The sequence below is a fragment of the Alosa pseudoharengus genome, unplaced genomic scaffold, assembly GCF_046254945.1.
Source record: "Alosa pseudoharengus isolate Yale_2024_CS ecotype anadromous, Long Island Sound unplaced genomic scaffold, YU_APseudo_1.1 YU_APseudo_1.1_scf_25, whole genome shotgun sequence".
Classification (NCBI taxonomy): domain Eukaryota; kingdom Metazoa; phylum Chordata; class Actinopteri; order Clupeiformes; family Clupeidae; genus Alosa; species Alosa pseudoharengus.
This window is the reverse complement of record NW_027468696.1, coordinates 1,866,627-1,938,715: the sequence shown is the minus strand read 5'-3', so window position 1 is coordinate 1,938,715 and position 72,089 is coordinate 1,866,627. Positions and strand designations below refer to the sequence as shown.

The 72,089-nt window shown below is 40.8% G+C and overlaps 4 protein-coding genes across 5 annotated transcripts in view; 3 read left to right on the top strand and 1 right to left on the bottom strand.

The window, feature by feature from the left end:
* Positions 1–3,289, top strand: part of LOC143099170 (sialic acid-binding Ig-like lectin 14) — a 3,373-nt gene extending 84 nt beyond the window's left edge. Inside the window, exons 1-9 of the mRNA XM_076262240.1 lie at positions 1–27; positions 536–730; positions 978–1,059; positions 1,258–1,632; positions 1,743–1,994; positions 2,099–2,368; positions 2,451–2,535; positions 2,751–2,805; positions 3,002–3,289. The exon at positions 1–27 is cut by the window's left edge and continues 84 nt beyond it. Of these exons, the coding sequence (XP_076118355.1) occupies positions 581–730; positions 978–1,059; positions 1,258–1,632; positions 1,743–1,994; positions 2,099–2,368; positions 2,451–2,535; positions 2,751–2,805; positions 3,002–3,193 (1,461 nt within the window). The 5' untranslated portion in view covers positions 1–27; positions 536–580 and the 3' untranslated portion in view covers positions 3,194–3,289. The remainder of the gene's footprint in view (positions 28–535; positions 731–977; positions 1,060–1,257; positions 1,633–1,742; positions 1,995–2,098; positions 2,369–2,450; positions 2,536–2,750; positions 2,806–3,001) is intronic.
* A 13,275-nt stretch (positions 3,290–16,564) lies between these two features.
* LOC143099209 (B-cell receptor CD22-like) lies at positions 16,565–23,024 on the top strand. The gene is made up of 10 exons (XM_076262289.1): positions 16,565–16,613; positions 18,069–18,140; positions 18,507–18,848; positions 19,534–19,794; positions 19,944–20,213; positions 20,433–20,705; positions 20,804–21,058; positions 21,275–21,365; positions 21,478–21,538; positions 22,212–23,024. Exons 2-10 carry the CDS (start codon positions 18,071–18,073, stop codon positions 22,497–22,499), a joined length of 1,911 nt encoding a protein of 636 aa, XP_076118404.1. The 5' UTR covers positions 16,565–16,613; positions 18,069–18,070; the 3' UTR covers positions 22,500–23,024.
* A 5,739-nt stretch (positions 23,025–28,763) lies between these two features.
* LOC143099208 (B-cell receptor CD22-like) lies at positions 28,764–31,946 on the bottom strand. The gene is made up of 6 exons (XM_076262287.1): positions 31,049–31,946; positions 30,700–30,948; positions 30,304–30,570; positions 30,015–30,099; positions 29,821–29,881; positions 28,764–29,448 (listed from the first exon to the last, which is right to left on the bottom strand). The coding sequence occupies exons 1-6, from the start codon at positions 31,299–31,301 to the stop codon at positions 29,290–29,292; spliced, it is 1,074 nt and encodes a 357-aa protein (XP_076118402.1). The 5' UTR covers positions 31,302–31,946; the 3' UTR covers positions 28,764–29,289.
* Positions 31,947–46,878: 14,932 nt separating this feature from the next.
* Positions 46,879–69,122, top strand: LOC143099207 (uncharacterized). Of its 2 annotated transcripts, XM_076262285.1 has the most exons (3): positions 46,879–47,242; positions 67,923–68,117; positions 68,213–69,122. In XM_076262285.1, the coding sequence occupies exons 1-3, from the start codon at positions 47,058–47,060 to the stop codon at positions 69,078–69,080; spliced, it is 1,248 nt and encodes a 415-aa protein (XP_076118400.1). In that variant the 5' UTR covers positions 46,879–47,057; the 3' UTR covers positions 69,081–69,122. The 2 variants fall into 2 exon arrangements, with proteins under 2 accessions (XP_076118400.1, XP_076118401.1); XM_076262286.1 differs by lacking the exons at positions 67,923–68,117; positions 68,213–69,122 and adding an exon at positions 53,217–54,127 and having other exon boundaries at positions 46,881–47,242.
* The last annotated feature ends 2,967 nt before the right edge of the window (positions 69,123–72,089 follow it).

Here is a 72,089-nt window from a genome sequence, read left to right as displayed (position 1 = left end):
CACACTTGGGCTGTTAACACTCTTCTGGTGAGTTCTTTTTTATGTTCTAACTGAACTCAGTTCATAGCAGTTCATAGCAGTTCATAGTAGTTCACAGCAAGTTATCAGTACAACATGTTCTCTATATGTATGCTCATGCTTATGTTTCTGGAAGGGTTAGTGAGTAAAGAGAGATTTGAACATGAACATGTGTACACATGCAGTACATTAATCTACATCGCTCGCAGACACACACAAACACACACACATACTGTACACACACATACTGTACGCTCTCTCTCTCTCTCTCTCTCTCTCTCTCTCTCTCTCTCTCACACACACACACACACACACATACGCACACACACACACACACACACACACACAAACAGCCTTAGAGAGAGAGCGTAAGAAAGGCAGACATGCAAGACATACTGTATGTTTGGCAGCATACCAAACATGGATATCATACTTTAATGGAATTACAATTTATAGAATTCATGTTTCATCCTTTATACACCTCCCAGAGGTTCTATTCTATGTAACTGTCCCCCAGAGTACAAGAAAAAGAAGAAACAGCATCATCGCTGTTAGTTCCTCTATGTCAGTCCACCACAAGGGTTGCTCTCTACTAAAGTGCAGAGCTGCTTGGGCTCATTTACGGACTGTACTCGGTACGTTTGTGATAGTGAGCCGTTACTTATTCACTGACCTGAACCCGGCACACACTTGGAGTGTTAACACCGTTCTGGTGAGTTCTTCCTCATGTTCTTACTGAACACAGCACTTTACACAGTACAATGCTCATAGCAAGCCTGTACACTGTGTTCTTTAATAGCTTATGTTTTTGGAAGTGTTAACACACACAGAGAGAGAGAGAGACAGAGAGACGGACAATATATAAATACATAGAGTGCATACATAAACATACAAATTGAATGAACTTGTGCATTAACCCTAAACAGAATGTATATTTTATAACATAGAATATCTTATAGGCTACAAGAAACAGCATTTGCGATATGAAGGCTGCACTCTTGGACTCTTTGGCCCCGCCTCTCATGTTGGTCATCATAATGTGTAAGTAGTGATGATGAGATTGAAGAGAAATGTCAACAGAAATGTGTTTTATTAAGGGATCATAACATGAGTGACAATAACAAATAAATTAGCATAGTTTCCGTTCATCTCTAATACAAATACACTTTGCATGGCACATCTTGTCCGGTATTGTTGAATACTGTCCATAAGTAATCTACAGTATGATTGGTCTTTCAGATGTCCTCAGTGAGAGTAGTGCAGAAGGTTGTCCTGATCATGATTGGGTAATACTCACTCACCACCACATCTGTGCAGTGAGAGGATCATCAGTGGTCATGCCCTGCTCTCTCACTCCCTCTGCTGGTAAAAAAGCAACTAATGTCTTCTGGCTGATAAATGCTAAAGAAGGAAAAGACACTCCTGATATTGCTGATAAACCATCTTACCATGGACGAGTGAAGTACTATTGGAAGAAGAAGAACAACAATAAGAACAACTGCACATTAAAACTTACAGATGTGAAGTTGACAGACAGGGCTGAATACAGGGCAATAATTATAGCTGGCAAGGACAAATGGCAGAGCTGCTCTGCTGTTCTATTGTCAGTCACAGGTGAGTTTTGTCAATGTTATAAATATACCTTATTTTCACAGCTATCGACAAGACATGACAACCTGCACACCCAGAATCTCACTTCTCACTAAACTCCACTTCTCCCTTAGACCTGACCGTTTCAATCCCCACACCTGTGATGAAAGGTGGGGATGTGAGGCTGAGCTGCAATAATGGCTGTGGATTGAATAGCAACCCCACAGTGATATGGAGAAAGAATGGAGAAGATTTACCTGGAAAACAAACAGACAACTCTGAGCTTCTCCTCCAGAGAGTCAGTACTGAAGATGAGGGAAATTATTCCTGTGCTCTAAAAGGCCATGAGGGACATCCATCTAAACCAAGGAAGCTTAATGCCATGTGTGAGTATTCAAAGTTATTCAGTAATTACAGATATACAATATACGTGAAGTAATTGTATCACATTGCTCATTTGTATTGTTTTATTCTACTCCCTTTCATGCAGTCTCTCCTAAGAACATTTCAGTTTCTCTCAGTCCTGCTGGTGAGATACATGAGGGAAGTACAGTGACTCTGACCTGCAGCAGTGATGCCAACCCACCAGTGGAGAACTACACCTGGTTTAAGCTGAATGAGTCCACTCCAGTAGGATCAGGGCAGCAGTACAGCATCACTAACATCAGCTCTGAGGATGGAGGACAGTACTACTGTGTGGCCAGGAACAAATATGGAGCTGGGAACTCATCTGCTGTGTCCATCACAGTCACAGACCTGGGTATTTAACTTTCCCTTTGTGTTTCTGCACCAAGATTAGTTGGGACTATTGAGTCATTAATGGATCTGTTTGTCCCTCACAGGAGCCCGTAGTCCTGTACTGTATGTGGTAGCAGGAGTCTCAGTCTGTGGAGCTGCAGGTCTGATCTGTGTGCTGGTCTGGATTAGGTCAGTACTGGTCCTCACGCAGGTCTACAGTAAACCATATTCACATACCCTCTGTCCATCACTGTTTTTATTTAGTATCTGAGAGACAAGTGGCAAATACCTTTTTTGATAATACACCTCTGCAGTATTTTACAGGCCTGAAATGGACGTCCATCTGATCTAGAGAAGCTTCATGTTGTTCCATTTCTCAACTCTCTGTACTCATGTTCCCACAGAAGGAAGAGAAGAGCCTCCAGCTGTGACTCTGGGACCACAGGCAGGAACACACAGGTGTGTGTGTGGGGGGGATTCATCTGTTATGGTTATTTTAAGGGGTATATTGATCGTTTTTAGATTGGAATTGTTCAGCTGGGCGGTCAAGGTTTTTTCTTACATTCTTAAATATGGAGTCTTACTATTTCAATTTGTATTTATTCACTATATATATATATGTATTCTAATCGTATGATTTGTTTTTCTGTTTTAGGATGATGTGGACTATGAGAATGATCCTCTGGGAAGGAAACCTGGTTCCGTTCAAATGAGTTCAGTCTACGAGGGCCTGAACCCCAACACCACCCAACCTGATCCAGTTTATCAGACCCTGAACCCCAACACCATCCAACCTGATGCAGTTTATCAGAGCCTGAACCCCAACACCACCCAACCTGTGGCATAGCATGACCTTTACGTAAAAAGCTTGGAAAACTAAATGTGTGATTCTATATAAAACCTTTTTTTGTGTGAACCTATCTTGACTAGTGTTGTAAATGGAATCTCATGGAATCTCATCTCCTCACAATCCACTAGCTACCCATTCTGTACACTGTAAAAAAAAAGATCTCTGTAGGCAGCCCATAGGCATCGATAAATGTTTCCGTCAATGGGTGGACAAACGATTAAACACCCTAGCCTAAACTAAACTTAATACAAAAATGTATGCCACATGAATAGTGTCCCCCCGGCAACATTTCTTAAGTAATGTTAACGTAGTGCAACTTCTGCGCACTTTCAGTCACAAAATAGGGCCTGAGCCCAAAACATGATTCGTCGTTTGACTCCTGAACATTATCTCTCATGATATTCTGACCTGGCAGCTGAAGCATCCCAGAACGGCTGGAAGACCAACATCTTCTCAGTCCAGGGGAGAAGCAGGGAATTGTTGCCATGTCTACCACCAGTGTGCTGAGAAAAAAACAGGGGTGAATGGTCGCTCTCTCCAACAGGCCATCAAGTCCATGTCAAGTGCTGCTGAAAAAGCAGTAACTGGCTTTGGATTGGTTATAACATTTTTCACATCTTTCTCATCAACAAAAATGATTATGCTTGTGCAATAGTGTTGCAGTAAAAGCAAAAAATACAACCGAAGCATAAAAATGACCATGAGACATTAATAGAACGGTCAACAACGGTCATTTAGCCTGTCAAGAAGCTTTTTTACTGTGCTGTGTCAACTTGTCAACCACTGCACACTTGCTGTTCATCGGCAGTATTTTGTTTGTCAGTTCAACCCCAAAGCTCGGTACATAGTATATAAAATAGGAATTCATGTTCAGTGACGGGTTAAATAGATTGTTATTCACTTGTTATTAAATAGATTGCTATTCGCTTGTGTAGTTACATTGCCTCCTATGTGTGAATTAGTCATGTCTGAGAAAACAAGCCATTTTAGCTGAAGAAACTGTGGTTGTGGTTGTTCTGTGTCAGCTTTTGTGTGAGAGTAAGAGTGTGTGTGTGTGTGTGTGTGTGTGGGTGAAAGAGAGAGAGAGAGAGAGAGGTTCAGAGGGAAGGCACTCCAACACAAAGTCTCGGTCGAGTCGAGTTGAGTCGGATATTAACCCTTAGAACCCTAAGCTGTTTTTAGGGCATTTTCACTACCTTTATTCATAACGATTTATTCTGGTCATTGTAAGTGCCACACACATATATTATATATTGTTTTTTTCAGGAGAGTCTAGGCTATTCAGATCTGCCATGTAATCATCATCATTTCATGTATTAATACTAGCATTGATTTTATTTTGATTTTTAAAGAATTAAAATATAAAAAGTGTATTATAAAAATTCTTATATTTCGACATGTATCTCACCACAGCAAGTTCACAGCTCTACATGCATTTCATGTGTGTGTAGGGCAGACTGTCCTGAATCGGGCAATATAATTGCCATGTTGGAGGGATACTCTGGGGCTGAGCAATTTACAGAAATATTTGCTGTGTGATTTACGGAAATAAATGCCATTTTTTATTTAGTGATGAAAAATGACCTTTCTGCGCTCCATATCTGTGACACGAACTGATCTGACCTGACTTGACCCGAGGTTGCGTGTTAGCCTGCGTGCCTGTGTGTATGCAGTCATAATAATTCTCAACTTTGTACTGCATTGCCATGAACAAAGTAAAGGCAAAAAAGGTGTTTATTTGTTGAACAAATTGGGATGCAATGTGAGCCTTGAATTGGATGCCATGCAGGAATTTGATAGGATCTCAAAACCGGAATATGAACATGCTTTGCCATAGAGAAACACATGATAGCATTGGATTATAAACATGCTTTGCCACAAGAACAGACAAAAACGTGGGGTAAGTCCAGCTATATGAAGTTATTATTTTGCTGTCACTTCGTCTGTTTTATAACCCAGAAGGATGTACTTGGTATCAAATGATAGCTCCGAGTATCCTCTTTCATCTGACATGCGTGGCATATGCGATCACGGGTCCGCGAGTAATTCAAACGAGAGTAATGAGTGTGCAGCGTTGATTTGTGTACATGACGTTATTATTTTGCAGTCAGTTCGTCTGGTTTTATAAGCCAGAAGGGTCGATAAACATGGTACCAATGGATAGCCCTGTGCCTCCTCTTTCATCTGATATGCTTGCCATATCGATGCGATCACGGGTTCGCGAGTAATTCAAACTAGAGTAGTGTGTGTGCAGGTGAACGCAGAGTATAGACTGTAAATATGATGCAATTTGATTTAATTTCATGATTTTTTTTAATTTTCATACTTGATCGTACAGACAAGTGTGTAGTCTCGCTGAGATGAACCGTTCCGGAGCAATGTAACAGAGAAGAAAGGGTGTGTTTTTTGACGCACTTTGCGTCAATCGGGTTCTAAGGGTTAAGTTGTGTTTTTTTTGCATTGGAATCTGCATCAGATAATCAATTTGCAGTCACACACTCACATTCAAACAGTTATAGCCTGGCGCACTGGCTACAATATAGATGACCAAATGAGCTAATTTTCTAGGGGTATTTATTTAACAATAAGTACATGAACAAAAGGAAAATATGAGAAAACACTAAAGTAAGAAAAACTGCAGTAAGGTGTGTTGGGCAACTCTCCCCTCCCACCCGCAACAACCCGACAAACACGGGACGTCCCCCGGACCTTATGCCGACATTCACGACGTCCCCGATTGGTCCTGAACGTCATGTTCTCTAGCGGACGTTCCGGTGACCTTATTGACGTCCGGAGCAAGTTATCGTTTGGATATTGCGTGACGTCCGGTGCAGGACTTTCTGGGGACGTCACCGTCAGGTCCCTCGGATGACATTTGCATTTGGTCATTTCAAATACCTCCTAAGGACCCGACAATAACGTTATATCGGGGACATGGGGGGGACGTTTGTTTATTCACACATGGCAGCGGAGTTGAGAGCGCTCTGGCTACCGCCTGCAGGACGGAGACATCACATCCATGCACGACTTCACGTTACACGTCTGGGGATGACTAAAGTATCTATCTATCTAGTCTCGATAGCAGTAGCTGCATTAGCCTACCGTAGTCTAAGGCAACATATCATACAGTTTATGAAGTTGTGCGTCTATGAGCAAAGTAGGCTAGTCTACTTTGCTCATAGACGCACAACTTCATAAACTGGGAAAGGGTTAACGTTAAACTCAAAATGTATGTGTTACATAATTCAGCATGACATGCTGAATTATGTAGCACATACATTTTGAGTTTAACTTTTATGTATAACGTTACAAACTAGGGAAGGGATTTTATCAAATTCATGTTAGCTGATGTGATGCTTGGTGTAACGTTAGCAAAGTCGCTGTTCTTAGCTTCTAGCTTAGCCTACAATGCGCATTTCTTCCGATAACTGTCATTACGTGATTCATGTAACATGTTCTAAATAGACAGTGGTTTATTTAACGTAGTCACGTAGCCTACTTATTATCTGTTTTATTTTCAGAAACACACGGCCGAATTGGGACTGAACCGACTTTTGGAGCTGAATACGATGCAATAAAACTAGAGAAATGTTAAAAACAGACCGTAGCATTTGTTTAGGGTTGTCTAGCAACAGAAGTGGCTACTTAATTTGTAAAGCAAAACGATCTAGCTCTAATGCTACATTGCAGAAAAATTAAGGATAGGCTACTGCTTCTTCATGACTTGTTTAAATTTCATTGTAATTTACTTGACGCATGCTCGCGTTTCAAAGTGTCACGCATAGCTGTCCCCGATGTTACAGCAGCTCCTTGTGGAAACAGCAAAGAGTGCACGTATCCGATGAGATTTCTGACGGGGAGCAGAAGCTCTCTGCCTCACCAGAGCCTTACTGTTTATTAATAAAACAATGATATAGAATAGAAACATCTGGAATCTATTTATTTCATCTTAAAGTTGGCTACAAAGAGCATTCATAGCCTAGAGAAAACGATACATTTTTCTTTATCTGCAATGTTCCAGGAAGATAGGCTTACATTTATAGGCTGTCCCTCTGTCCCTCACAGGTCCAAGAAAACGAGTGGATATAACGTCAATGCATTCTATGTTCCATGTGCTTATTTCATGTTGAGTTTTGCTTCCCAGCATGCATTGCGATTCATTTAGTATTTTTGGCTATTATTAGTTTTTAATATTTTGAAACAATATGGTTTGAACAATTTATCTACTTGGCCTACTCTGATGATGTTTTGAACAATATGCTACGGGATATGCCCATTAAAACGTCGTATTAGTTTATTAAGAAAATGACACCGTAGATGTCAAAGCAGGACATCCTAGCCCGGTATAAATATCCAAGTCTACTCATCATTAGCGTAATGCATTCGGAGGACGTGATTTCATACATGCGTGAAAATATGAGGTGAGTAAAGTTGATTGTGTAGTTGTAGAACAAGTCATTAATGCGTGTTCATGTTCCGTCTACCTCTCTCCCAGCAATGCTGAGACTTACAGGATGTAATAGCCTACCGTACTAAATCGCGCTTCATGTTTTTTTTTTTTTTACCATCACGGAAATATAAACGTCGCGCGCATAACGTCGCGGTGACCATTACAGGACGTCCTCTCAAAGTCTCGTGGAAGTCTTTTAGACCTCCCGAACAGAGGTCCGCAGGACGTAAAGGGAACCCTACACAATGTCGAGGAGGTGACGTTCGCCAGGGGACCTTTAGGGGACGTCGCCAGGACTTTATTTTGTTTACTGGGAAGTCTCTTCCGTTTACAATTAGAGAGCATGCTACCAAGCAACACAAACAAAAAAAGGGGGAAACAGCACCACCAACGGGTAGTGAAGGGACATAACACACACATACACTTTTTATGAAGTTATAATTTACAATGAAGTATGTAGTATGAAGTATGCCCGTACACCCCGTACAAAATTACAGAGCATGCTACCAAGCAACACAAACAAAAAAAGGGGGAAACAGCACCACCAAAGGTGGAGGGACATAATACACACACTTTTTATGAAGATATTATGTCAGAGGTTAGCATACAGGTGTCTCTGTTGTACTTTGCTACTGTGATGGTCCAGGGTTTCAAAGGTCAATGTGCTGTACATACTAGTAAACTGAGAGTTATTTCTGTTTAAATGTTAATACTGAACTGATCAAGCACTTTAATCATGTGCACTTAACAGCTGTTTCTCACATGTCTGAACAATGTTCTCTCTTTTCTCTTCTTTTTCTCCACTGGAATGAATGAATGAATGAATGAATGAATGAATGAATGAATGAATGAATGAATGAACCAGTGATGGTGGAAATGGGGCCTTCTGCATCTCTGGCCCTGTTTCTGCTTATTCCTTGTCTCACCATAACCCCAGGTAATCAGATGTGTTATGAGAGATGTGTTATGAGAGATGTGAGTTTTGTTTAGTAGGAGTTTGTATGGATGTATTTGTTTGGTGACAGACCTGACTGATTTGGTCAGGTACAATGGTGTAAAAGTGATAAATGCATAAGATTAGGCTAGTTGTTGATCTGGTTGTTGTGATACAAAACTGGACAGAAATCGCATGGTATGCAGAGTGCACTTCAAACAGGTGCTGTAGCGTGCAGTCATGCTCATATAAGATGTGGAGTAATAAAATACTTGATACTTTTGCATTTTACAGTGTTTTGAAAAATGTAACTTTTATTTTTATTTATTTATCCATGAATAACTGATTGCATTTCAGGTGTTTCTGGTGAGGTGAAGTGGGTGGTGACTATGACTCATTACAGTATCTGTGCTGTGACTGGATCATCAGTGGAGATGCCCTGCTCTTTCACTCATCAGCACAAATCTTATCTCAGAGTCAATAAAGTCTTCTGGGGAATTAATGCCTGAAAGAACATGCCATTAGCTGATCTCTTAGATAATCCAGAGTATACAGGTCGAGTTCAATACAAAACAGATATGAAGAAAACCTGCACATTGGTGCTGAGTGATGTGAGAGTCACAGATACAGCTGACTATTATGTCAAGATTTATACAACAACAGAAAAGGAGAAATGGCAATCAACTAAAGTCACCCTCACTGTCAAAGATAAAGCAACATTAGTAAGTAAGATATGAGATACTGAGCATCTTCCGTAAGCACTTTTTTGTCCTCAACTCACCAAACTAAATGTTATTGCAGCCCTTGCTGTTGATACATCTGGACCAGCGATTGAGGGGAAAGATGTTAGACTAAGCTGTAAGAGTCACTGCAATCTGATACAAAGCTCCAAGATACTGTGGAAAAAGAATGGGAAGAATGTACTTGATACACAAACCAACAGCGATCTGATACTCCACAACATCAAGATTGAGGACGAGGGACACTATTCTTGTGCAGTGAAAGACAAATCATACCATCCATCTCCACCAGTGAAGCTTAATGTCATGTGTGAGTAAACACAAACAATGTGTGAACCAAGTGCCTATTTGAAACAAATCAGTACTGTACTCCCCTGAATAGTGCAAGTATGGGAAAACTGGCCTTTGTGTTCCCTTATGCCAAATATTTTCCCTCTAGACCCTCCGAAGAAAACCTCAGTTTGTGTTTGTCAGTCTGTGTGTGTGTGTGTGTGCTTGCACATCAGTGTTTGTCAGTGTGTTATTATGTGTGTGTGTGTGTGTGTGCTTGCACATCAGTGTTTGTCAGTGTGTTATTGTGTGTGTGTCAGTAGCCCCTCCCCTGCAGTCCCCTGATAAACCCTTGTTGTATTTCAGGTGCAATCACCATTAACCACCAGTAGGGGGTGTTATCACACTGTTAGATACCATACAGTAAGGTCCATAATTATTTGGACAGTGACACCATTTTTGAACTGTGAACTGAATTTTTGATCTTTTGTTCTGTGTGTTCCTGGAGTCACTAGCTGAGCTTCTTTTTCCTCCTTTGAGAAAATAAAATAAACACACAGGCAACATATGTGAACTATGATATACTGATATGTATCAGAGCTGTACCAGGCCTGTAGAACAGGGAGTTTCACCAGGACATTACAACAGCAAGGACCACTATGAGGGCAATTGTGATGATGGTGTCTCACCTTAATTATCTTATTATGCTAATTATGCAAATTGCCCAAAGTGCAACTTTTAGCAACCAAGTTGAATTCCATCCACTAGGCCTATAGATGACGTTTCTGCGATAAATCTTTAGAGTACTCAACATTTCTGGGTCTATGGGGGATGCAACTTGACTACTGAGAAAATGTACCATCTGTGCCTTATAGTCCAATAGAGCCCCCTAATGGTGATTAATGACCATTGCACTGCATTACGAAATGTCAGGCAGGGGCCCTATGGAAGACAATAAAGGGCCCACTGATTGGCTGGAGAGACTGCAAACGTTTCATTGAGAGTCTACTGGGGGTCTGGAGCTGCATCATTGGACAGAATCAGGGGCTTATCATCAGCGGCACCAGTGTTCTAAAGGCACCTGACCCACCACCAGGTGAGACACAGCTGGAGCTTCATCATTGGACAGAATCAGGGGCTTATCATCAGCGGCACCAGTGTTCTAAAGGCACCTGACCCACCACCAGGTGAGACACAGCTGGAGCTTCGATGGAGGCATCTGCAAGCGGTGCCCGTCCTATTAGACTCTTGGACTTTGTAATGCTCAAAATACAGACATGCCTGTTCTGAAACATATATCATGTTGTTAAATAGGCCATTCTTTTGTGTATGTGATGTGATCCTTTGTGGAGACATTGTACTTCACATCCAGCAAAGGGCACTCTGCCGGTCAGTGGAGTTCCCCACATGTGGACTTATGATCTGAAGTTGATAGCTGGGCTTTTGCCAGCCTTAAAGGACATTATAATTCATACAGTTCACTCTGAAGAATTTTGTCTAAAACCAAAACGCCATTTTCCTTATGGATGAACTATTTCATCATTGCAATGACTATCATTTTGTGGGCATTCAGTGTGATTTGTTAGTATGTTTTTTAGACATGTTGCATCATATAAAAAATGAAAAAGGACAGTTGTTCCTTTCCTATGAGCAAATAGTTCACACTCTCTATCTGTGGATCAGGGGCGTGACGATAAGAAGCTGCTTGTGTTACTTCTGCTTGTGTCCAGTGCACCTTTTCTTTTATAGTGAAGTTCAGGGTTGCCGTTGGTCATTTACGGACTGAACTCAGCGCTCGTCCCAGTAAGTTTCTGATAGTGAGCTGTTGCTTATTCACTGACCTACACCTGACACACACTTGGGCTGTTAACACTCTTCTGGTGAGTTCTTTTTTATGTTCTAACTGAACTCAGTTCATAGCAGTTCATAGTAGTTCATAGTAGTTCACAGCAAGTTATCAGTACAACATGTTCTCTATATGTATGCTCATGCTTATGTTTCTGGAAGGGTTAGTGAGTAAAGAGAGATTTGAACATGAACATGTGTACACATGCAGTACATTAATCTACATCGCTCGCAGACACACACAAACACACACACATACTGTACACACACATACTGTACGCTCTCTCTCTCTCTCACACACACACACACACACACACACACATACGCACACACACACACACACACACACACAAACAGCCTTAGAGAGAGAGCGTAAGAAAGGCAGACATGCAAGACATACTGTATGTTTGGCAGCATACCAAACATGGATATCATACTTTAATGGAATTACAATTTATAGAATTCATATTTCATCCTTTATACACCTCCCAGAGGTTCTATTCTATGTAACTGTCCCCCAGAGTACAAGAAAAAGAAGAAACAGCATCATCGCTGTTAGTTCCTCTATGTCAGTCCACCACAAGGGTTGCTCTCTACTAAAGTGCAGAGCTGCTTGGGCTCATTTACTGTACTCGGTCCGTTTGTGATAGTGAGCCGTTACTTATTCACTGACCTGAACCCAACACACGGTTGGAGTGATATCACTGTTGTGGTGAGTTCTTCCTCATGTTCCTACTGGATACAGCACTTTACACAGAGAGAACCTGCTTATGTTTTTGGAAGTGCTAATGAGTTAAGAGCATGCTTCCTTATGACACACATATACACCCATTACGTAAAATGCATAGCACACACACACACACAGACACACATGCAAACACACACACACACAAAGAGAGAGAGAGAGAGAGAGAGAGAGAGAGAGAGAGAATACATACATAGAGTATAAACATACAAATGGAATGAACACATGCATTAACCCTGAATATGAAACTATTTTATAACATGATATAACATGTAATATTATAGGCTACAAGAAACAGCATTTGCAACATGAAGGCTGCACTCTTTGACTCTTTGGCCCCGCCTCTTATGTTGGTCATCATAATGTGTAAGTAGTGATGATGAGACTGAAGAGAAGACAAGAGTGACAAGAACAAATACATTATCATAGTTTCCCTTCATTTCTAATAGAAATATACATTGCATTGCATATCTTGTCAGGTATTGTTTACTAATGTCCATAGTGTAATAAGTAATCTATTGTATGATTGGTCTCTCAGATGTCCTAAGTAAAAGTAGTACAGGACATTTGTTGTTATGTGTTACAAGAACAATTTAACAACTATAGTTTATCTAAGACAAACACAATGCATTACTTTGGAAGTGAGACAGGGATACACATTGCACTGCAAGTATTTTTTTACTCTAATGTGTCTTTTAGATGTCCTCAGTGAGAGTCCTGAAAAAGTGTGTCCTGAAAAGGATTGGGTAATACTCACTGACCACCACATTTGTGCAGTGAGAGGATCATCAGTGGTCATGCCCTGCTCTCTCACTCCCTCTGCTGGTAAAAAAGCAACTAACGTCTTCTGGCTGATTAATGCTAAAGAAGGAAAAGACCCTCCTGATATTGCTGATAAACCATCTTACAATGGAAGAGTGAAGTACTATTGGAAGAAGAAGAACAACAATAAGAACAACTGCACATTAAAACTTACAGATGTGAAGTTGACAGACAGGGCTAGTTATTGGGCAAGGATTATAGCTGGCAAGGACAAATGGCAGAGCTGCTCTGCAGTGCAATTGTCAGTCACAGGTGAGTTTTGTCCTGATTCAACGTTATAAATGTATTGTCTGTTCACAGCTATCGACAAGACATGACAACCTGCACACCCAGAATCTCACTTCTCACTAAACTCCACTTCTCCTCACCTAGACCTGACCGTTTTGATCCCTACACCTGTGATGAAAGGTCGTCAAGTGAAGCTGAGCTGCAATAATGGCTGCAGATTGGATAGCAACCCCACAGTGATATGGAGAAAGAATGGAGAAGATTTACCTGGTGAACAAAGACACAACTCTGAGCTTCTCCTCCAGAGAGTCAGTACAGAAGATGATGGAGATTATTCCTGTGCTCTAAAAGGCCATGAGGGACATCCATCTACACCAGTGAAGCTCAATGTCATGTGTGAGTATTACTAGTTAGTAGTCACAGAACTGCTTACAGCTTACAAGTGTGTATTTGTGTAAACACAAAATGATATTGCTCATTTGGTGCTTTTATTTTTCATTCATTTATTTATTATACTATTATACTAATCCCATTTCTCCAGTCCCTCCAACAAGCACCTCAGTTTCAGTCAGTCCTGATGTGAATGTAATGATGGGCGAATCAGTGACTCTGAACTGCAGCAGTGATGCCAACCCACCAGTGGAGAGCTACACCTGGTTTAAGGTGAATGAGTCCACTGCAGTAGGATCAGGACACCAGTACAGCATCACTAACATCAGATCTGAGAATGGAGGACAGTACTACTGTGTGGCCAGGAATAAATATGGGGCTGAGACCTCAACTGCTGTGTCCATTATAGTTACAGGTGGGTATGCTATTCTGTCTCTCTTAAACACTTGTCTTTTTGTTTGTTTGTGTGTTTTAGTGTGTTCTTGCATGTGTGTGTGTGTGTGTGTGTTTGTCCATGTGCTTGTGCTTAATGTGCTTGTACCTTTCAAAATTATTTCCCTGATCTGTTTGTCCCTCACAGGAGCCCGTAGTCCTGTCATGTACATACTAGCAGGAGTCTCAGTCTGTGGAGCTGCAGGTCTGATCTGTGTGCTGGTCTGGATCAGGTCAGTACTGATCTTCTCTGCTACAGAGTCACTTTCACATTGACATTTGATTCATTAATATGAGTCATCACATTTTAACAGGCGCCAAAGGACGAATGCTGGTGGAACCAGGAAGAAGGTGAGTTGTTTTTTTGGTTATCAGTGTATAAATTGTATGCATTGTTTTCCCAATCTAAATTATTAGGAGGCTGCAGTATTTCATGTCACACAGGGTTCCAGAGACCAAATACAAAGAAAAGGGAAAATAAGGACGGTTAGCATGCTAAATGATGTCATGACTCTAATCATCTCATCAGGATGGGGATGATGTTCAGTTTCCCAACACTGACATCCACAGAACCAGCCGGAGCAGAGCTGCTGGTCCCTCCAGTGCTGAGTCTGCAGGAGCTCAGGAGAATGATGTCCAGTACGCCAATGTCCAGCCCAAACGCTCCAGACAGACTGCAGGAGGAGCAGCAGAGAATGACGGTCTGTACGCCTGTGTCTTGCCCAAGTGTTTCAGAGAGTCTGCAGGAGCCCAGGAGAACGACGTCCAGTACGCCAGTGTCCAGATCAAAAAGGCCAGAGCAGCACAGGGGTAAGATGAATAATCAGATTTCAAGGTCTTATATTAGGAAGTTATTTTGGTCTATTGTGCTGAGCTCTGTCATGACGTATTCCCGCAGTTCTCCTGACCAACCAGAGGAGGAGCTCTCGGTGACCTACAGCAGTATTGGAACAAGAACCACCTAGACTTGGAAAACAGCAAAACATGAAATATTACTCCAAGAAGACGATATTTATATTATCGATCATTTGTTTTGTCTTTTTTTCTGATAAGCTGTCCTGATGAAGATTTCTATTGCCAGGCCTATAGCACACCGTATTAAAGTCATGTACATTCTAGCTGCTTTTTAATCTTAAAGTTATTTTCCATTTCCCTGCTGTCATTTCAATGTTGCTTGTACTGAATAGACATATGTCTTCCTTTTGTAATAATGTAACAAATGACTTGAGTTTGTTCTCAACAGTTCTTGTTGGCATTTTACTGTTAGTTGCTCTGGATAAATGATTCATTGGTGTTGTTGTTGTTGTTTACTATTGTTCTTGTTGTTGTTGTTGTTGTAATATTTCATGACATATTATATGTGCTCAATTTCCATTACTGTTTACTATTATTTTGTAAATAAAAACAATTAAACTCATTGTAATGTTTTGTTGTCAATACTCCATGAGTGCTTTACAGAGGTCAAATTCAAGCAGACAGAGCTAGAACTAGTGAAGTATGAGAGTGAATAGATGGGGCTGTGTGTCACTAAGTTGTAGTAGCATGCCATGTCCAATAGGGGGCTTTCAGAACTGCGTTGGCCCCATTTAGTTGTAGTAGCATGCCATGTCCAATAGGGGGCTTTCAGAACTGTGTTGGCCCCATTTAGTTGTAGTAGCATATCATGTCCAGTAGGGGGCTTTCAGAACTGTGCTCTGATCTCTTCTCTACTTCTTCCTGTGTTGTTGAGCTGTTCCACAGCCTTTGTAGCCTTTACATTGAGAACTCACTATCTGCATTTCCATCCACTACTAACTTGTAACTTGCAGCAGCATAATTGATCCACACTGCAGCTGCAAATGCATATGGATACAACTGAATTACTCTTGAATTGTGTGATACTCTGAATTACTCTTGTAGTCAGCGTTATGTGTGGCTTCCTCTGTGTGAGCACTGGCCATAGTGTGACTAAGAGGGGAGGGACCGTTTACAGCTGAACCACAGAGTTCACACTCCACACCCTCATGAGGGGACATTTCAGATGCCAATTTGGGACTTTCGGTTGAACAAACACACAAATAAACACGCACGCACGCACACACACATCAACACATAAATCATTTTTAGACATGTTCCTGAAACATGTATCATCTGATACACAATGAGAGAGAGAGAGGAGAGAGAGAGATATTGAATATGTGTTCCACTCTGTATGGTGATCAGAGCTTGAACAAGTTGTTGTCCATATGAGGTCTGTTCCTCTGGTCCCAATTATGCTTGACCTTTGGTGTAATTCCTTTGTTCACATCTTGCACTCAAACAAAAATGATTATGCTTGTGCAATAGTGTTGCAGTAAAAGCAAAAAATACAACCAAAGCATAAAAATGACCATGAGCCATTAATATAACGGTCAACATCGGTCATTTAGCCTGTCAAGAAGCTGTTGCTGTTCATCGGCAGTATTTTGTTTGTCAGTTCAACCCCAAAGCCATTAAGAGCCGTGTTCCTCTTCCGTATTGAGTAGAGAACAACTTGTTCTGCACACACGACCAGGACTACGACCCATCTGCAACCTTCTATGGTGAGATTTTGCAGCAAAATGATATTTCACATTTCAACATAATGTCAATGCTAAGGTAAATTACTGTCTCTGAGTCTCACAACCTAAGCAGTAAAACTGTTAACTCTGTTAACAGCATAAGGAATATTACCATTTGTCAAGACTAAGAGAAAGTTCAGTAAGCCATCTTCCTAATCTACATTTGTGAGCTGCCTTATTAGTAATCTCTGGCATTACATTTATGCACATCTGAGGTAATAGCTGTTAAGAAGCAATGGGTGCCACAACTGATGATGTTTTAATATTTGAGAAACAAAATCATGGTGTCATGAGTCATGCTCGGTACATAGTACACAAAATAGGAATTGTATTAGACATGTTCAGTGACGGGTTAAATAGATTGTCATTCGCTTGTTATTAACTAGAATGCTATTCGCTTGTGTAGTTACATTGCCTCCTATGTGTGAATTAGTCATGTCTGAGAAAACAAGCCATTTTAGCTGAAGAAACTGTGGTTGTGGTTGTTCCGTGTCAGCTTTTCTGTGAGAGTAAGAGTGTGTGTGTGTGTCTGTGTGTGTGTGTGTGTGTGTGTGTGTGTGAGAGAGAAAGAGAGAGAGAGAGAGAGAGAGAGAGAGAGAGGTTCAGAGGAAGGCACTCCTCAAACACAAAGTCTCGGTCGAGTCGAGTTGAGTCGGATATTAAGTTGTGGTTTTTTTGCATTGGAAGGATCTGCATCAGATAATCAATTTTCAGTCACACACTCACATTCAAACAGTTATAGCCAGGCACACTGGCTACAATATAGATGACCAAATGAGCTAGTTTTCTAGGGGTATTCATGAACAAAAGGAAAATATGAGAAACACCAAAGTAAGAAAAACTGCAGGAAGGCGTGTTAGCCAGAACACAACTCTCCCCTCCCACCCGCAACAGGTCTCTCCCGTTTACAATTAGAGAGCATGCTACCAAGCAACACAAACAAACAAAGGGGGGAAACAACACCACCAACGGGTAGTGAAGGGACATAACACATACATACACTTTTTATGAAGTTAATTTACAATGAAGTGTGTAGCATGAAGTATGCCCGTTCACCCCCATACACAATTACAGAGCATGTTACCAAGCAACACAAACAAACAAAGGGGGAAACAGCACCACCAAAGGGTACTGGAGGGACATAACACACACACACACTTTTTATGAAGTTATTATGTCAGAGGTTAGCATACAGGTGTCTCTGTTGTACTTTACTACTGTGATGGTCCAGGGTTTCAAAGGGCTGTACATACTAGTAAACTGAGTGTTATTTCTGTTTAAATGTTAATACTGAACTGATCAAGCACTTTAATCATGTACACTTAACAGCTGTTTCTCACATGTCTGAATAAAGTGAATGAACACTGACATGTTCTCTCTTTTCTATTCGTTTTCTCCACATGAATGAATGAATGAATGAATTAATGAATGAACCAGTGATGGTGGAAATGGTGCCTTCTGCATCTCTGGCCCTGTTTCTGCTTATTCCTTGTCTCACCATAACCCCAGGTAATCAGATGTGTTTCATGAGAGATGTGAGCTTTGTTTAGTAGGAGTTTGTATCAATATTTGTTTGGTGTTAGACCTGACTGATTCTGTCAGGTACTATGGTGTTGTGTAGTGTGCAGTAATGCTCATATAAGATGTGGAGTAATATGAAAATACTTGATACTTTTGCATGTTTAGTAATGGGGGCAATGACACTTACTTCCTTTATTTCTCCTGCTCCTTGTCATCGAGTGAGAGAGAGGTTACTGTATGCATGTGCACTATGGGCTAAAATAGAACACACAGCCAAACCTCACAACACAACAAAATGTAACTTTATGTGATTTTATTTATCCATGTATAACTTGTTGAGTCATTGTATTTCAGGTGTGTCTGAGTGGGTGGTGACTATGACTCATTACAGTATCTGTGCTGTGACTGGATCTTCAGTGGAGATGCCCTGCTCTTTCACTCATCAGCATAAACCTGATCTCATAGTCAATAAAATCTACTGGGGGATTAATGTCCAAAAGTATGTGCCATTTGCTGATCTCTTAAATAATCCAGAGTATAAGGCTCGAGTTCAATACAAAACAGATATGAAGAAAACCTGCACATTGATCCTGAGTGATGTGAGAGTCACAGATACCGCTGACTATTATGCCAGGATTGAAACAACAACACAAGGGGAGAAATGGTTTTCACATCCTGTCAGCCTCACAGTAAAAGGTAAAAGCAAATAACTTCACTATGTCAGACATGTATACTAAGCACAAAATAGAAAGTTAAGTAAATACAATTCATATTACCATTAGACATGGATTTGAACAGTTACAGTAATGCTAAACTCCTAACTCCTCAAATCCTCAGACAGACTAATAGAATATTTGTAAATTTACCTACATCACTTTATAACATTCTTCTGTTAACACATTGGAAATTATGGCAAAAGTTACAGTAAAGTAAAGACTCCCAAACTCTGCTGATATTATATTGCTTCCATTACAGGCCTGGTTGTCCACACTTTTAGAAGAGCAATTGAGGGAAAATATGTTAAACTGAGCTGTAAGCTAATTTGACTAAATTGTGTACTCATTTTACAAAAACATGTACACACTTTAGTCAAATGTGTGCATGATTTACTAAATTGAGAGCACAAACTAGGAAAATTAGCTCACAATTAAGCAAAATCAGCGCACATTCTCTGTATATAAACAACACATACACATCCAGGGTTCCATAGTTAGGAGATATGAGCACCAAAAACTAAAGAAGACTGAAGTCAAGATGAGAAATCTTAGCGTTAGTCAACATTCATCCATTGTAACAGTGACTGAAATCCCCAGCTCCCCAGATTATTTCCTAATGATTTTGAAGATACTATTTACTGACATTATTATTATGTCCCTCTAAGACTTTGCAGACCTTGTAGTCCAGACGTCTGGACCAGCAGTTGAGGGGGAATATGTTAAACTGAGCTGTAATATCCAATGTACCTTGAAACAAAAATCCATGTTTATGTGGAAAAAGGACGAGAAAGTATTTTCTGACACACCAACAAACAATAATGAGTTGATATTCAACAACATCAGGATTGAGGATGCAGGCAGCTACACATGTGTATTAAATCACCAAGAGCATCATCCATCTCCTCCAGTGAAGCTTGATATCCTGTGTGAGTACATGCAATATGTAAACGACTGCCTTTAACAAACAGTATGTAAAGCAAAAGTATTACATTCCTCAGCTAACAAAGTAATAAATGATGTGGGCAAACCTACATCGATTGTTTGTGTATTCTTATGTCAAATATCTCTCTTCTAGACCCTCCGAAGAATACTTCAGTTTCTATCAGTCCTGCTGGTGAGATACTTGAGGGCACTTCAGTGACTCTGACCTGCAGCAGTGATGCCAACCCACCAGTGGAGAGCTACAGTTGGTATAAGAGGAGTGAAACAGCGCCACCTCTGGTGGAATCAAAGCAGATTTACAGAATCAACAATATCACCTCTGGAGACACTGGCCATTACTACTGTGTGGTGAAGAACCAACATGGTGACCGTGAATCTACTGCTGTTTACCTGGATGTTCAATGTAAGTAGAAAAAACAAAAACAAAAAACTTTTGATATTTAGGGATCAGCATGGCCTGTTCATCTCTTACGTTACTCTCACTATATGCTAATTTCATTAAATCTAGTAAAATGAACTCAAGTCAGACTATGTGTTGTGCATTGTTTGTTTAAATGTAAAGATAAAATTAGTTTGAAAGCCCAAGGGTTATTGTTCACTTACATATTATTATTTTAAACAGATGCTCCAAAGAAAATCTCTGCATCAGTCAGTCCCTCTGGTGAGATATGTGAGGGTGCTTCAGTGACTCTGACCTGCAGCAGTGATGCCAACCCACCAGTTCAGAGCCACACCTGGTATAAGAAGGAGAAGAATGAAGTGATGTCAAAGAAATCAACACAGCAGGTTTACAGCATCAGTAAAGCCCTCCCTGAACACACTGGATATTACTACTGTGAAGCTAAAAACAAACATGGTCACTCAAACTCTACAATTATTCATCTGGATGTTCTCTGTAAGTAAAGTGTAGAGTGCAAATTTAATTGGAGTCTGTATGTTTTATAGTAGGTGAAAATATTTTGTTTTTAATGTTACATTTGTGTCTTCAATCAGACCCCCCTAAAGGGACATCATTGTCCCACAATCACACTGGTGATCTAGAAGAGGGCACTTCAGTGACTCTGACCTGCAGCAGTGATGCCAACCCACCTGTGAAGAACTACACCTGGTACAGGAAAACTGATTATGTAGGCTCAGGAAAGACCATCACCTTCACTCTGGACACCACCACTGCTGGACTTTACCACTGTAAGGCTAAAAATAGAGTTTCCTCTGAGGATTCTACTGCTCTTAAGGTCTCACTGGCAGGTAAACATTACTAATTCCTCACAAATTTGTCCCAATAGAGATCCTTTATGAGATACTCACCTTCTCTAGCATCTTTGGTCATCCATGGAGTTATGCTAGGCTGTTTATCATTATAAATCACCTTATAGTATCAGTGTGTCTGATGTGTTTTCATTTCTAAAAAGTTAATTTCAATACTCATGGTCTCATGCAGGATTGTGTTTGTTTATAATTCAGGCTCAGGATGGCAAAGTATGGCTACGATAGCAGGAGGAGCTGTTGCTTTCCTCATAGTTCTCATCGTGGTCCTGGCTGTTCTCATGTCCCGGTGAGTAACAAACACATATTTATTACGAATACTGAGGAAAGCACAGCTCTATTTTTCGAGCCTGATAGAGCTCTGACACGTATGTTCTACCTGTGTGGTTTTTTTTTCAAAGAAGGAAGAAGAATATGACCAACTCAACCATCGTCTCTGGCAGCACAGTCAGGAATTCGCAGGTGTGTAATCAGATGATCCGTGTGTCTGTACTGATTGCTCATGTGAATTATGGTTTCCCATCAGCGATTAGAGAAGTGAAACTACTGAAGCAAGTGCAGGATAGAACAACACCTTCACTCTGACCATGATCACTACTGGACCACTGTGAGGCTTAGTATTCCAAGAATTCCCCTGCTCTCAATGTCCAACGTGAACATTAAAGGAACTCACCAACATTTCCAACAGAGTTGGATAGGATGTTACATGCCTCTCGTCTCTGTGCGTGGAGTAACTCGGTCTGACACTCCCACCGTTACCCCAGCTAGCTCACTGAGGTCGGCAGATCCTTCTCCCAAAAGTGTCAAATAACTCCAAAATACGTGACACTGGTCGGGGGTTTCGTTCTTCTTCCTTGCTTTGCTAGCCAATCAGAAGTGGCATAGTCAAGGAGGATCACATGACATGTAATATGAAAGTCCAAATATGACAAGACTGGGACCAGACTTAACTGAGCAGAATTATTTGTAGCTTTTGCAATTAGATAGTTGTGTTAATATTGTGATTTGCAACTGACATTGACGGGGATGCATAATGTAATGAGAAGTGTGCTGCTGTGTACTGTGAAAGGCCATCTTAAAAGTGCCTGTTATATATACCGGTATATATATATATATATGCATAACTTTGTTGTAGGATGATGTGGACTATGAGAATGTTACAAAGGGAGGACATTCTGGTGCCATCCAGATGAGTTCGGTCCACCAGAGCCTGAACCCCAACACCACCCAACCTGATGCAGTCTACCAGAGCCTGAACCCCAACACCACCCAACCTGATGCAGTCTACCAGAGCCTGAACCCCAACACCATCCAACCTGATGCAGTCTACGAGAGCCTGAACCCCAACACCATCCAACCTGATGCAGTCTACCAGAGCCTGAACCCCAACACCAACCAACTGATGCAGTCTACCAGAGCCTGAACCCCAACACCAACCAACTGATTCAGTTTACCAGAGTTTAAACCCCAAGAACATTCTGATGTAGTTTACGAGTGCCTGAAAAAAATAGTTGACATAAAATGTTTCATAATGAATCTGTCTATTGACATTATTATGGCAAATGGCATATATAACTATCCATCCCCTGTATTTTAGTGTACCTGTGTCCCAAGTTATCTTGATGTTTTCTGTTAAAATTGTTGTGGCTTGTATGATTATTGTATAAGTACTAGAAGTGAAATTAAATAGCTTAACAAGTTTGAGTAATAAATATGTTTGATTGGTGTGTCTTTTGTAGTAACCTAAAGCATCTAAAACAAAACATACATTATAATGCATTATAACGCACCCTAGGCCTATCTCCTGGTTCTAAAGGGTGTTCCCGGGTTCTTAAACTAATCCCAGTAAAATATTGTATATAGAATTCTTGCTGATCTTCTGTTTTAAAAATTGTCTGTTTATCGTGTTGTTACATGTGCTTTGAATAAATAAACTTTTAAACCTTAACCCTGTATACTTACTTGTGGGTAACTGACTTAAACCATATTCACATGAAACTAGATGTACCGCAGATTTTTCCACAAAAATAAATCACGCTGAAAGGCCTATATGATTCTAACTGTCTCACTAAATTGCATTATCCACAATCAATTCTCACTGGTATCTGCTAGACAACAAGCACCAAAACATGATTAGTTCATAGATTTCACATGTAAAATTCATTTTATACAACCCCACCCCCATCTTGCCTGTTCATAATTCTGAGAAATTCTTGATTGTTTGTGTTATGTTTATGTTATGTGTGTGTGTGTGTGTGTGTGTGTGTGTGTGTGTGTGTGTGAGTGTGTGTGTGTGTGTGTGTGTGTGCGTGCTTGTGTGTGTGCCTGCGTATGTGCCTGTGCATGCAAGCGTACATATGTCTACTGTGTGAGTATGTGTCATACGTATGATTACTGTGAATGTATGTGTGTGTGTGTATCTGTTTGTGCACATGTGTGCACATGAAATGGGTTAACATGACCCCTGGAGGCAAACATACGGAAAAAAAATGGTCATCCTAGGCCCTACAGTTCTCAAGATATTCACAGAGAACTGTGTCTGCCCTACCCTCCTTTCGGGGGGTCCAGTCCAGCGGGGGGGCTACAGATCAAAACGAAAAATGACGGTTCCATGCTATCCATGTGGGGGTACATGCCCACCAAGTTTTGTGCACCCCGGTCTTTCAGTGTCCCGGGAATCCTTGTTGGTGTACGTCACTAAATGTACACATAAATTATTTTATTTTAAGGCCCCCCATGAACGAAAGTACACAAAACTTGGCATGCATTCGGAGGGTGTGTGTGCGCGTGCGTGTGTGTGTGTGTTTGTGTGTGTTTTTATTTTTTATATCTATTTTTATATTTATTTCAGCTCAAGACTCTAGGAACCTGAAATCATCAAAAACCTCAAGAGCAACCCAACATGGCACAAGTACAGAAAAAATCCACAGCTATCTAGGAGAATGTGTTCCTGTTTTTGGTCTTTCCAAGAAACTAGAAGCCAGAAAATCAAGCGACAGCTCAGCTCTTTGCTCTGCCCATTTATGAGTGTGTGTAGGTCCCCACAATAACAACATACAAATAATAACAAATAAGAGTGTGTGTAGGTCCTCACCTCATACAGAGGAAGACAGTGAGTAGGGACACACCCAGAACAACACATGCTGCTACTCCAACCATCCCAAGCACTGTGTGGTTCTGCCCTACAACATATACACAGCCAATTATGACTCAGGAAACAAAATTGACAGAAAGACACAGAGGAAAAGCTATAAACACACTCTTCCTGCAAAGCAACATGTGTCATGTGTCCTATGATGGCTATGTATCATCTCTTATGGACTGTGCTTACTGTATACCTTTGTCTGTGATGGACACAGCAGATGATTTCTCAGCTCCATATTTGTTCCTGGCCTCACAGTAGTACTGTCCTCCATCCTCAGAGCTGATGTTAGTGATGCTGTACTGCTGTCCTGATCCTACTGGAGTGGACTCATTCACCTTAAACCAGGTGTAGCTCTCCACTGGTGGGTTGGCATCACTGCTGCAGGTCAGAGTCACTGGATGGATGCCGTTAGAATGACTGACCGAAACTGATGTGAACTTTGGAGAAACTTGAAGAAATGCAGAGAACACTGAATATCAAAAGACTCGATATATGTACAGCTAATGTGACAATGCCTGCAGCGGACACACACACTACTAACACAAGACATATCAAAAGACTTGATATGTGTATAGCTAATGTATATCATATATGTACAGCTAATGTATATGATATATGTACAGCTAATGTGACAATGTCTGCAGTGGACACACACTACTTACACAAGACATTTAGCCTGACTGGTTTAGATGGATGTCCCTCATGGCCTTTCAATGCACAGGAGTAGTAGCCCATATCTTCATGACTGACCCTCTGGATGAGGAGCTCGTTGTTGTGTGTTTGTTTGTCATTGACCTCTTCTCCATTCTTTTTCCACACCACTGTGGGGCTGCTCCATGGGGTGCATTTGTTTTTGCACTTTAGCTTCACTGCATGTCCCTCAGTCACTGGACCAGGCGGAGACCAGACGGACAGGTCTAATATGAACGAGCATTTATGGCCATTACTATCTGTGCCTTAAAGGAACCATATGTAAGACTGTGGCCAAAACTGGTACTGCAATCTCTTTCAAATTACTGCAGAGTGCTGTATCCCCTCCCGCTCCCCCCTGACTCGGGGTTGCCAACCCGGATGCCGAAACACTACTGACTTTGTGATTAGTAGATAGGTAGATGGTGGCGCATCATGCCAAAACACAACATGACATGACAAAACACAACATCAACATCAGTTGAGGGCTGCATCTTCAATTTTAAATGACAATATCCTGGTCGGAATACTGTTGTCAGGGATATACATATTTGAAATGAACATTATTTCTTAATGTCTAGTGACATATCAGGGTAATTTTATGATTAATTGAAATACATTTCTTACATACGGTTCCTTTAATATTTTACGATAAACACTACATTCGATGTAGAAATGATGAGAGGAAAACGCATACAGATGAGCCCAAAACAATTCAAACCCATGGCAAAAGTTAATTAATAGTGTCGTTTGTATGTATTTCATGTATAGATTTCTTCTGCTTGGAAGTTCAATTAGATGAAAGACGATACATGCTGGAAGAAAAATGCCACTCCTGTGTTTTTTGGGTCAAATAAATAAAATTATATAAATTCAACAAAAATGCATGTGTATGGATAGTCATGGGCCTAAATGCAAGTTAAAGGTAAAAGTCACAATACTGTAACACACACTCACTCACACACACACACACACACACTCTCTCACACACACTGCAAGTTGAAGGTAAAAGTCACAACACTGTAACACACACACACACACACACACACACACACACACACACACGCTGCAAGTTGAATGTAAAAGTCACAACACTGTAACATGTGAATACGTTTATAACCTGTGACCGACAACCAGGGTCCTCGTTCCAGCCAGCGGTTCAGGGCCTCTTGTGTTGTGATCCTGATGTAGTAGCGGGTGCTGTCTGACCTCTTGACCCCGCTTAACCTCAGGGTGCAGACGTCGTTCACACGCCCTGCGTCACTCTCGTCCCACATGAAGTGCACACGACCGCTGTACGCCGGGTTCCTGCTCAAATCGACGCCGTTCCTACCGCTCCATGGCCTGAGCGTCCAGAAGGCTTTTGTAAACGTCACACCGGGAGGGTGGGTGAAGGAGCAAGGGACGACTGCTGTTGACCCCGTGGGCACACACATGTGATTAGAGGTGACCGTCACCCTCCAATGCTGAGCGAACACACCTTAAACACAAATCACACACAACTCAGACTTCCTGGACTGTAAAAACCTGCAAGCTTGTAGGTGTTGATTCAATGACTCGAGCATAGTATTATTTTTGATTCCCTTGAACAAGAATGTATATTCCTTTGACGTTATCTAATGTTTTTTGACACATCAAAATGCTTATTTCCTCACAAAGTAAATAGGTGTTTCTGCTCAGTGTTGCTCAGATATCCACTAAAGTTAGCATGCTAACTAGATAGCATCAGATCTAATCTCACAGATTAGAGCTTTCCAGAAACCAGTCAATGCCACCTCCAAATTGTGTTTCACTAAGTGAAGATTGTTTATGGTCAAAAGAGTCATTGGTTCCCTAAATTCATTTAGGTTCAAACAATTGGTACTGACAGACAGGTAGTGCTTTATTTAATTAAAACAACTTGAATCCTAAATATTCTTTTTAAAAATACAAATATTCACGCCATCTTTAATTGAAACCTACACCAAAACAAAATGTGTCACTGAATCAAGATTAATTAGGCTTTTCTATTTCAATCATTCAAAGGTACTCTGCTGAGACTTAAAGCCTGACATAGAGGGAGGGTCAAGTCAACACTTTACTTCTGGTTTTTAATTATTATTTATTTATTTAAACTCATATCATTAGATCATATTAAAACCAGACATGGAGAAGATGTGACTACCTAGTTTAAGATGGTGTTGATTTATATATGTAAAGCCTTTACTCTTTTCCCGAGTACCATATCTGTATCTTGTCTGTCTTAGTGTCCATAATGAGTGCAAAGTCAGTTTACCTTGTCTGATGAACCAAATGAGAAGTAAATCCAGAGAGAAATGTACCTTTCCCATCACTTTTGTAGATGAACCCTCTGTCTGTATAGATAAGAGAACATATTAGTCTATCTTTGTTTCATTAAGTTTGGGCTAAACTTCAATAAACTGTCAGTTATGCGATTGACAACTCAACTTCCTGGAAAAAAACCTTTCTTGGTGAGATAGAAGGAGGGGTAGAGAGATAGACAGAGATAGTGAGAGAGAGAGAGAGAGAGACAGAGACAGACTGGAAATGCTACCCTATTTATTATTGTAGTTCCTCTTTCTGCTCTTTCCTAGAAACCAACAGAAGGGAGGAGATCAATATAAATAGAGTTCTCAGCTCATACTTCTGGCCATCATGACCACTTATGAATGTGTTTGTGTATCACGAAGGCAACTTACAAAGTTATCGCCACACCAACATGATCCAGTCTATGTTGCACAGATTTTTTCAGATGGCACAACGACATGTGGAACCATGTGTAGAGACACCCATCTCTCACTCTCTCTCTCTCACACACACACACACACACACACACACACACCATTATCACCAACAACTTTCAGGGAAAATAATGTGTGTATGATTCCACACATTTACATATATTTGATATCCTCAGCTGTAGACTGCAATGAAGTCACCGAGCAAAAGCAGAAGTGACGGTTTCTTTCCACAGAAAGACAGCGGTTTTTTTTCCAATCTTTTTTCCCCTGCTTTCTATGACATGCAGTTGACCTTAATGACTCATAGTGACTGAGGGGCAGAGGAATGTGATGATGTAAATAAAATATGATTTATACTGAAAGACTACAAAATGATAAAGGCCATGACAGAACTGGGATTTCATTGAAATCATGGAATATGCTGTTTATTTAAATAAAACATGAAGGTTTTTGTTTAAAATGTAAAACAAAAATGAGTAAAAAATAATCATACCTGTTATAAAAAAAAACTATTATAATAAAATCTATAATACTAATGTATACATCCATCCGTACATCCATATCCAAACCCTCACCCTCTCCCATATACCCAGCCAAACCCTCACCCTCTCCCAAAACCATTCAGGAAGACTCATTTTATAGTATAGTATATATACTCTTTTGATCCCGTGAGTGATATTTGGTCTCTGCATTTATCCCAATCCATGAATTAGTGAAACACACTCAGCACACAGTGAACACACAATTAATGAGTTGAAGCACACACTAATCCTGGCGCAGTGAGCTGCCTGCAACAACAGCGGCGCTCGGGGAGCAGTGAGGGGGTTAGGTGCCTTGCTCAATGGCACTTCAGCCGTGCCTCCTGGTTGGGGTTCGAACCGGCAACCCTCCGGTTACAAGTCCGAAGCGCTAACCAGTAGGCCACAGCTGCCCCAAATGTGTATATGTATCAATTATGTTACAAACACAATATATTGTTGATATGTGTAATATATGTCTGTCTGTTTCATAAGTTATGTTTTCACACACACACACACACACACACACACACTTAATTATTTTCATGTACACATGGAGACTATAATATGTATGCCAATATGAGTAAAGTCATCATGTGTTATTGTATGTAAATCCTGACCTGTGGTATAAATGTATGTATACACTAGTCTTAAGAGTAGTGCCCCCCATTCTCCAACTATCCCAGGATGTTGTGCAGGTCTCAAAAGACATATTTAATTTCCGTCCTTTGCAGAAGTTTTTTAATGTTCAATTGATTGATTGGTCCATGAGTTAATACAGTGATATTGCATCTAATGTTGGCATTGTCTTCTGGATAAACAACAGTTGTGCCTCTTGCATACAGTAGTTAGCTGTACATTTCATAGACAAGACAAGTGTGGATGTCTGTAGACTTGTCATTCCGTGCACCAGGTGGCGCACGTGGACATGAGGAAATAAAAGTTAGAAATAAAAAGCTGAATGGTGCATCTGTCCCATAACAGGAAGACAAATAGCAAAGCCTATATGCCCTACGTCCATAAGGGGAAAAAAATACAATGACGAAACATGAAAACCAAATGTGAATGTTGCATCTGTCCCATGTGTTCCATTCTACACTCCTGGTAGCAGTGGTGGGTCTAAAAGTGGACTGTTGCGTACACCACCTCCTCCTGCTGCAGATGGACTGTGGAGTCATGCTGTTCTCTAGAACTCTTGAACTGCACGCTGGCGTACTTGGCATCAGCTGGGTCACCTGAGTCCACCATCTGGGCATCATAAATGTCATCAGCAGAACCCTGCAGGGAAGCAAGGTTTTTATTTCAGTAATGCAATGCATGATGGGTAATCCACATCAGCACAGATGTTCAGCAGAGACCAATACAGCATCAGCTGAACATGGTGGACATGAGGATGGTGCACTTGGCAGTGTACAAATGGACAACAAACGCGTGCATGGTTTTGAAAGAGGTGCCTCCCAGCTAGTGAAAAGGGCAAAAGTGTTCCCTTTAGTACAATTCATTTGTAGATAGATAGATAGATAGATAGATAGATAGATAGATAGATAGATAGATAGATAGATACTTTATTGATCCCCAAGGGGAAATTCAGGGACTGTTTTGTGTTCCCAAAGGTAGTAGTGGTGATTGTGTAATCACCTGATGACGCACCTGTGTGTTTATGTCTCTGGTCCTTGAGTCACTAGTTGAGCTGAGCATGTTCCTCTCCCTCCTTTGAGAAAATAAAATAAACACACAGGCAACATATATAAAATATGATATAAGACAACATATGTGATATACTATGATTTACTGATATGTATCAGAGCTGGATTGTAGAACAGGGAGTTTGTTTGAACACTCACCGGGACATTACAACAGCAAGGACCACTATGAGGGCAATTGTGAGGAGAACAGCCCCTCCTGCAATCAGAGCTACATGCTGCCTCCCTGAACCAGGTTCATAAACACACACACACATTATGGAGTCATGGGCATTACAATATAAATGACCTTTAAAAACATTAATACATACATTCATCATGAGATTAATGTATAACACAATGTGGCAGCAATAAAAATGCACTATGAAAAGTAACAAAACAAATAGGACTAAGAGAGGCAAACTAGCAGTGCAATTACATAAATATTTACCTGCCAAAGAGACATCAATTGCAGAGGAGTTCTGAGAGGCAATTTGATTTGTAGCCTCACAGTGGTAAAGTCCAGCAGTGGTGGTGTTCAGAGTGAAGGTGATGGTCTCCCCTGAGCCTACTTCAGTAGTTTCATCTCCAGTCTGCCTGTACCAGGTGTAGCTCTCCACAGGTGGGTTGGCAACACTGCTGCAGGTCAGAGTCACTGAAGCACCCTCAAGTACATGACCAGCAGGACTGACAGAAACTGAGGTGTTCTTTGGAGGGTCTTCAAGAGTTATATTTCACATAAGAATTCACAATTCACATTTTTCACTAATTAACCATCAATGTAGGTAACATAATGCTTTGTTCCAATAAGCAATACATGGTCCAAGCATGTTCCATGTTTACTCACACATGACATTAAGCTTCACTGGAGGAGATGGATGATCCTCGAGGCCTTCTAATGCACAGGAATAGTTGCCCTCATCATCAGTGCTGATGTTGTGGAGTATCAGCTCTTTGTCGCTTGTTTGTGCATCAGAGAAAATGTCCCCATTCTTTCTCCACATTATCTTAGAGTTTTGTCCCAAAATGCAATGCTTGCAGCTCAGTTTTACTTCATGTCCCTCAATTGCTGGTCCAGAAATCTGGACTGCAAGGTCTGTAATGTTGTAGAAGAAATCAAAGTGAGGAATTCAACATTAGACAGCAAAAACTAAATGACTCATTAGAATATATTGTATTCTACCTGTTGACTTTACCTTTGACAGTGAGGTTGACAGGATGTGATATTGTGTTCCTTGAATTTGTTTCAATCCGGGCATAATATTGAGCTGTATCTGTGACTCTCACATTACTCAGAGTCAGTGTGCAATCAGTTTCCTTATCTCTACTGTACTGCACTCGACCCACATATTGTGAGGTATAGAAAATATCAGGGGGTAGCCTCCATACATAGTTGATCACCCAGTAGACTTTAGTAACAGTTTGACCAGCAGGGGGAGAGCATGGCATGACCACTGATGATCCACTCACAGCACAGATACTATTATTACTCCTAGTCACCTCCCATTCTTGACCAGAAAAACCTGCAATTCAAACCACACATCATAAAACATCTTTCCTCAGAAAGCTATAATATAAATAAAGGTGTCCTGTAGGAAAAGAGTCAAAACTCAAGCTGCACTCTTGCACTTGCGCTTGCTACTACCTTCTGCTCTGACGATAAAGTGAGTTTTGGTTTGCAAACAGCTGCCATGTTGTAAAGCAACTATACAGTCTCATGATAAAAACAAAAGTTATTGTCCCTAACAGCAGCAGTCTTCCTGTTTTGCTGCTTCGGTGATTTAGCTGAGCAGGTCACACTTTACCCATGCACTATTTTTTGTGGCTGGATTTGTCTGCAAGAGCAAGAGACTATCAGGATGGGTTTTCTTTCCAGAATTGTTAAAGAAGCCCTATGCAGGTCTGGTTATTCCTTCGCTGTTTCGGGGTTTTCGCCGGATTTGGGCTCGCATTTTTCATGACAAAGCTCCCCCTACATTTTCGAGGCGCGATTAGATACTTCCGCTGAGTCACATCCGGATTTACCCGGTCCGGGTTCAGAAAGTTGCATATTCGTTTTTTCCGCGGAGAAGCGATAGAGGGAGACGAAGCACTACTTTGTGTTTTTACAACCCAAAAAAAGTGTTGTAGAACCATCAGAACAACTCTGAACCTGCATAATTAAGGTCATTTTTGCTAAAATTGTTGCATAGGGCTTTTTTAATATCTTGATCCTCATTATGGATAATCAATTAAACTTAGCCATAGAATAAACTCTCCATTTCATTAACTGTCATTTATGCTAATGCCCTGCATGTTCTGCCACGTGGTTCACAGTTCACCCTGAGCTGCACATGCACTCTCTATTTATAGAAAAGCTGCTGGGGGATCTGTGAGGCTGACAGACATTCAGAGCAGAAACACCTGCAATTCAAACCACACATCATAATGTATAACTACTTCCCTCACACAACTATAAGTAAAGGTGTCCTGCATGAAAAGCTCAAGCTGCTCACCTGCATCAACATGCTGGGAAGATACAGACTTGGCTGGTCTCACTGAAATTTAAGTGAAAATTTGTCTGCAAAGGCCTATAAACAGGCCCCTTGTTGTAATAGCCCATCTCAGGGCTGATGTGTGTTCCCCTAACAGCAGTAGTCTGGCTAATGTCCTTTGCTGCTTCTGTGGTTTAGCTGAGCTGGTCACACCATAGACTAGTCTATGGGTCACACACACGCTGCAGACGCTGCACATGCGATCTGTTTTGCAGCTGGGTTGGTCTGGAAACACAAGAGGCTACCAGGAAGGGCTTTCTTCCTGGATCATTAGTGTTTGTGTTACTTTAACATTATGAGCAGAGGAGGCGTGGGGATCATCTTTTATTCTAGGAAGAACTCTTTTAGTCTTAATCCCTTCCTTGCTAGATAGATAGATAGATAGATAGATAGATAGATACTTTATTGATCCCCAAGGGGAAATTCAAGACTCTTGCTCTACATTTAGGCAATATATCTTGTAAAATTCCAGTGGTTCACAAACTATTTTTCTCATTCCCCCTTTGGAGGTGGGGAATTTTCAAGCCCCAACTGACCCCATCACCCCGGCAAAATGGTAACGTTAAAATATTAGTTTCGCATTTTGGTTCCACCTTTCCCTGTCTCGGTCCACTGAATCTGATGTTATTTTAATTCATATGTCGGTCTGTTTAGGACTCCTACTTTTGTGTGTGGATATTTTAATAATCTTCCTTGTCAAAAAAGGCATTCTAAAGATATAGACAAAAACAAAACAAATGTCCTCCTGTTCATTCCCATCCCACCGTGTGACTCACACGTTGAGATCTACTGTACTATTCACACTGAACTATATTGTATCTTTGAGCTGTGATATTACGTCACATTTATTCCTCTTTCCGCATCAAGTGCATTTATTTCACTCAAACTGTTAGACTCTGGTCTCTGTATATCACTAAAACCATGAGATGTACAAAGATGCAGAAATTACACTCTATTATCTATATCAGCATATAAAACATCTCTCATATCTTGTATTCACTGCATTCTCTCGTATTAGCCATAGAACATGTGTACTTACCCAGGGTTCTGGACAGGATGAGAAGAACAGACAGAGACCAACAAGACGCCATTTCCACCATCACAGACACAGGGTCCTGCAGACTGTAGCTTGAGTTCTAATGATGTCTTGTGTTTGTTACTGAGAACAGGAAGAGTGCTCACACCAGTTTTTTTTTTTCTCCCTGTGGTCAGTCTTTCTGATCACAACATACGTAAAGTGTGTGTGTGTGTGTGTGTGTGTGTGTGTGTGTGTGTGTGTGTCTCTGTGTGTGTTTTTGCGTGCACATCAGTTTGTGTTTGTCAGTCTGTGTGTGTGTGTGTGTGCTTGCACATCAGTGTTTGCTAGTGTGTCTTGTGTGTGTGTGTGTGTGTGTGCTTGCACATAAGTGTTTGTTAGTGTGTCTTGTTGTGTGTGTGTGTGTGTGTGTGTGTGTGCTTGCACATCAGTGTTTGTTAGTGTGTCTTGTTGTGTGTGTGTGTGTGTGTGTGTGTGCTTGCACATCAGTGTTTGTTAGTGTGTCTTGTTGTGTGTGTGTGTGTCAGTGGGCCCTTCCCTGCAGTCCCCTGATGAACCCATGTTGTATTTCAGGTGCATTAATGCATTAATGATATAGTCAGTGTACCCTGTAGCCTCATTTTGCTTTACACAATGGTGGCCGTGTGAATAAAGGGAATAGACAAGAAAAGTTGGACTGATGATTTTGCCTGCAGACTTTTGTCATTCCAGCCACCAGGTGGCATCAGTGCACATGAAAAAATAAAAGTCAGAAATAAAAGCTAAAGGGTTGTTGCGTTTTGTGTCCACTCTGGGGTCTACGGGGCTCCCGTAACACAGTAGAGATCGCTACTCCTGTAGGTGTGGGTGCGGTTGTCTTCAGACTGTGAGGATTTCACAGGGTAAAAGAGGAGGTATGCGTTTTGTGACTACTCTGGTGTCTAAAGGGATTCCCCTTAACACAGTTGAGATCGCTACTCCTGTGTGTAATTGTCTTCGCACTGTGATAATATCACAGGGTAAAAGAGGAAGTATCTTTCAGTGTATGTGTCTCATGCGAGGGCCCCTTTTCAACAGGTTTAGGATGTACAATAGGGTTGACTTGGTTGAGAGGTTTTCTCTATCTGAATCAAATTCCCTAATTTGGGGTTTGGGGGCTAAGGAAGGTGGACTACTTCAGAGTCACTTTCTATCTCTTAGTCGCTGTTCCCTATTCCCTTGGTTCGTACTTCAAAATGTGATTAACTTCACTAAAAGAGGAAGAAATTAAGAGCTGTATTTGCAAGAGTTGTTTGTCATCAAAATCTGAGAGAGGTCAGAAACTCACTACGGACGTTCGTCTGGCCGTTCAGATTTGAGAGAAAATCAACTACCCTATTATTTGGGGATTCTTGTCAAAATTAAATTAAAGCTCCTTTTTATGACAATTCTTGTAACATATAAACCCTTCAATTGACCACAATGGATCTATAACCATTTAAGTCCTATCTCTAAATACACATGTATTTTTCAGACAGATTTCCGTATCCTCGCTTGGGTGTGTGATGTGCGTTTCAGAGGAGGCTCCTTCATTGAGGAAAGGGAGGAACACCCTCCCTAAAATTTCAAAGAAAAATAAAAAATATATAAAGTGAATTACTAATCTGATAAATTACTGTTAATATTACTATTTTTAACACTGAATGAACAAAATCGTTCCCCTAGGTCAAAATGCCAACAGCACCCCTATCGCTATTGAAAATTACTGCATGGAGGAGCTTCCTCCTCAAGCCCCCCATTGAAGTCCATTATAAACGCCTCGGACCCCAGCGGCTCGTGAATCACGTCGTTTTCAATGGCCAAGGGAGGAAGCTCCTCCGTACAGTAATTTTCAATTGCGATAGGGGGTGCTGTTTTTAGCGGCAACGGTTCAAGAACGTCATCTGCAGTCTACGAATCTTAGGTTGAACGGAAAGCTTGTTTGTTTGCTCGTGAAATAAACTGTACAATGGAATCAGAGGACAATCTCAAATCTTTTATACATTCAAATACACTGCGAATACACTGATGTATGATGAATGTTTATCAAAGCAGGAAGACCAGCTCCAAAAATTCATATTCCAAAACAAGATGGTAAGGCTAGTGTAGGCTACTGAATGCTACATAGTCAGACAAATAGGCTACTCATGGCTAACTGGTAACGTTAGCACAGAAAACAATCAGCCATAGCCTACTGCTGGCCTGTCACATACGTGGACAGTTCACTTGGTGATACTGATTTTTGGATAGTTATGAGTTGTTATAATCATCCAAGTTATGCCTTAACTAAACAATTGTTAAATAAGGTTCTTGTTGTTATGTTCTTGTTTTCACCGTTCTAAATGTATCTTTGGATGGTAACATTGTTAATGAATGTTTCAGACCATGATGCATTCCTTTAATGACGTCTTCAATAACATTTGCCTTTCGAGTATGCTTTCATAAATTCCCACTTAGCTATTACAACCTGTCTTTAAATTATAGGGATTTGGCTTTAAAAACCATAGCATGTTACAAATAACCACATTTAAGGTCTATTTTTAATGGTAAATAGTTACATGGTTTTATAAAACAAGTGTTTATTTTTATTATTATAGACTTTTCTGCCAATGTAGGCTATTACACTGAGCAAAACCTCCAGACTTTCCGTAATTGACTTCCCAGACCTAAATTTACATTTATTTACATTTACATTTATTAATTTAGCACTATTATCCAAAGTGACTTATATATTTAAATTATATTACAAAGTCCATTGTGCCCCCCCCCCCCCCCCAGAGAATGTCAGAACAGCATTTATTGCACAACATTGCCAGTTAAAATGCTACATAGTACATACTGCTGCTATAAATGTGTCTGGGTAGGCGGCCTACATACTCTAATTGTTCACATATGCCACCAACACCATCACAACCTCACATTTGCCACTAACGCCAATCAAGCAGACATTCCTTCCTCCGTTATTTTTTTAACCACCAGCCGCCACTGGTGCGTTTATACCACAACGGGTCCTAGACCTTAGTTTCACAAACAATTTTTCACAACAAATAGCCTATTTGTTTTTTTGTCTGCCCTGGAGCATAGGACTTTCCTTCCTAAATGCCTGGCTGAGTTCACTACTCCTGTGTGTGTCAGTGTGTGCGCAGTATATTTTTTGCCCATATACAGTGTCTTAGAAAGGTAGCCCTCAAACGGATGCTTACTTACCCGGAGCGAAGGTTTTTGGGGCAGAGCCCCTGTTGCAAGGCGTCCGGGGTTCTCAGCAACACAGGAGAGGCAGAAAAATACAAGAAAATGCTAGACGGTCTTTTTACAAACCCCTAATCAAAGGTTAGGATTTTGACTTTTATTGAATACAAATAAAAAATACAAAGAAAGAAAAATGCGTTCAAGTCTCTGCGGCTCAACCCGAAGAAAAATGAAAAAGAAGAAAAAAGAGCCCTGAACAAGGGGCCGTTCTCTTTTTATACCCCTCTCGGTCAGGCAGAACATGTCCAAGTTTGGTATTATGTCTTGCCATGAAATATTGGTTCTGCTTTACTTTTTTTTTTGCTTATTTGCCAGTCAGCTTTTTTTTTTGCTGACAAACAGTTTCTTACAGCTGGTACATTGTGTTCTTAGATTCTGTCTTTACATTTTATTTAAAGCACATCTCATTTAGTATAACACACTTCTAATAGAACTAATTCTAACACAACCTTTATATATCTAAGCAAACACATTTTATGTAGCAAAACATTTTAAGTTTTATAAGGAAACTTTCTTATATGTTTAAGAAAAACACTCTGTAAATTTAAGCAAAATCATAACAGGTTATTCTAGCAAAAACAATTTATGTTTTTAATTAAGAAAACACACTTCAATTCTAAGCTTCTAAGTTTTTAAACATTATAAGTATAACTTGTTTCACACTGGTTGTCTATCATTATCTTGCAGCATTTGCACATTTTTATTTGTTTTAGAGCAAGCTGGATTTAAGCAGTTATATGACTAAAAATCTTTTAATAGTAAATCATGAGTCTGCTTATTAATTATTATCACATCTTCACATTGTAAAGTCACGCTACAGGGTGCATCTGTCCCGTTTGTTCCATTCTACCCTCCTGGTGGCAGTAGTGGGTCTAGAAGTGGACTGTTGCATACACACACACACAACATGAAGCTCTGGGCAACACAATATAAATGGACCTTTTTTATTATGAAAAGCATTAGCATTAACATGAATTGAAAATGACATTGAAAACGACTTAAATAAATAACACACTGTGACAGCAATAATAAAGAAGGCAAGAACATGTGACAAACCAGCAGTGGGACCACATCAACATTTACCTGCCAAAGAGACATCAACTGTGGAGGAATTCTGGGAGCCAATTCTGTTTTTAGCCTCACAGTGGTAAAGTCCAGCAGTGGTGTTGGTCAGAGTGAACGTGATGGTCTCCCCTGAGCCTACTTCAGTAGTTTCATTTCGACGCAATCGGATAACACTATAACCCTACTGTCCTCCAACGTTGCAGCGCTGTCTTCATCAGTGTAGCTGGTTCCCCGGAATGCAAGGGGAAAAAGTAACGTGCAGCATTGCTCATTGCCAGAGTGTCTCGCAGAGAGAATTCCATTGTGTTCTTGTGAGAACTCTGGATTTCATAAACTCTACTAAAACAATATAGCGATCAGTCCCGAAATAAAAGCAGATTTGCCACATTGTTTAAGAAAGTCAAAAATCCACTTTGGTGAGCTCTGTCCCTTGAATGGCTACATCATTTGTTCCCACATGGACAATGATCCTAACGATAGAACTCGGCAGCGAGGGGAATAACTCCTGAAGTACTTATACTATATAATTTGCAGGGCAGCCGTGGCCCACTGGTTAGCACTCTGTACTTGTAACCGGAGGGTTGCCAGTTCGAGCCCCGACCAGTGGGCCACGGCTGAAGTGCCCTTGAGCAAGGCACCTAACCCCTCACTGCTCCCCGAGCGCCGCCGTTGTAGCAGGCAGCTCACTGCGCCGGGATTAGTGTGTGCTTCATTCACTGTGTGTTCACTGTGTGCTGTTTGTGTTTCACTAATTCACCGATTGGGTTAAATGCAGAGACCAAATTTCCCTCACAGGATCAAAAAAGCATGTACCGACCTGATTATGGAGTCACCTACTACTAAGATGGTTGGGGAGGAAAAGACCACAAATGATGTAACACTTCCTCTCTCCCACCCTCGACACACATACACTAACACTCTTACCTGTGTGTTCTTGAGTGCAAGATCGCAGCTGGAATTTCTTGTCCTCCACCTGTGGAAACATAACTAGACATGAGAAGTGGATGACAAGAGGACTTATTGGTTTGGATGGTTGTCCATCTTCACCCTTCAATACAGCGGAATGAATTGAAGACTCATTGATGGAGAGATTGGGCCTTTATTCCAGAGGAACATTCAGCCACATTTAACAGCATTTATAGTGAGAAGGATGAGCTCATTGTTGTTAATCAGTTAAAGAGTCCTTCTTTTGTCCCTCTTTGCCTAACTGTTAGGGTTCATGTTAGGGCGAGTACTAAAATATAGGCCCTTCATCCCGGATTACTAAATTTGGCTGACCGGCCAGATAGGAATATTGTTGGTTGTTCCAAACTTTTCCATTTCAGAATGATGCTACCGTGCTCTTGAGCACTTTATGTTGCAGACATTTTCTCATATCCTTCCCCAGTGTCTTCACCCAACCCTGTCTCGCAGGTCAGTTCTCACAACCTCTTGGCTTGGTTTTCACTTTCCTATTTTTTAGAAATGTACAAAACACTCAAAACACCTGCTTTTTTGTGGAGTGTTTGAGTATTGTGTGTAGATTGATGAGATAGAAATTGTGGAAAACTTGAAAAGGTCTGAAATCTTTCTGGTGGCACTGTATTTGTTAACCTGACTCTCGCCAGATGAATTTTGTTCCGCCTAGCTCCACTCACATCCATCTTGGATCGCTTCCATTGAGAGTGATTTCGGCACCAGATTTTATGGTAGAGCCAATCAGGACACAGGAGTTTCATAGATGTGACATAGCGTAAAAGCGACAGTGAGACTGTTCTTAGCGTGACGGGTTGGCTTCGTAAGTGGTTGAAGTAGCACGTCAATATATGACGGACAAGTGGCTTATCCAATCATATGCAAGGATTTTTGATAAGGCCCAGCCTTCTGAAACACCACTCCAATGGATCGATCCCAGATAGATGAGTGGAGCTAGGCAGAACGAAATTCATCTGGCGAGAGTCAGGTTATGTATTTGTCACAGCTTTGCTAAATGTCTTTGTGTCTGTAAGCATTTAGTGCTGCAGTCTTATTTACCTCCTCCAGTACATGAGGCCGAGTCCAAGTGTTATGATCACAGCTGGCACTAGGCCCACAAACACAAACCGAGTCTGTCGTGTCTGCCTTCCAAAACCTTACAAATGAAAACAGAGAGAACAGTTTAAAGTGAAACTACCAGAGGACTGCCATTTAACTATTCTAATTTAAAGTGAAACTACCAGAGGAGTGTCACTTAACTGTTCTAATTAGTTTAAAGTGAAACTACCAGATGAGTGCCATTTAACTGTTCTAATTAGTGGGAGAAACTACCGTACAAGTGTCATTAAACTATTCTAATTAGTGGGAGAAACTACCAGAAGAGTGCCATTTAACAGGGGCAGCCGTGGCCTACCGGTTAGCACTTCGGACTTGTAACCGGAGGGTTGCCGGTTTGATCCCCGACCAGTAGGAATGGCTGAAGTGCCCTTGAGCAAGGCACCTAACTCACAGCGCCGTTGTTGTATCAGGCAGCTCACTGCGCCGGGATTAGAGTGTGCTTCACCTCACTGTCTACTAAGTGTGTTTCACTAATTCAAGGATTGGGATAAATGCAGAGACCAAACTTCCCTCACAGGACCAAAAGAGTATTTATACTTATACTTATATAACTATTCTAAGTAGTGAGAGCAATACCTGTCAAAGAATCATCAACTGCGATGGAATTATTGTAATTCTACTTTTAGCCTCGCAGTGGTTAAGTCCAACACTGGTTGAGGGAAGGTGATGGTCTCCCCTGAGCCTATTTGAGTCATATTATCTCCATTCTTCATGTACCTGAATTCTCTGTGGAGTTCTCCACTGGTGGGTTGGCATCAGTGCTGCAGGTCAGAGTCTCTAATATTTCACCAGAGGGATTGACTGATGCTGAGGTGTTCTTGGGAGCATCTGTTGAATCAATAAACAAATATACATGCACACACATACACAACACACACACACACACACACACACACCACATTCCCTTATTTGTATAGGTTAATTGATTAAACACCTCTTAAGTGTGAGTAAAACTCTAGTGTAATGATTAATGTTATTATCTGGCTGGTCTCTAAAACTTGTGATGATCCACTGTTTTCGCTAATTCTGAGTTCTACTTACACTGAACATTGAGATTGAGATTCACTTGCACCATGTTGGTTCTTTACCCTACAGTAGTAAAGGCCAATATGTCTGGAGGTGATCCTGGTGATTCTGTGTCTGCTTTGATCCAGTGTTGTAGTCAAGTCACTATGCCTCGAGTCCGAGTCCAGGTCCGAGTCCCCAGTGTTCAAGTCCAAGTCATTAAAAAAAAATTCCAAGTCAAGTCCGAGTCGAGTCCACTACTCATCCAAGTCAAGTCCGAGTCGAGTCACTATTGATCCACGTCGAGTCCCTATTGATCAAGTCGAGTCCAAGTCCAGCACTTAAATAAGCTTAGCCTACATGTCATTCCATTTTTTCCCATTGCAGATGAAATCCTTAAAAGCAAAACAGACAATCTTCTGTCTCCAAGCAGGGGTTCCATCACTTATGTGAAAGCAGTATTGCCAAATTTCTTGCCAAACCCAATGTGTTGTATTTATTATATCGGAGAGAATACCATACCATAGCCACACCATAGCCTATAGGCCTACTCATAATAAATGAGCAATCCACATCTCAATCACACAGGCCATTTAGTCACATTATGCTGTTACTGACTGCTGACAATTGTATAGGCAGTGTTAAGTTCATACTTCACAAGAGCTAGATGGACGTTGGAGTAGGCCTATTTTGTAAGAGGTAGTGTGGATCATAAAAGGGCCTCCCCCGGGCATTTTTTCTAAATTCTGGCTGTTAAATAGCCTACACAATTTTAGCGCAGTTTGGGAGGTACAGAAACAGAGCAGGGCCCGTCTTGGTAGCTTCTTTCTGACTCCCGTGACGTGAACACTGGCTACCTGCAACTGCATAATGTTATCACTTCACTGACACTATGGAGACATATTTCACGTCAACAATAGAGATGAAAACTAGCTTTCGGTTAACGGAGATGCAGATCTGCCTAATTAATTTCTTTGCGCAACAGGCCACATTCTATGTTCATTTCAGCGAGATGAGTGAAATAATTTTTTTTAAGCTGCCATCGCCATAGGCTACTATTTGCTACGATATTCACCTGTTAGAAATAGAACAAGTTACTATTTCCTTTTTTTTCGTGCAGTGGATTAGGCTATCAAATCGCTCGTTTGAACAGTATCAGTAATCCACTTAATTCGTGGTTTTAAATATAGTTGTTTCTGGCCTACCCACGAGAGGTTCAGTTTGTCAGTTTCACTTGCGCAGACACGTAGGCCTACATTGAAACTCTACATGGACACTCTACTAGGCAATTTAATGTTATACTTCTATATTTTATGACACCAATATTAAGAAGTATGCTATATCTTGATCGGGAAAACTTTTAGTTTATTTTTCTTCCATCCGATAATAGCCTGCTGCAAATTAACAGACAGAAGCACGGCAGGGCACACCCCAAATGAAAATGAATGATTGGAACCTCGCTTCTCGCGTCAGTCAGGAAAAACACTGTTCACCAAGTCACGATGATCAGCTATCCAGCAGCAGTGTGTGATGTTTAGCCTAGGCTAAGTGTAATCTTCTGAGGTAATGTCATGTCATGTATGAGAACTAATATTGCCTGGCAATACTACATTGAAATAGCGGCGGCCATATCTCCAGGCATTTTGGTGTTAAAGTTAACGTTAGTTTGCTTTGCATGTTAACATGATGTGACATGCGATGTATGACACGAAGCAGTAGCCTAACATTCCCTTGAACTAAAATTAGTAGCCTATTACAAATAATTTAGATATTAAAATCATATAGCAAAGTATAGCCTAATGACATACTACAATTAAAGCCTTATGATATATTACAAAAAAAAGTTGAGTCCTCGAGGAGTCATCACGAGTGCGAATGCACGAGTCCAAGTCCAAGTTCGAGTCATTCAGTGCTCAAGTCCAAGTCAAGTCACGAGTCTCTAAATTTAGCTAATGACTCGGACACGAGTTCGAGTCTCGGACTCGAGTACTACAACACTGCTTTGATCCACCACTGACGAGCCTTTGCCCCTCCTCCTTAACTAGATGTAGATATCTACTCTGGGGTTGGCATCGCTGCTGCAGGTCAGAGTCACTGAACTGCCTTCTGGAACGTCAGCAGAAGGGTTGACTACAACAACGGTGTTCTTTGGGCGGACTTAAAGGAAGATAAAACACTTCAGAATTCACATATATAAAGACATTTTTGTGTTATTTTAAGACATTGTTTAATATTTTTTACTCACACATGACATCAAGCTTCACTGGTGGAGATGAATGATGCTCAAGGCCTTCTAATGCACAGAAATAGTCGCCATCCGCAATGCTGATGTTGTGGAGTATCAGCTCATTGTCGCTTGTTTATGAATGAGGTAAAATCTTTTCATCCTTTTTCCACATTCTCTTGGAGTTTTGTCCCAAAATACAGCGGCTCTCACAACTTAGCTTAACTGTACGTCCCTCAGCTGATCCAGATGTCTGGACAAGAAGGTCTGCAATATCTTGGAAGAATTAAATCATAATGTGAGGAAGCTTTAAAAGTATTTTAGTGCTCTATGGTTCTCATTAGCATTGGCTAATCATTTAAGGTGTCCAAGCAACCAAATGGTTCAGTGACATTTCTACACGTTGCCTTTACCTTTGGCAGTGATGCTAGATGACAGGTAGCTCTCTCCTTGTTTGTTTGTTTCAATCCTGACATAATATTGAGCTGTATCTGTGACTCTCACATCACTCAGAGTCAGTGTGCAGTTTCTCTCCTTATCTGTACTGTACTGCACTCGACCCTCATACTGTGGGATGTTTAAGAGGTCAGGAGGAGGCACTCCTTGTTTCACATTCGTCACCCAGAAGACTTGAGTGACATTTCGTCTTTCCCCGGAAGAAATTCCTTCAACATTTTATTCGTGGTGGGCCAGAAGGGTCTATCGGCACAGCCAATGGCAGTGGCTGGATGATGGAGAAGGACTTTGTTGTCTACTTGCAACATTTTGTGAACCACACCCGGGCATCAGAGAAGAACAAAGTGTTGCTGCTCCTGGATAACCATAGCTCTCACATCTCAATTGAAGTTATAAACTTCTGTAGGGCCAATGGGGTGATTAAAGAAGCCCTTTGCAGGTCTGGTTATTCCTTCGCTGTTTCTGGGTTTTCGCCTGATTTGGGCTTGCATTTTTCACGACATAGCTCCCCCTGCAGCTTCGGTAGCAAGTGACTGCTACGCTAAACCCCCACTAGCTAGCGAGCTAGCCATCAATAAACCAAGCTAAACACATAGGGCTCACAATGAAACGGTCAAGCAAACACATTGTTAAAGAGACTATCAAATCACATTACAAAAACGAAGTTCACCCAAGGGTAGGCTACTTACAATTTCAACAGCAACAAAGCCAAGTTGGAGTCCGTTTTGCAGTCTTCTTAGAAACTACAATCTGACTACATTTTCAAGTATTTCCGCCGAGTTACATCCGGATGTGTTCGGACCGCGACCAGAAAGTTGCATATTCGTTTTTTTTCGCGGAGAAGCACTAGAGGGAGACGAAGCACCCACCAAACGACCCAAAAAGTGTTGTAGAACCATCAGAACGACTCTCAACCTGCATAATTAAGGTCATTTTTGCTAAAATTGTTGCATAGGGCCTCTAGGGAGGACTGGCCGCTCAATCCTTCTATCTTTGAGGAAGAGGATTTTCTCCCGGCGTCAGTGACTGACAGGCCCCCTCCAGATGAGTCTCCACCACCCTCACACCACCTGGGGCGTACACCACCCTCACACCACCTGGGGCGTCCGCCCCCGATTCTTTTGTTGCTTTTACAGGGCCAACAGTGACTGTAAATTCAGAGGGTGTTAGTGAAGTAACCCTGACCTTATTTCCCCTGTCTTTACAAGAGGAGGAAAACATCACAGAAGTAAGATACATTTATTTAATTTCAAGTTATACATAAAATTCTGGAAATGAAATATTCATACCCGTGTATGTGTGTGTGTGTTTGTGTGTGTGTGTGTGTTTGTGTGTGTTTGTGTTTATGTTTACCAGGTTCAGCATGTTCCAAAGTTTAGTCCTGAACTAATCAGGCCTCATCCAAAAGCTGGCCCCAGAAAGGCCAATGGTCACCATCGGAGGAAAAGGACCACGGAAATACTTACTGACACCCCTGTAAAGAATACCCTTAAGGAGGAGAAAATAAGATCCTCCATGAAGGTGAAGAGGAAGATTGTGACAGAGAAAAAGGAAGGAGGAAAAAGAAAGAAGAAAAGCACAGAAGACACCCAATGCCTGGTGTGTGACGAATGGTTCTCAAGGTCACGGTCGGGAGAGAAATGGGTGGCCTGCTCCAAGTGTAGCATGTGGTCACACGTAGAGTGTATCCCTAGTGGAGACAGTTACACATGCCATCACTGTGAAAGTGACACCTGAGTCAGTTTTTTCTTTCTTGTTTGTTTACTGTTACTGTTTACATTAACAGTACATACATACATTTTTAGTGTTATTGAAATGTTTCCAATATCTGTTCCAGTGTTAAATACATTTGTTTCTGTTGTATACTTTTTAACCAGTGCTGATTTAAATAAAATGAATGAATTTGAACATAAAACATGTTGCCCAATTGTTATTTTCTTTATTTGTCTTTATTTATTATATTTGCAGTGAATGGTTAGTTACCTTGACGTCATTTAAAATGGGTGTCTCAACTGTACCACGGTACTGTCTCAACATGGGTACAGTTGAGACAAAAAACACTTTATTTTTATGAGCTAATTGTGGAAAATATAAACTACTTATGAGCATTATTGATTGATAATATCTTAGTCTACAAGCTAATGAAATGTCATGTGGCATGTCATGTGGAAATTCACTTCCTTTCAGTATCTATTTTTAATTTAAAAATCAAAACGCAAAAAGTGTCTCAACTGTACTCAGTCTACCCACACATTTGAGTGTTACATTAGATTTTCAAAACTCAATAACTATATTATATAAAGTAAAACAACAATTTTTAAAAACTACTTAAAAAATACAAAATACCAAAAAAATCTACTCAATACATTTACTTGATTAAATGTAATTAGTTTTTCTCCACCTCTGGGGCGGGGGGTGGGGCAGGTAAAAATCCACGCCCACTCCCCAAGATAAATAGGACTAGTGGCGTTCGACTGAATGAATAGCCTATTTACTAGGGGTGTGAATCTCAAAAGACGATACGATTCGTATACGAACAATACGATTTGATACAAGAAAAGATACATGTTCATAAAAAAAGGATTCAGTACGATTCAATGCGATTCGATTCAGTTCAAGAATGAAAAGCATTCTGCTTTTCTGCTTTTAGATTTTATAATTTGCTCAAGGTGCACATTAATTTTATATTATCAATTATCGTGGTCATGGCTGTCAATTAAGCAATACTGTAATGCAATGAAAAAAGAATAGTCTACAGCAGCCAAATACAACATAAAAATATTTTTTTATTGACTTTATAGATTATTATAGATCTGATTATTTTCACGGAGCTGTAGCCTATTATTGAGGTAAGACAATACCGAAAAAAAATAAAACAAAACAGTGAAGACACTCTTGGCCTTTTCTGATATAGCCTACAAGAAAAAAATAGGCCTACATATCAATGAACTCTCAGCTTATTTTGTTCCAACGGTAGACCTAATGTGCATGTCACAAGTCTGAGTGAATATGAACCCAATAATGATAATTTGTGCATCGTTTTAGCAGCAAGGCTCAAATTATTCTTTAACATTAAGGGAATCCCTTCATCAAACGTAAGGCTACTCTACAGACTATCGTTGCTGTTTAGGAATGCTATAGTAAGTGTTTCATTTCGCGCTGGATTTTGAAAAACAAAAGAGTAAAAACTGTCAAAAAACCACCGAGTGCGAGTTGTCACGTGCTCAAGTTGCAGTAGATGTATGGGTAATGTGGTCCTTTGACAACTTTGGTAAATGAATGTAGCCAAAAACGAACTGCATTACCCACAAATCCGTGCCACGTGTAGTTTCAAAACCGGAAGTGGGATGAACGCGCTGCTTGCAACGTAAATGAGTCTGAGCAAGCAGAAAAGATTGTGAACTGATTCCTAACAAGTAAATCGATATAACGACCGGTTCATTTCAGTTTTATTCCGATACGGGGCTAGTCCTATTTAACTCACGTATCGATGTAGCCGTATCTTACACGTTAAAAACGGATACCGACATATCAGTTAATCTTTACACCCTACAGTAGATGCAGGGATGACTGTGATCAACGCGCAAGTCAGTGAGCTCATCAGGACCCTGCGGAAGAAAGGCTGCCCGACGAGGGCTATCGCCAAACATCTGGCCATGACTGGAATAAGACCTTCCTTTGGGACTATCCGGCGTCACTGCCGACTTGCTGTTGTGGAGAAGAAGAAACGAAAGCCGCGTAAAGTGACAAGGTAAATTTACTTTATGTTCTTTAAAGGAACACGCCACCCAAAATCAGTAGTAGCCTAATAGACTTCTCCAGAATATATCCCGCCTCCTAACTTCCGTATCCATCCAACTTCCGGGCGTGGATTGTCTATGGGAAATAACATGGCGTTTTGAAAGATCGTACCTGTCAAACTCTGTAGGTGACAAATTAAAAAAAGCTGCTGGGCAGATTGACCTACACACTTCTGCCATCTAGTTTCCACTGGATTTTTTGATTTTCGGTGCCGTTTAAGTAGTATAGTCTATAGTATACTACTTAAACGGCACCGACAATCAAAAAATCCAGTGGAAACTATATGGCAGAAGTGTGTAGGCCAATCTGCCCACCAGCTTTTTCAACTTCGCTACCTACAGATGTTTTACCGGTATGATATTTCGAAACGCCATGTTATTTCTCATAGACAATCCACGCCCGGAAGTTGGATGGATACGGAAGTTACGGAGGCGGGACTTATTCTGGAGAGGTCAATAGACCTCTGAAGTTCGCCTACAAAAAAGCTGCCATCTTTGACATCCGGTATCTGCGATCCGAATGTGTTAGCATGTTGCTATGCTAGCGGGCTCTGCCGTGGCCGTAGAGAGAGGCACATAGCAGTATTCAAACACCTCCACGTTTTACCTACTTAAATACAGTTGCACGAGTAGTTGATGAAAAATGTTAGGGCACACAACATGAAACGTGACGATTTTCCAAGCGAATAAACATGAGAACTACAATGTGTGGCGCAATAGCACTTGGGAGTACTTCGACCTAGCGTGGTAATATTATTAACACCTAATTGTAGATCCTATCCACCACAGAGTTTAGAATCCATGCTGGATCGACCCTCAGCCTCTCCCTCCCCTCTGAGCGAGAGAGGCACACACACTAGAGATGCGCTGATGGGCTATTATTTCAACCATAACTGCATAGCAAAACTTATCATCCATCAGCCATCCATCAGCACCAAAGTTTGTTGACCAATTTTCAAACCTGCACCCGGCCACCATCCGCTGGTTGTTTTAATGTAGGCTATATGCAGCGCTGCTGACGTGAGGCTAGAAAGCCCTTGCCTGTTCTAGAAAGACTTATCTAATGCAGCAAATATATTAAAAGGCAAAAGTCGTACATTGGCTAGGCCTATCCCCAGAATATCAGCAGCAAACTCAGTCTCTGTCGCGCAAAACAGTCTCCAAATAAAACGCACATCGGCCTGTTGCCTATTGTGACAATATATCGTCCAAAATGCTTGATTGCATTGCATTCTCCACATTTTTAGCTACATTTTCATGTACCACATCAGCATTTTTGTTCAGTGAATCTTTTGTAAATTGCTTTACAATTACCGTCGGGCCTATGCCAGACCACGCGGTTTAGATCACCTTCCGTTATTACAAAAATATGTAAGCCAGTTAGGGTGACCAGACGTCCCGAAAAATTCGGGACAGTCCCGATATCCAAGCAGTTGTCCCGAATCCCGAATCCTGCCCTAATTGTCCCGAAAATTATACTCAATCAGAATACTGAGTAGTTATTTTCTGATAAACATTAAAAACTGTCCGTAGAGAGGTTGAGTCGACTGCATGCAGCCCCCGACAGCAGCTAAGTGTCTGGATGCAGCCCGGCTACTTTGTTTCTTTTTGACGTTCTATAATTAGGCGCGAATATGCACTGATTTCGCGAAGCCGAGGACCTTGAATGTGCAGGCAGCGCAGCAGGCAGAGCCAGCGTGTGTTCAAAAAAAAATACGTCGGAAGTTCGGCCTAATGTCCATGTCGTTTTAACATAATCTAGGCCTACTTAATCTAACAATTATTTTGTATTCTTACTTAATGACCCATACTTTTGGCAAGGCTTGTTATTAGCGTTAGGCTATTATCCTTATTCTGAAAGGTCTGATTTGCACTGTTACGCAGTCATTGTTTTTTTTTTTTTCCCCACAATGACATTTTGATTTCATTATTTCTCTGTTGTATTTTGAGGCAGACTTGATGATTGAATAAAAATGTGTTTTGGTACAGGTTTGAAAATTCGCTGTAGGCCAATAAGAAATTATTTTCTGGTCCCGGTTGACTTGTAGGCTACCTTGAATTACCCATATGATGTTTGTCAATTTTAAAGAAAATTTTTCATGTAAAGACATTTGCAGTTTGTTTCGTAACTATTGAATTACAACATTGTGAAAGATCGTAATTCCAACGACTACAAACCCATCAGTCGCGCTAGTGACGTTAGCTCATTCACAGCCACACTAGATTGTACAAGCATACCAGCAACAGGTCTTAATTGGGCTTTCCTTGCCGATGAAAATACCATGAGTCAAAGGATTAAACACATCAGTTAAGTTGTATTCGTTCATAGACTGTACATTACATACTGTTAAGTGACAGCAGGCAGCAAGATGGAACCGTTAACTAGCATAACAGCTATCAGCTAGCTTCTAATCTTATCGTTTCATTTCGTTGGTGACGTACATCGTTCGAGACGAGAGATGTAGTCCACTGAGCGGATTCGTACAAAACCAACATAACTTTTGAAGTCTATCGAACAACAGTACTTTCTTGACGTGAAAAATTGTCTTTTAAATTCACACACATCATATGTGATTCGTGGCACAATTCAAACTGGACCAAAAAATAATTGTTTTCTCTCCATTAACTCCCGTTCATATTTTTTTGAAAGACAGGTCCCTTGTAGCGGAAGTAAAACGGAAGTCACTGGGACACTCTATATATGTTCTTACCTTAACTTTCACGAGTTGAGTCGTACCTCTCCCACGTCGGTATGTGCACTCAAACGCTCTGGCGCGCAGCGCGAATGTGTTAGCATGTTGCTATGCTAGCGGGAGAGTAAGATGGCATTAATCTAACACATCCACGTTTTCCCTACTTAAATACAGTTGCACAAGTAGTTGATTAAAAATGTTAGGGAACACAACATGAAACGTGACGATTTTCCAAGCGAATAAACAGGAGAACTACAATGTTTGGCGCAATAGCACTTGGGAGTACTTCGACCTAGGTAGTAATATTAATTAACACCTAATTGTAGATCCTATCCACCACAGAGTTTAGAATCCATGCTTGATCGACCCCTCAGCCTCCCCCTCCCCTCTGAGCGAGAGAGAGGCACACACACTAGAGATGCGCTGATGGGCTATTATTTCAACCATAACTGCATAGCAAAACTTAATCCATCCATCAGCAACGTTTTTTGACCAATTTTCAAAACCGCACCCGCCGCCATCTGCTGTGTTTATAATGTAGGCTATATGGGATGTTTTTAATGTAGCCTATATGGGATGCGGCGCTGCTGACGTTAGGCTAGAAAGCTCTTGCCCGTTCTTTCTAGAAAGACTGATCCAATGCAGCAAATATATTAAAAGGCTAAAGTATACATTGGCTATGTTGTAGCCTGTATCCCCAGAATATCAGCAGCAAACTCAGTCTCCGTCTCGTAAAACAGTCTCCAAATAAAACGCACATCGGCCTGTTGCCTAGCCTATTCTGTGTGCCAATATAGCCTATCGTCCAAAATGCTTGATTGCATTGCATTCTCCACATTTTTAGCTAAATTTTCATGTACCACATCAGCGTTTTTGTTCAGTGAATCTTTTGTAAATTGCTTTACAATTACCGTCGGGCCTAGGCCTATTGCCAGGCTTGCCTCAGCTTCGGTCACGTCCTTTTACAATTTTATCATTGTAATAAAAAACGCAATTTGGCACATAATTTCAACATGCTGCTGGCCTACTATGCCAATATGCCTATGCTGGGTTATATCAACACAACGTTAGTTAAATTGGCACAATAGACTGGGTAAAGGTAACCAATGTGCTGGGTTATAACTATATAAATGTTGAGTAAAACTGACACAGTATATTGGTTATAGATTCAACCCAAACCACTGGGTTATATCAACAGAACTGCTAGTTAAAATAACCAGTTTTCTAAACCCAGTATTTGGGATGCATTGAGAGAAAATGGGCACCAAATAGCCATGCAATGAAATAAAACAGTTCGACATAATTATTTATTTGACAGTTTACTTTATTTTTAAATGGATAGCCTACTCTAAAAGCAGCATCATCATGTGATAAGTTACTTCCATGAAGACACCCAGATTCCACGGTCCATTTGGGGGTCAGCCCTGTCAATCAAAGAAAAAGAGTAAATTAATCACTGCTATTGACAGAACTTTATGTCAAGACTTTCACGAACCATGATCAGTGAATGATGTTGACAAACATTAAAAATCCGGAGACAAAATATTAGCGCAACACACTCGGAAACCATGACCACCTCATGGAGTTGTTTAACAGCAGACTGACAAACATACGTTCAGTAATATTAACGTTAGTGGCAGTGATAGTTCTGCCGTTAGCTAGCTCATGTTAACACATTCAGTTAGTTAAATTCAAGTTGTCTGTAACGTTAATGTTACCACCAAAAACCACCCAGTAAGTTACATGGCTATAATAACATGCTACCCTGAATCAATTAATATGTTGTTTGGCATGATGATTACCGTACGTGTTAAGAGACTCTACTTCGACTGTATACATTAGCTGACACACATGCTGGCTGCACTACCATAAAGCATTTAATTAACGTTAGCATACAACCGTCTGCTAGCGTTAACCTAGCCAGCTGTTGGTATGCTAATTTTAGTTTGTTGTAAAAGTTTGTTTTGTTTCTGTTCAGCAGTTCATACCCAGTGAACACAGAACTATGTTTTTAAGAGTCTGTCTTTGTGTAGATTTAACATTAACATGAGCAGTAATTGTAAGTTAATGATCGCTAACGTTAGCTGGCTTGAATGACACAATTCTTAGCCTGCTTAGGCTGAATGAAATTGGCAGGCAGAATATCCATTCATATCACGAAGGGTATCTCTGGGTGTATCTGTAGGGTATCCGTCTGAATAATAATAATAATAAAAAAGTTAAAAGCAGATACATACCTTCCAAAATCGCCTGATTTCCACTGCATGTTGACAGCTGCTGGACTGCATGGACGGTTGAAGGAATAACGATTTCCCCCAAACTCTCAAATAACTATGCAGCTGTGTTAAAGTTACCCTGGTGCTGGGTAGTGTGCTCATGTCAGGTGGGGGAGAGGAGGGGCGCTGTCCTAAACTATCAACCCAACAAGCTGGGTTACAGAAAATAACCCAACATGAGTAAAAACAACCCCACACAATGACCCAACAGTTTCAACTCAGCGTTTGGGTTGAGAAAATAACCCAGCATTTTTTAGAGTGTAGCCTACATTATAAACACAGCAGATGGCGGCGGGTGCGGTTTTGAAAATTGGTCAAAAAACTTTGCTGAAGGATGGATTAAGTTTTGCTATGCAGTTATGGTTGAAATAATAGCCCATCAGCGCATCTCTAGTGTGTGTGCCTCTCTCTCGCTCAGAGGGGAGGGGGAGGCTGAGGGGTCGATCAAGCATGGATTCTAAACTCTGTGGTGGATAGGATCTACAATTAGGTGTTAATTAATATTACTACCTAGGTCGAAGTACTCCCAAGTGCTATTGCGCCAGACATTGTAGTTCTCCTGTTTATTCGCTTGGAAAATCGTCACGTTTCATGTTGTGTGCCCTAACATTTTTAATCAACTACTTGTGCAACTGTATTTAAGTAGGGAAAACGTGGATGTGTTAGATTAATGCCATCTTACTCTCTCTACGGCCACGGCAGAGCCCGCTAGCATAGCAACATGCTAACACATTCGCGCCGCGCGCCAGAGCGCTTGAGTGCACATACCGATGCGGGAGAGGTACGACTCAACTCGTGAAAGTTAAGGTAAGAACATATATTACTACTGATTTTGGGTGGCGTGTTCCTTTAAATATAAACTCTAAAAAAACTCTAAAACGTTTGTAAATTTGACGTTACCAAAAATAACAACAGGCTTTACCAAACTATGTATTGACACAATGTGTCTCTTTCAGTCAGGTGATGGAAATAATAGACTCCATCCTGAGAAAAGATGATGAACTACCAGCAAGAAAAATAAAAGAGCTTCTCCAAAGAAAGCACAACATAAGAATCGGTTTAAACTCTGTGAGAAAGGCAGTCCGGGATCTTGGCTGGAACTTTGGGAAGGGCTGGATGGCTAATATGGAAAGCCGCCTAGCCGAGAGGACAGCGGATCTTGCATCAGAACGAGCTCGAGTAGCTCAACTACTTGCCGAGAATGCAAGCTTGAAAGCTGACCTGTCAGCCAGCAGAGCGGAGACGGACAACCTCCGACAAGAGATGCAGGAGCTGATAGAGACCAGTCAGAGGAGTCTGCTCATGCAAGAGATGAGAGCTGGGATAGGAGAACTGCATTCGGCTCTACGTGTGGTTCACTCTACGCCTGTGAGACCAATCCCCAGAAGTGCCTCAACACCTGCACCAGAAATAGATTCATCAGTGTTGTCAGATTGTCAGATGTCTCCATTGGCCCTTTCCTCTTCCTTAAACGACAGCATCCAAATTCCCCATCAATGTGCAGATGTGAGCTTGCGTGACTTTGGACCAGAAGATCATTCTAGACTCCACCAACAGAGCTACGGCCAAGTGGGCAGATATGGATGCCTGCTCTTCAGGCACATTATCTCGGAGGAGAACTATCAGGCATGGAGCAAAACCACAAACTGGGATGGTTCTAAAGGTAAACGAGCACTGCCTCAAAATGTGAAGACCTTCGTGGTTGCTACACTGAAGCGACACTTTCCTGACATGGACAGGGGGGGACTGAAAGAGTGTGTTCACAAGATCAATGAATTCCTGCGTACAACACGCAAGAATCCCCAAGTACTCACTCTGCTCTAAAGGCTGCTGAACACTGTAATGTAGCTTACTGCACTCTATATATTTGTATATATATATATGACTGTAACAATACAGTTTATTGTTTTAATTAAAAAAAAACTTTTCTTAGAAGTACTTTTCTGACTTCATCTTTAGACCTGTTATTGAAAATATAAGGACTAGAAAGCACAAATGTGTTAACATGTAGAATATCTGACATTGTAACAGTAGGTCTATCTAATATTACCAGAAAAGAACAAAACGGCAACCTCGTTTTTGCTGCCTGCAGGCTAATGGTTAATAGGCAAATGGTAGGCCTACATGTAGGCTACATGTACTTTATTATACAGTATTGAAAGTAATATGTTGAAGACACATTAGCGCTTCAATTAGCGAAAGAAGTTTACTATAGCGCCTCCATTAGTCGTTGTGAGAAATGCACTTAGTCCTGATGCTGCAGAGAGCCATCACATGCAGGCAAGCCAAATGTGTTGCATATTCTCCTCAATTTAATTTGTATTATGGACTGCCTTGCTAAGGTGCTAATGTGTGCCAGTGGTGTAAAATAATAATGTAGAATAATAGACTGTGCAATGCTGTACAATGAGAGACATCCTGGTGAAACAAGATGTAAAAAATATGACCGCCGCACAGTCCTGTACATCCATGCTGCGAAAAATAAATCATATTAATGAATTTGTCTCCATCTTCTACTCCATCCCCCACTCTTGAAACTTTTGTGTCTGCTTGTTTGGAATGTCTGTTTGCGGCCGCACACAAAGTAGCCTACTGGTGCTGCAAAGGTGAATAGATTTGTAGCACTTGCCAAAAAATGTGTAGCATTGTTATAAAACCTTTAAAAGTAGAGCAGTTCATCACAGTCCATCCAGTGCAACTGGACTGATGAAAGGTACACCTGTAGGCTACATTTCATTTGGGAAAGCAGCAGCATAATGTATTTATTTATTTATTAATAAACAAAACAATCCCTGTCAGTTCCATGCAGTTTTCAACAGCTATCAAGAAGAGAGGTCATGCCATGGATTTTTGTGAATGTTTCTTCTTCTACATATGCATAAGTTTAGTCATCTAGTTCATATGATATTCAGCTTTATTGTCTATGCACAAATACCAGTAGTCTAACTGTCCAAAAGGGCATTCATGAAATGCTTTGCTAGACTGTTCATACACATCTTAATGGGCCAAGTTGAAGAGCTACTGTCCGTTATTGTTTGTGCAAATAATAGGCTGATTCATGTTCCCTTGCATTTTTCAATGAGGTCCATGGCTAATCTGGCTTTCGCCAGCCAAGCTCAATCTTTTAAGAAGTCGAAAAAGAAATCGCTGGCAGATCAGGCTGAGTTCACCCAGCCTAGTTCATGGTAGGCGCCCAATAGAAATATTGTTTAATTTTGCGATTGAGATATCCACGCACTGGCGCCGCCCCTGCGACGTGTTCGCCCCCCGGTTTTAGAGCTATTCTAAATGCAAAAATGCATAGAGGGAGTTATGACAAAACCGTGACTGTTAACAAACTATATAAGGTAGGCCCTATGCTAGGCCTATTACACAACATAAATTGTCACTAGGCTATGCTGGCGACCCAAATAAAATCTTATTTGGGAACCACAGTATCAAGCGGACTTAAGCTGCCACCTCTTGGCGAAAAGTTAATAGTTTTGCATATCAGTATATTTTACGCAGCTGTGTAAATCACGGAAAGCGCAATTGAAGTGGACACTTCTAAATGGAACCCAATCCACTGTACAGTAGCTCAAGGTCTGTGGCTAAAGCAGCCATAATGAAAGCGTTATCGTTGTTTGGATACTTCACACACACACGTGTTTTTAATCGCAAAGACTACAACTAACAAGCTGGAATCAAAGCACATCGACTCCCCTCTCACACCCTAAACACGCACTTCGAACAAACAAAAAGCGTCTCAGTCTCAAGGTATAGCCATAGGCAATAGATTTATCCATAGCCATGGATAAATCTCTCAACGTGCGGTCTAAAACATTTGGTAAATGGAGATGTAGATCATCACGGGTGCGTTAATAAATCTACATGGCGAGTTGACACAAATGATTCACTTTGATGAATTTATGTAGTTTCAGTCCTAGTTACTTTACTTTGAGCCATGCTCTTCCTTACTTGAATCACCTTTGAAAATAAAGGGTTGAAGTAGCCTATATGGGTGTTTGGGAATGAACGTTGACTCAGATGCTTTTTGAGACTTTGAGCAGAAATGTCCCAGCCCGGTGTTTGATGCATCGTAGACAGGTTATCTTTCAGGAAGCCTATATATTTTCCATTAGAAAACCATCACGTAGCGAACGTGTTGTGGCTAACTCACTTAGCTCCTGTTAGTAGCCTAGGTTATGGTCATAAGCAAATGAGGTGACAGTGGAAAGATACAATTAGTGCTGTTATCAATTTGCTTGGTAGCCTATAACCGCATTTATGGTTTTCTACAAATACATCAATAATCAAATTGGCCTCCATCACTCAACCAATGCTAACGGTAGTCTAACATTATTTTACCTACGTCCTAGGATATAACTTGTATAAGATTAACGTAGCCTACCTGCAGTACAAACCAAGCATGTCCGATAAACATTCTCAGATTTATTTCGGCTTCAAGAAGAAATGGGAATTACATTTCATGTGGAAATCGTCCTATCCTTATTAGACGTTCTCTGCGGTAAACTACAGTCCTTGTAGGAAGCCTCCATTGTTTTTCCAACCCACTTTTAACTTCCAACAAAATTACGTCTCACTGCAACGATGCGCCATCTAGTGGACAAACGACTATGTATCGCCAATACTGGAAATGCAGCCATGATGATGATGATGAATATTTTTGGCTTTCTTTTAATCCTACTGAATTTGTAATTATTTATGTATCGGCCGTTTTAATTGCCGATACCAGTGGCGTAACTATTAGTCCATGGGCCAGGACCTAATAAATCACATATCGGTATCACCTGAGGTGGCAAAATCTACCAATGATTTTTGTAATCCTCAATGCCTGAGGGACATTATTTGCTATGATAACCCTCTCTAAGTGGTAGCTTAGTTGTATTTTTCATAGCTTTTATACCTGCACACGGTGAATTATACAATACAAGCCTATGTACAGATGTGGGTGCCTCAAAGTCTGGAGGAAGGTGGGACATGTCTTAATCCATGTTATATCACATCTAGATGACATAGGCTTGTAGAAAATATAAAATTTAGATGGATGATTTAGTTTTTCATTAATGATGCAGGCTAAATTAAATAAAATGTACACATTTTCGCCTATATAATACATTAATGTATACATGCAAAAGGATGGAAAAGGGTGAATCAAGTCCAAACTCATGTTTTGTGACATCTAGAGAGCATGGGCTTTTAGAAAATATATAGATTAAATGGCTGAATAGGCATGTTTGGCTTTGATAGAGACCATAATGTCTTGGCTGCAAAAATAAACAACTTTAGGCTACAGTGGAATTTATAGGTGGATGTGCTCAAACGTTTGAAGACAAGATTAATGAGGACTCAAAAATATTTTTTAATCTTCATCACTATCATTATATTCATCCAGACTGGCATTTATGTTCTCCTCATCCTCCTCTTTCTCCATCTGATTGCTACAAGTTTGTAACCTACACAATTCCGTGCACTTTAATTAGTTTGAAAGGCAGGAGCAGTCAGGAAGTTTGCAGGTCCGTACACATTTGCAGGCCAAGTTAGTTTAATCTTTGTCTATGTCTGAATCTTCCTTTGTGTACGCCCTGTAGCAGGATCTATGGTAATGGCCTTCTGCTGCTACTAAGTCACGACTGGCTATGGATAGTACTTTTTTGTCACCTTTCCTGACGGCTGCTCTTCTGATTTTGTCATCAGCTCTTAACTGTGCATTATGTTAGACTCTCGTTGTGTTGATACTCTGTATTTTATGCAATGACAAATAAAGCTTCTATTCTATTCTATTATTTTGTCCTTTGATCTTTCAAATACTTGCTACATTTGTCACAAAATACAGGTGCTGGTCATATAATTAGAATATCATGAAAAAGTTGATTTATTTCAGTAATTCCATTCAAAAAAGTGAAACTTGTATAATGTATACATTTATTCCACACATACTGATATTTTTCAAGTGTTTATTTCTTTTAATTTTGATGATTATAACTGACAACTAATGAAAACCCCAAATTCAGTATCTCAGAAAATTAGAATATTGTGAAAAGGTTCAATATTGAAGACACCTGGTGCACACTCTAATCAGCTAATTAACTCAAAACACCTGCAAAGGCATTTAAATGGTCTCTCAGTCTAGTTCTGTAGGCTACACAATCATGGGGAAGACTGCTGACTTGACAGCTGTCCAAAAGACGACCATTGACACCTTGCACAAGGAGGGCAAGACACAAAAGGTCATTGTTAAAGAGGCTGGCTGTTCACAGAGCTCTGTGTCCAAGACCCATTCAACAATGTGGGGGAGATTGCAGCTGGAGTCAGTGCTTCAAGAACCACCACGCACAGACGTATGCAAGACATGGATTTCAGCTGTCGCATTCCTTGTGTCAAGCCATGCACTCTTGAACAAGAGACAGCATCAGAAGCGTCTCGCCTGGGCTAAAGACAAAAAGAACTGGACTGCTGCTAAGTGGTCCAAAGTTATGTTATCTAATGGAAGTAAATTTTGCATTTCCTTTGGAAATCAAGGTCCCAGAGTCTGGAGGAAGAGAAGAGAGGCACAGAATCCACGTTGCTTTAAGTACAGTGTAAAGTTTCCACAGTCAGTGATGGTTTGGGGTGCCATGTCATCTGCTGGTGTTGGTCCATTGTGTTTTCTGAGGTCCAAGGTCAACGCAGCCGTCTACCAGGAAGTTTTAGAGCACTTCATGCTGACCAGCTTTATGGAGATGCAGATTTCATTTTCCAACAGGACTTGGTACCTGCACACAGTGCCAAAGCTACCAGTACCTGGTTTAAGGACCATGGTATCTTAATTGGCCAGCAAACTCGTCTGACCTGGTATTGTGAAGAGGAAGATGTGATACGCCAGACCCAACAATGCAGAAGAGCTGAAGGCCACTATCAGAGCAACCTGAGCTCTCATAACACCTGAGCAGTACCACAGACTGATCGACTCCATGCCATGCCACATTGTAATTCAGGCAAAATGAGCCCCAAGTATTGAGTGCTGTATGCTCATACTTTTCATGTTCATATTTTTCAGTTGGCCAACATTTCTAAAAAAAACTTTTTTTGTATTGGTCTTAAGTAATATTCTAATTTTCTGAGATACTGAATTTGGGATTTTCATTAGTTGTCAGTTATAATCATCAAAATGAAAATAATTAAACATTTGAAATATCAGTCTGTGTGTAATGAATGAATATAACATACAAGTTTCACTTTTTGAACAGAATTACTGACATGATTAAACTTTTTGATGATATTCTAATTATATGACCAGCACCTGTATACATTTGGCCTCATAAACTCTTAAAGTCGTTGGACCTTCCCTTGCGGATTTTATTAGGTCCTCTGTGACGACAGTTCTGCAGATTCTTTTGCAAGGATCTTGTCAAGCAGTTTCTTCATAGTAAAGATGCTACGGCATTTTCTGTGATACAATATGGATGGTATTCTACTCTCAGGGAGACCTTTAGCAAGATCAAGGATGGGCGATAGGCTCTTATTTCAGCTGCTCTCAGTAGTGTGTTCCATGACTTTATGTTCATACAGTAGGTGCCACAAGGTTTATCATCTGAACAATGTATTAAACTCTCCTGAATACCACTACTTCTGCCATGCTTTTCTATTCTAGGATGTACAACAATTTGAAAGCAACAGAGATATATCAGGAATGATGTGCTAAAATGAAGCCTTTTCCTACTCAGCAACAGTGTGTGTGACTGTGTGTGTGTGTGTGAGAGAGAGACAGAGGGAATATATGAAGTGTGTGTGTGTGTGTGTGTGTGAGTGAGTGAGAGAGAGAGAGAGTGTGAGAGAGTGTGTGTGTATGTGAGGGAGAGAACATGCTTGTGTATGTGAAGTATGTGTGTGTGTATGTGAGGAAGAGAGAGAGTGAGAGTGCAGTGGCTATGTGCATCATCAGTATTCTGCCACTCAAAATTCCCAATTCAAATACAGTAAATTCAGTTAGCCTACCAACTGAAACTGCTCTCACACATAGGCTACATCTCTGTATATTATTTTTTGTCCTTTCTTTTGTTCTTACACAAATTGGGGAAGTCTACAGTTTACAGCAGACATCATTGCTTGATAATGATGTTAGTACCTTACTTGGGCCGGTTTTATTATACATAGTCTTTCACATGTAGCCTAGTCATTGGTCATATCCTTACTCATTCTCACACATCTGAATCATAACACAAATAAAAATTAACAGGACTCACCTTGTAATCTGTTTTTGACACTACAACAGCCATTGTTGTTCTGTAGCCTAACTAAACTGCTTCCATCCACATACTGGCCCTGTGGCCCAGCAAACACCAACACCAGTGTTGCCAGATTGGGTTTAGTGATTTCCGCCCAATCACGCTCAAAAACCCGCCCTCTTCAGCAAAAAAACGCCCCGGCCCCAACAACGATTTTGTTATAGAGAACCATTCAACTCAAAATTTTATTTGCCCGCCTAAAGTTTATTTCCCCCCGCCCGACGAAGTCAAAAGAGGGCGGGCACCCGCCCAATCTGGCAACACTGACCAACACACTCTAAAGTTGGCAGTTTATATTTGTACTGTAGAATGTTCAGAAAACAAATCTAGTTCTAGACAAATTGAAAAAACAGAATTTAGGCCTAATAGTTATGCAAGATCTACATGCATTCTCTTTAGAATTGAAATATCATGGCATGTCCGATCATTATAGTTCTGGTATCATTAAGGAAAACAGATTAATTACCCTAAAATATATTTTTCTGAGAAGTCTATATATTCTAGATGTGATATAATGTGCATTGAGACATCTCCCAACTTACTCCATACCACTATACCTTACTTCTGTAATGTATTTTGCATTACATTGAAATGCATTGATTTTCAATGGACAGCTATTAGTTATGGGTCTAAAATAGCTGTGTAAAGTGTATTCAGCTATCTAACCCATATATTTTCTAAAAGCCCATACTCTCTAGATGTGATATAGCAAGAGTTGGATTTGACCCACCCACTTTTAGTCTTTTGTCTCTATCTAATCCTATATTATATAGGTGAAAAAGTGTATGACTGATACATTTTAGCCTATGTAATTTATGGAAAGCTAAATTATCCATTTAAACTGTATATTTTCTAAAAGCCTATGCCATCTACATATGATATAACATAGATTAAGACATATCACATCATCCCACACACTTGCATACACCTATACCTACACATAGGCATGTATTCTGAATTGTACTGGGTATGGGTATAAAAGCCAGTAAAAATACAACTAAGCTACCACTTAGAAAAGGTTATCATACCAAAACATATCTCTCAGAAATAGAGGATTATGAAAATCATTGCTAGATTTTGCCACCTTTGGTGATACCAACTTCTGCTCTGGCCCATGGACTATATAGTAGGTGCAGCAAGTGCAGTCGCACCAGGGCCCTTGACCTCCCGGGGCCCGTCGCTACCCCCGCCCTGCCTCCTTTTTTTTTTTTTTTTTTTAGAACTTTAGAATGTTAGAGCACGGAGAGTGAAGCGTCACTTTGACGATCTATCGGAAGATGAGCGCTTAACCGATGCAGAGAGATACTTCAAAGTGCAGGTATTTAATGCAACTCTGGACATCATAATCAGTCAGCTCTCCCAAAGATTTGCAAGTATGCGGGAAACTTGTTATGTGTTTGAGTTTTTACGTCCTATGACCCTTCAACTCGCAGGTGATGATGAACTGCTTGAAAAGGCAAGACGTTTGTCAGACCATTATAGCAGGGACATTGCACCGACAACTCCTCTCATTCAGGTCTTGCTTTAAAGCAGAGATTTCACAGAAGTCATCTATTTTTCAACTTGCCAAAATGCTGGTGGTAGATTATGACAGTGTAACATCCACATTCGGGGAAGTGTGTACTCATGTTGTTTCTGACATTGCCTGTGACTGTGGTAACAGCTAAGGGATCTTTTTCCAAACTCAAACTTATTAAGACCTATACCTAAGGAGCAGCATGGGGCAGGAGAGGCTCCGTGGGTTAGCTATCCTGTCTATTGAAAATACGAGAGCCAGAGCATTAAATATTGGGAACATCGTTGACGATTTTGCACAACGAAAGGCTCGTAAGATGGCCTTCTTCTATTGGCCTAATTCACGCATATTGGGGATTGTATGCATATGAATGATTTTATTTGGTTTCTGGACGGTTAAATAAGTTAGGCTACATTAAGTTTTGTTTCTGCGCAGTGCGAGTTTATAAGCAAGCAATCTACGCTTGCAGTTTCAGCAGAGGGTTGAAGAGGCGCATTGAGTGTTCCCATAATTCCATGCGAGTTGATGTTAATGCAGTAATATTAGATTACCCTGGCCTGCAGGCTGTTAATAAAATAATTTTTTAATGTTTTCACATGTAATGGATATGTAGTTGTGTGTTTTTTATTTGAAATTGTAATCTGTAACTACTAAACTACTTCGGTGCCTCAGGCCCTTTGCATAAACAATTTAAGTCACCCTTAATGTGTATTGCATGTATCAGAGCTAATTCATCCTGGGCCAAAGTTCATCGGCATGGGGCCTGCGTAGCGCTCTCGCACCTGGGCCCACCATTGGTTTGTTACGCCACTGGCCGATACCGATAGTATGTGTGTGTGTGTGTGTGTGTGTGTGTGTGTGTGTGTGTGTGTGTGTGTGTGTGTGTGTGTGTGTGTGTGTGTGTGTGTGTGTGTGTGTGTGTGTGTGTGTGCGTGTGCGTGTGCGTGTGCGTGCATGTGTATATGTGTGCACCGCCATCTACAGGCCAATGAGTGTACAGTCACTAAATGTACACATAACCTAAATGTTTTTAGACCCCCCCCCATGGATGAAATTCTACGAAACTTGGCATACCCCCAGAGAATGCCAGGTCAATCATACACATAAAATTTGGTGCAGTTCTGAACATCTTAACTGAAGATAGGGACGATTAAAGCAGAATGATATTGCATTTTCATTTTTTACCGGGGGGTGCAAATCACAAATGAGTGATTATGGGCCAGGTTGATGTAGGCCCTTGAGACCAACATACCATAAAAAATTCTTCATCCTCAGTGCCACGGTTCAGGTAGTTATTTAGGAAAAAGGAAGTATGACGAAAAAAAAAAAAAAACTTTGACAATCCCTATATGTAAACCATAACTGAATGTCTAATGATGTGTAAGAAATTAAACAAAGGGTACCGGAATTAGTAGAACTAAATTTTATTACAACTGTATTACAGTATTCAACACAAGATCGGATCAGTTCAGGCAACCTCTCCTTGCCAGGGTGCCATGGTTTAATATATTGCATTAATGGACAGCACAAAGTGACATCTGATCCTGTAGGGCAGGGTGGCGAACCTGCGGCTCGCGAGCCACATGAGGCTTCTATTGTGCGGCTCGCGGCAGCTCAACTGATGTTCCCACTTCTCCTTGGCCTTAGAGTTTTTTTTATTTTTTGAAACAGCCTATATTTCTGGTAAATGAAAATGCTTTTCATAATTTGATAGTACTCATAGTTAGGCAATGTTTAAATTAAAATAATTTTTCCGTCATGTTATGGATAGGAAAAAAGAAGCAGACACGTTTGTTTAGCCAGGTGTAATGTTACTGTTGCAGAAAAACCCTGAAGCTAAGCGCAAATAGGAGGACGAACACGGGACATTCAAAAGGAGGATTTATCTTTTTGTAGCATAATCCGTCTGGTTGATATGTTAACGTCACCAAAATAACACCGTTAAAAACGTGTTCTAGTTTGGTACTTGGTATGCCAGATTTAACTGATGCATAACGTTTCAAACCTTTCCAAAAGGCACTGACCTTTGCAAGTACAAGGTAAAGGTAGGCTATATAGACGTCAGTCAGAGAAGCAGACTCGTTTTCTTTTTGTGTATTTTCTTAAAAAAATGTAGCTACTGAACACTCGATGGAACATTTGACGGTCACATTGGCATCATATCAGTTGTTACACTGAAGCATTGCTCATGCTAATAATTAATAATAAATAATAATACATTTATAATTTATAATAATCATTTTGTAGCTTCTGCCAACTGCCTATTTAAACTGTAGCCTAGGCCTAAGTCGATGTAGTGTGGGCATCTTTTTTGTTGTGCGGCTCTTTTAAGTTGTGTGGAATTTTTTTTGGCTTTGGTTTGGACTGGTTAGCCACCCCTGCTGTAGGGCCTAATAACATTTAGGCTACTAAAATAAAAAATGTACCCGTTTTTTCACCACGGCTCCAGGTGAGTTTTCGTTGTGTGGGAAGAGAGTCTTCGTGACTTTTTTCGTACAAGACGCTTTGCAAATTGCAATGCCTTGCTGCAGAGATGATGCTAGCAGGCGTTTAACTGCAGTCTGTAACAGAGAAACATTGCAAAGACATTAGAGGCTGTAGATATGATGTTTTACATGATTTAATATATTGCATTGGATAGCACAAAGGGGCTGGGGCAGTGATATTAACACTCCTCCCATTTTTACTCAACTAGTGTGGTTTAATATGTAACTAAGTACAATACTTCAACCTAAACGAACTTAAGTAAAAGTAAAATAACAATTTTTAAAAACTACTGAAAAAATACAAAATACCAAAAAAATCTATACTCAGTACATTTACTTGAGTAAATGTAATTAGTTACTCTCCACCTCTGGGGCGGTGAGGGGGGGGGTGTAAAAATCCACGCCTACTCCCCAAGATAAATAGGACTAGTGGTGTTTGACTAAATGCATAGCCTATTTACTAGGGGTGCGAATCTCTCATGTAAAAGACGATATGATTCGCATCTAGATACATGGGCACGATTCGATAAGAAAAGATACATAAAAAACGATTCAGTACGTTTCCATGCGATTCGATGGAATTCGATGCAGTTCAAGAATGAAAAGCATTCTGAAATATTTTTTTATTATTTGCTCAAGGTGCACATTAATTTTATATTATCAATTATCCTGGTCATCAATTAGGAAAAAACAATGTGTGAATATAATACGCGTAGATTACGTGGGGACGGGGGGATATGTCCCCACCACTTCTAAAAATGTGCAAACCAATTGTGACAGAAAAAATCCCCACATACCGAAATCATCGAGTCTAAACCATGCGATAGGCGCGCACAATGACATCCTCACAGCATGCACACCTGCCTGGATATGTGTGGATCGAGTCTTGCGCGGTTAAGGTTTTTAAACATCCGCACCCACCCGACCCTCCAGTCATTTAATGCCTGCTAGAGTTGACTGTAGCTCGGAATGCAATCGGTTGCCATAGTAGGCTATCCTAAAATCCAGCGATAAAACAAAGCATGAACTCATGAGCGTCGGTCTGCCCTATATGTATATCCTCTGATTGTAATGTTTACAGATAAGCTATCTAGGCGATATTTGTAACGTTTATTTTGTATTTGGCCTGTTATAAAATCATGTAGGCCTATTGAACAATTTAAACACATTGTGAAAGCCAAAGTTGGAGACATGCATATATAGACAAATACAAATTTAAAACAGGATTACTCTGGAATGGCTAACTGTACAGGGGAGTGCTTTAAACTTTAATTAAAACTTTAAACTTTAATTAGGCCTACACCTTTGTGTTCGATAAGGTCTGCTGTTTATTCTGATATAGGCTATGGTTTGTCATGTGTTGAGGGCATGGGTGGATTATGAACTTTCGGGCCCCTGGGCCCAGATGTATTAAGGGCCCCCCACTTATTGTTGTATATGTGGGAGGGGGGGTTTGGGGGTCCTCCCCCAGAAATGTTTTAACTTGTTTGATGTGATTTCCTGTATTCTGGTGCATTTTGGGGATGGCCAATACTAAATTCAATCAGATTCATAGCCTACATCCTGATTTGTTGATATTGAGGCAATGATTCCATACAAAGGCTTGGGCTTCAGGGCCCCCTGACCCCTTGGGCCCCTGGGCCTGGGCCCAGTAGGCCCGTGCAGTAATCCATCCCTGGTTGAGGGAAAGTTCGCGAAGCCAAGATGAATAGGGAGACGGGCGCAGAAAATATGATTAAATTAAAGTTAGGCTACTTTTCTCGCGAACTGTTTACCACAACAATAACCACCAACATTGTTTAAAAGCTGAGAGAAAGCTCTTTCCTGTGATACATGTGATGTCTGTGATGAATAGGCTACTTCGCAAGTAGTTCAGCAAATTTGGGTGGGACAGAAATACCTTTACAGAGCAGCAGATCGGGCAATATCGGCTCTGATGTAGCCTACATTGATTTATTAATGCATTATCGCTTCACTACCCAACACGCGAACAAGAAAGAAAAGAAAAAAGAAACTAATATGACTGAGGTTTGTATCATATAGCCTACTGTATTGAAATGAAAAAAGAATAGTCTACATTTCAGTCAAACACATCAGCCAAATACAACATAAAAATACATTTTTATAGACTTTATAGATTTTTATAGATCTGATTGTTTTCAAGGAGCTGTAGCCTATTGTTGAGGTAAGACAATACCGAAATAAAATAAAACAGTGCTTAAGACACTCTTGGCCTTTACTCATACAGCTTACAAGAATAAAATAGGCCTACATATCAATGAACTTGCTGGGTTTATTTTGTTCCAACGGTAGACCTAATATGCAGAAACCTATAATGCCACAAGTCTGAGTGAATATGAACAAAATAATAACAATTTGTGCATCGTTTTAGCAGCAAGGCCCAAATTAGACCTAATATGCAGAAACCTATACACGGGTTTCCCGTTTACCAACAAAACTAGATGCGCGCGCAGTTATAAACTTAACCTAAATAGTCGGCTGCTGTAAGCTACAATCAGATTTTTTTGTATACCCCTGTTGTCTCAATGATAATAACATCTCATTTCAGACTATATTTCAAAGTTTGACATTCATTTGGATTATTAATATAACATCGTATTTTGTAATTTTTGGCGAAGACATGCATTCCGTTAGGGATATTGAACATATTTAACATTCTCTAGCCATCGTGATTTCGAATTGGTGCAGTTTTCAGCACAAAAATTCATTTTATTCTTTTGCTCTTTTGCATTGCTCTATGCTGTTCTGTGGTGCTTTCTGCCTCTTGGTTGCGCACGCATGTTTTCGTGACGTTCCATAGAAATCCATGTATAATGCCACAAGTCTGAGTGAATATGAACAAAATAATAATAATTTGTGCATCGTTTTAGCAGCAAGGCCCAAATTATTCTTTAACATTAGGGAAATCCCTTCATCAAACGTAAGGCTACTCTACAGACTATCGTTGCTGTTTAGGAATGCTATAGTAAGTGTTTAATTTCGCGCTGGATTTTGAAAAACAAAAGAGTAAAAACAGTCAAACAAACGACCGAGTGGGAGTTGTCACGTGCTTAAGTTGCAGTAGATGTATGGGTAATGAGGTCCTTTGACAACTTTGGCCAATGAATGTAGCCAAAGTCGAACTGCATTACCCACAAATCCGTGGCAAGTGTAGTTTCAAAACCGGAAGTGGGATGAACGCGCTGCTTGTAACGTAAATAAGAGTCTGAGCGAGGTTGTGAACTGATTCGTAACTAGTAAATCGATATAAGGACCGGTTCATTTCAGTTTTATTCCGATACGGGGCTTCACGTATTGATGTAACCGTATCTTACACGTTAAAAACGGATACCGATACGTATCGGTTAATCTTTACACCCCTACTATTTACAGTATGTCAGGGATGGCTGTGATCAACGCGCAAGTCAGTGAGCTCATCAAGACCCTGCGGAAGAAAGGCTGCCCGACTAGTGCTATCGCCAAACATCTGGCCATGACTGGAATAAGACCTTCCTTGCGGACTATCCGGCGTCACTGTCGACATGCTGTTGTGGAGAAGAAGAAACGAAAACCGCTTAAAGTGACAAGGTAAATTTAAACTCTAAAACGTTTGTAAGTTTATGTTACCAAAAATAACAACAGGCTTTACCAAACTATGTATTGAAACAATGTGTCTCTTTCAGTCAGGTGATGGAAATAATAGACTCCATCCTGAGAAAAGATGATGAACTACCAGCAAGAAAAGTAAAAGTGCTTCTCCAAAGAAATCACAACATAAGAATCGGTTTAAGCTCAGTGAGAAAGGCAGTCCGGAATCTTGGCTGGAACTTTGGGAAGGGCTGGATGGCTAATGTGGAAAGCTGTCTAGCCGAGAGGACAGCGGATCTTGCATCAGAACGAGCTCGAGTAGCTCAACTACTTGCCGAGAATGCAAGCTTGAAAGCTGACCTGTCAGTCAGCAGAGCGGAGACGGACATCCTCCGACAAGAGATGCAGGAGCTGATAGAGACCAGTCAGAGGAGTCTGCTCATGCAAGAGATGAGAGCTGGGATAGGAGAACTGCATTCGGCTCTACGTATGGTTCACTCTACGCCTGTGAGACCAATCCCCAGAAATGCCTCAACACCTGCACCACAATTAGATTCATCAGTGTTGTCAGATTGTCAGATGTCTCCATTGGCCCTTTCCTCTTCCTTAAACGACAGCATCCAAATTCCCCATCAATGCGCAGATGTGAGCTTGCGTGACTTTGGACCAGAAGATCATGCTGAACTGCTCCAACAGAGCTCCGGCCAAGTGGGCAGATATGGATGCCTGCTCTTCAGGCACATTATCTCGGAGGAGAACTATCAGGCATGGAGCAAAACCACAAACTGGGATGGTTCTAGAGGTAAACGAGCACTGCCTCAAAATGTGAAGACTTTCGTGGTTGCTACACTGAAGCGACACTTTCCTGGCATGGACAGGGGGGGACTGAAAGAGTGTGTTGACAAGATCAATGAATTCCTGCGTACAACACGCAAGTATCCCCGAGTACTCACTCTGCTCTAAAGGCTGCTGAACACTGTACTGTAGCTTACTGCACTCTATATATTTGTAATACAGTTCATTATTTTAATAAAAAAATAAACTTTTCTTAGAAGTACTTTTCTGACTTAATCTTTAGACCTGTTATTGAAAATATAAGGAGTAGAAAGCACAAATATATGTGTGTTAACATGTAGCATATCTGACATTGTAACAGTATAGGCCTATCTAATATTACCAGAAAATAACAAAACGGCAACCTCGTTTATGCTGCATGCAGGTTAATGGTTAATAGGCAAATGGTAGGCCTACATGGGGGGGGGGGGGGGGGGGGTTTCCATATGTGTTGTGCATGCATTACTTGAAAAGAACTAGCTACAGTTATGTATGAACAGTGAAGGTAAACGATCTCTTGTGAAAAACGTGAACTTGAAGAAGTGACATTTAATCAATATGAACTATGAATATTGAACAACTTGAAGCTACATGTGAACATGCTTAACAAAATATGGGAACAAAACATGGGAACTAAACTGCATTACGAATATAATCAGTGGGAGCCCTGCTTGTTTCCCTGCAACAAGAAGCTTCCATCTGGGGGTGATGGAAGACAGTGACACCCAGTGTGTTTGAAATGTCCAGTCGATTGCGCAATTTGGTCTTAGTTGCAGTCATTGCCGAAAACCCGGCCTCGTGAGTCGCATAGATACGTGGTGGGAAACGTTTTCAGCGCTTTTACGGCTATCTCAGGATATTCTGCTTTGGTTTTGATCCAAAAACCCGCCAGAGAGGTTTCCTTATACACACTCTTAAGACCACCGTCATTTGCAATTTCGATCAACTGCTCTTCCTCCTGCGCTGACAAGTTAGGACTATTCGGGATATTGACAAATGGGTTGCGGACCCACTCATTGGTTTGCAGTGGATCTTTGGAGGATGGGAAGTAACGCTCAAACTCATTTGAAAGCGCAACAAGGTGATCGCGCACCAGCTGCGAGAGAAAGGGCCCTGCCTCAGTCTCTCCCAAAACTCCCAACACTGTTTGGAACATATCAATACACCCCGGTCCACTCGTCGTCCCCACAAATCAAGCTTGGCTTTAAATGCAGCGACTTTATCTGCCAGTTTAAAGACAGTCGTCATTCTCCCCTTGAGTGACAGGTTGAGGTCATTAAGCAACCCGAATATGTCACACTCGTTTTGACACCCAGTCCTCATCACTAAAATGTGCAGCCAACGGTGACTTTTTTTCTGTAAGAAATCTCTGCAGCGGCTCTCGCAACTCAAACACTCTGGCCAGTGACCTGCTAAAGAACTGCTTGTCAAACACTTTCCCAGTCGTCCTTTGTGTTTATCTTTCGCGCAACGCACGTTACAGACTAGTCCATTTCATTGTGGAAGTAGGGGGTGTATAGGCCTATGTGTAGGGACATATAGTGCAGGGCGATATGTAGCAAAAAAAGGTGTTTGGAACATTTCATAGATTTTTGCAAATTATGTTTTTTCACTTCTTCAGACCCTATATTTTGCAAAACTACCTGTTTCCAATTTTTTCCCGGACTGCACAGGTCCAAAATCCAAGATGGCAGATATATCACCAAAAATTGCAAATAATCGCCTTTTTAAACATTTTAAATTAGGTATTATCATTATATACATACATTTTCTAATAAAATTGAATGGCTTAGGTAATAAATATGACCATGGGTGACATGAGATGTCATGATTATCAACCAGTGATGGGTGTAACCACCATTATGCTATTTATTGCCATACCCGGAAAAACACATTGACTGATTAAAAGTTTCCTTCACATAACCTAATAATCATTTGAATTAAAGTAATGTTCTGCACTCAACACAATAGATTAGATTAGATTAGATTAGATTCAACTTCATTGTCATTGCAGAGTACAAGTATGAAGACAATGAAATGTGGTTTGCGTCTAACCAGAAGTGCAAAAAAGGAGAAAAGTGCAATGTGATATACAAAGTATAGATGGTGCATAGACAGGTCAATACATTTAGTGCAGTGTAGACAGTAGTATACAGTTGATTTATATAAGGTAGAGAGGTTTAGAGTAATATAAATATGTGCAGTGTATATTAGCATATACCTTATAAGAGCAGAATAAATATGGCTATTTAATGTGAACAATGTATAAACAACATACATGGGGGGGGGTCTGCCTCCTTGTTGTCCCTGTCAAGGTTGCTATGGTCGTGGACACCTCAACAGGCATAGGCAAGGAGGCATTGGGCAGGGGTGGGGTGGGGTGGGGGCTTTGTAGGTTGGTTGTCACCGGGATGCAGAGCTAGAGTTCAGCTGCAGGAAAGCTTCCTCTGAACCTGCTGTGCGCCTTATGCAAGCATCACTTGCCCTGGGTGGCCTCAATGGAGGGGAGTGAGGAACCGGTGATGCGTTGGGCAGTTTTCACCACCCTCTGCAATGCTTTTCGGTCGTGGGCAGAGCAGTTGCCATACCAAACTGTGACACGGTAAGGATACGCTTGATGGTGCAGGGGTAGAAGTTCACCAGGATCTGAGGAGGCGGTGGACCTTCTTTAGCCTCCTCAGATAGAAGAGACGCTGGTAAGCCTTCTTGAGAGATCCTCAGAGATGTGGACACCCAGAAATCTGAAGCTGGTGATACACTCCACTTCAGTCCCATTGATGAGAATGGGGGTGTGTGCTAGCTTTAGACTTCCTGAAGTCCACAATGAGCTCTTTGGTCTTCAATAATTCTGTTAACAGGACTTGCAGGAAAGTGTGGGAACATATGAATTTGTTGATTATATGCAAGCCTAATGCTGCCCACTACAGCTAAGTCTGCCTTCATCCATGAATTGTGACTGGTTTCAGAAACAGCATCATCTGAACAATCTAGAGAGTAGCTCAGTGCAATTAACACACACTTTGGATAGCATCTTAATAGATGGCATGGCTGTTGTGCAGGAGATGGTTGTCAGGAAAAGTGACATATAAGATCTGGCAGAATGCTTCTTTGAAAATGTTGAAAGTAAGGCACGAGGCT

Excerpts from the sequence above, each read along its gene's own strand:
- LOC143099209 (XM_076262289.1), top strand. The coding sequence starts at position 18,071 with ATGGTGGAAATGGTGCCTTCTGCATCTCTGGCCCTGTTTCTGCTTATT. Across the intron at positions 18,141-18,506 it reads TTGTCTCACCATAACCCCAG|GTGTGTCTGAGTGGGTGGTG; the intron begins GTAATCAGATGT and ends ATTGTATTTCAG. Across the intron at positions 20,706-20,803 it reads TATTCATCTGGATGTTCTCT|ACCCCCCTAAAGGGACATCA; the intron begins GTAAGTAAAGTG and ends GTCTTCAATCAG.
- LOC143099208 (XM_076262287.1), bottom strand. The coding sequence starts at position 31,301 with ATGCCATGCTCTCCCCCTGCTGGTCAAACTGTTACTAAAGTCTACTGG. Across the intron at positions 29,882-30,014 it reads CTTGCTGTTGTAATGTCCCG|GAGGGAGAGGAACATGCTCA; the intron begins GTGAGTGTTCAA and ends ATTTTCTCAAAG. Across the intron at positions 29,449-29,820 it reads CCAGAGACATAAACACACAG|GGTTCTGCTGATGACATTTA; the intron begins GTGCGTCATCAG and ends GCTTCCCTGCAG.
- LOC143099207 (XM_076262285.1), top strand. The coding sequence starts at position 47,058 with ATGACTGTGATCAACGCGCAAGTCAGTGAGCTCATCAGGACCCTGCGG. Across the intron at positions 47,243-67,922 it reads AAGCCGCGTAAAGTGACAAG|TATGTCAGGGATGGCTGTGA; the intron begins GTAAATTTACTT and ends TACTATTTACAG. Across the intron at positions 68,118-68,212 it reads AAACCGCTTAAAGTGACAAG|TCAGGTGATGGAAATAATAG; the intron begins GTAAATTTAAAC and ends TGTCTCTTTCAG.